At 35.9% G+C, this 72,089-nt stretch overlaps 1 protein-coding gene across 1 annotated transcript; it reads left to right on the forward strand.

Moving 5' to 3' along the window:
- The first annotated feature begins 17,877 nt into the window (after positions 1 to 17,877).
- On the forward strand, positions 17,878 to 49,137 carry LOC131157451 (eukaryotic translation initiation factor-like). Its single transcript, XM_058111625.1, has 9 exons — positions 17,878 to 18,325; positions 19,668 to 19,739; positions 20,513 to 20,608; positions 20,787 to 21,008; positions 46,081 to 46,178; positions 46,775 to 46,862; positions 46,973 to 47,323; positions 47,428 to 47,670; positions 47,761 to 49,137. Exons 1-9 carry the CDS (start codon positions 18,149 to 18,151, stop codon positions 48,799 to 48,801), a joined length of 2,388 nt encoding a protein of 795 aa, XP_057967608.1. The 5' UTR covers positions 17,878 to 18,148; the 3' UTR covers positions 48,802 to 49,137.
- The last annotated feature ends 22,952 nt before the right edge of the window (positions 49,138 to 72,089 follow it).

Raw genomic sequence — 72,089 nt, forward strand, 5'->3', positions numbered from 1 at the left:
TAAATGTATGATAGTTGAAAGTTGTGTTAATAGATTCTAGTGCATTTCCATGTGGACTAGCTAATGACAACCAAAAGGAGCTGTGTTAGTAGATTCCTACTCATTTCTATGTGAACTAACTGATGACAGCTAAAGAGCGGCTGCGGTACGAATGAATTAAATGAAAATGGAATGAAATGACAATTGATTGACAATGGAATGAAATGTGAAATGTGAAAGATGTAAATGGGAAAGAATTACTTAAAGTGAAATGTCATGCAATGTTTAAGCTATAAACATGAACAGATGTGAATGGTTGAATAATGACAGAACTAATAATGTATTATAATATTAGAAGTATCTATGTTCGTAGAACATGTTACGATTGGGCGAGGCGTATTTTTCGCCTAAGGGCTTGTTAAGAAAGGCGAGTGCGCTAGGAACTTTAGATGTAATAATAGCTGCATAACGTACTAGGGCAAAGGGAACCTATTTGTATGAGCGGGTAGATTTCCGTATCCTTGGGGCCTACGCTGCTAAACCTTTGTTTAAACTATGTGAGTACGAGATCAATCTAATACTTAAGGACTTACTAAGTAAGGTGAGTGCCCTCGTGTAAAGACTCGAAAATTAAAATGATTAAAATAATTAGGAAAAAATAATAAATAAACTGATAAAAGGAATAATATGAAAATAATAATAATAATAAAATAAATTAATTATTAATTAATTATTTATTTAATTGAATTAATAAATTAACTAAACGTTATTTAATTGAATTTATTAAATTAAATATATGATATTTATATATATGTATATATATATATATATATATATATAAAGGTTATAATATTATAATGTTATAATATAGTATATTATATTATATATATATAAAGATAACTAAAGAAGAAAGAAGAAGAAGAACAGAAGGGATTCACGCCCCCCCCTCTCTCCAAGTTCCTGTGAGCTCCAGCCACCTCCGTCTCCGTCTCTCTCCTTCTCTCAATTTCTCGACGAATTTGCAGCGGATCGAAAAATGGAAGGTACCTTTGGATTGCTGGTTTCGCTGTCGACATTTTTACTGGAACAGATTTATCGTGGGAACGACTTAGGCCCTACTCATGGGGAAAGGTAACTTTTCCCCATTTTCTCAATTTCTTTGTAAATATGCGGTTAAATCAACGATCGGACACCACCACGGGGTCTTAGTCATCATCGTCGTCGTCATTTTGGCGTAGGTAATTTTTCAATTAGGGTTTTCTAGGCCCTACTCCAAAGCGAGAGTGAGATTTATGAAATTTGACAATTTTGGTATATTTGTAGGTATTATTATTTATTTAGGAATTATGGCCCTAAGAAATATTTAAATAATATTTTATTCAGCAATAATTTATTAGAATTAGGTATTTAATTTCAGGGTCCGAGTGAGTGCCGCAGGTATTTTTCGAGGTCCCTCTTGGCGTAGTTCAAGAAATCAGGTAAGGAAAAAAATATATATTAAATCAGAATTTTTATGAATTTAATGAAAAAATAAATTGTGTTATATGTACATGTATATGTTTCGATATGGGTAAAATGCCAACTATTTAAATTATATTTTTTTCGAGTTTAGGATTGTTTATTAGATATGTATATGCAAAAATGAACTGATGAAAGTGAGAAATATTTTTAGGGTAATTATGTAAGGAATGAAAAATATTTTCGGTATATAAACGTTAAATGTTGGTTGACATATTTTACAGGCAATGTATGAATTTTATTACTAAATTGTGTGGCATGAGATTCTGTGCAAATATATGTTAAATGTATGAGATGCAAGTTAAGTAAGTAATGCATTGTGAATAAAACATGACATGGACTATGTTGCTTGTGTGCGTTAATGTAACCATGTAAACAGCTGAAAGATGTTGGGTAAATGTACGACAGCTGAAAGCCGGGTTAGCAGATTCTAGCGCATTTCTATGTGGACTGACTGATAATGGCTAAAGAGCGGCTGTCTTACAAATGAATGAAATGAAAATGTTATGAAATGAAATGACAATGAATAACAATACAATGAAATGAAATGTGAAATTTGAATGATACAAATGGGAAAGAGTCACTTAAAGTGAAACACAAGGAAATGTTAAGTTATGAACATGAAAGAATGTGAATGATTGAATAATGATGGAAAGAATGATGTATTATGATATTAGAAGTATCTATGTATGTAAAACATGTTACGATTGGGCAAGACATACTCTTTATCCGAGGGCTTATTGAGTAAGGCGAGTGCACTAGTAGCTTCAGATGTGGCAGTAGCTGCATAACGCACTAGGGCAGAGGGAACCTACTTGTATGCGCGGGTAGATTTCCCTATCCTGAGGGCCTTTGCTGGTAAAATATTGTTGAACTGTGTGAGTACGAGATTAATCTTACACTTGAGGGTTTACTGAGTAAGGTGAGTGCTCTGGTATGTTTTAATTGAGACCTTAGAGTTACCTGAGTATCAAAGCAGAGGGGTGCTACTTGTATGGGCTAGTAATCACCCCTATCCTCAGGTAATCTTGTGGGTAAATCTCTGCATGTGATTGTTAGGTTCAGAAAATGACTTTCAGTATTATGTTAATGATTTGAAAATATTATAAAATGATATGTATAATCTCATGATGGCCACATGCTAAGTTTAATATATTGTTTCTTCCCTTACTGAGATGTGTCTTACCCAAATATAAATGTATTATCTTTTTTAGGATTTCCTCGAAATCGAGCTTGGAGAGCTCGAGGTTTTTATAGCATTATTGGGAAATAGAAAAAGAAAATGGTATATTTCTATGTTAATTTTGGGGAATGTAAATATTTATGTTTTAAGGCTATTGAGTAAGGAATGATTGTGAAAATACTAAATTGTTTTGGGAGTTATGTAGATTTATGGAAATGCAGGTGATGGATGATTTATTATAGATTATAGTTAGAATTAGTAAACTCTAAGATTATGTTATATGGAGATTATGTTTATATTTTCTGCTGCGTATATATTGGTTTATGGATTATCAGGGATTTTATCAGGTATATCGCACCGAACCCGGGTATAAGGGTTCCGGGTGTTACACCTGGTATGCTTCAGTAGCGACCCTAGGGTTGCCCAAGTATCAGAATAGAGGGGTGCTACTTGTATGGGCGGGCAATCACCCCTATCTTTGGGTAATCTCGTAGGTTAAATCTTTTGCATGTGATTGATTAGGTTCGGAAAATAATTTCAATATTTATGTTAATGGTTTCCAAATGATATTAATATGTTAATTATAATCTCATGATGGTCATACGCTATTTTAATATATTGTTTCTTTCTTTACTGAGATGTGTCTTACCCGAATATGAATATTTCTTTTTCAGGACATCCTCGAGGTCGGGCTTAGAGAGCTCTAGGGTTTATAGCATTTTTTAGGATTACAAAGAGAAAGGGTATATTTTGATAATACTGTTGGGTTGTATAAAGTTTAAGTTTATGTTTTTATGTTTTAAGTTTGCTAAGAAAAGAATGATTGTGAATACTGGTTTTATGGATTGAGTTTTTGGAGGAACGTAGATTTGTGAATAAAGGTGGATGAATGGTTTGTTAGTATATCTCCCTAAAATACTCTTGTACCCTTGTATGCCTCCTTCTCCTATAAAAGGATGACCTTGTACAGTTGTATACACACAAAAAGATTAATAAAGTCTATATTAATCTTAACATGGTATAAAAGCCAAGTTAAACCTAATTTATTTATTTTTTTCTAAACCTCCTTGCCGTCGCCCATTGCTCCATCTTCTCCACTCGACCGTTGTTTCGGACGACGTTGTCGTCATCATCATTGGTAGCTGTTCTGGACGACATTGTCGTCATCTTCCCTTTGGTCCTATCTCCCTCTGGTCCAATGAGACTCTTGTCTCTGCATCCATCTGGCGTCGTTTCATGCTCAGCCGGCTAGAGCTCTCTCTGTCTTCCAGTTGCCGTGCCAACACAGAGGGAGAGGCGTCCTCCCCCAACCTTTGACACTTATGATTGAACAGAAATGAAAGGAAGCACAAACCCCTGGGGCAGAGAGTCTCTGTCTTCCTCGTCCTTGACAACGACGTCAACCGTGTAGGCCAACATACGCGCGCTCGCCATCGTGAGAGAGTCTCTGTCTTCCCCGTCTATTCTCCCCATGCAGGCCAACACGCGTGAGCTCGCCCAGCGAACCAGTTCCTGGTGGGGTGGTTTGGACTTCGGGTTTCTTCACCATCACACTGCTCCTTGCTCCTCTGGCCGCGCTCGGCATAGGCAATTGAGTCCCCGCAGTATAATCCTACTTGTTGACGGTGAGGGAACCTTCGATTTCTTGGAAAATCCACCATAGAACCGGTTCCTTGGGAAGGTTTATAACATCAACGGTTTGTGCTCTAACTTGCTTATTGGCCGCATTTTTTCTCTAGCAAAGCACCAATTTTCATCTTTTAGATTCCGTTAAATTGCCACTTGCTTTCCATCGATCAGTATTATCCATTATTTTATATATATATGACGTCTTTGACTGATGTTGCCCGCCCTATAGAGATTGTTTTGAATTGCTTTAACTACAATGCTTGGGCCCAACAAATGTCAGTTTTTTTTATTGGTCAGCGATTATGGCGTTTTGTCACTGGAACAAAACAAAAACCCATGAAAACTGACACGCAATCAACAAAAGAGTTTGATGAGGCTCTTGATGAATGGGAAAGTACTCACTATAAGATCCTTTCCTAATTTATTAATATTTCCGTTCCTATTATTCAGAGTCTACTTCCTAAATTTCATAATGCCAAACTTGCTTGGGATTTTTTGGCCAAATGATACAACTGTGGTAGTGATGCTGCTCTTGAGTTTCAGTTGGAAACTAGGCTTTCCTAGATGCGTCAGGAACTTAGAAAATCTATTGTCGAGTTTCATGCTCAGGTTAGTGGCATTTGGGATCAGCTTTCTCAAGCTGACCGTGCTTTTTCTAATGAACAGTCGATTAAACTTTTTGCTGCATATCGGGATCGTCGTCAGTTTATATACTTTATGATGCATATCCGGGATGAATTTGAGAATACTCAAGCTTCTTTGTTACATAGATTGCCTCTTCCTACACTTGAGGTTGCTTTTGCGGAGCTCATTTTTTAGGAGACACGCCAACAAACTCGTCGGGTTCATTCTACCGATATGGTTTTAGCTACTGCTCCGTCTCGTTCCTCTACTCCAGCTACTTCTATTGCAGCTGTTGCATCTTCTAAACCGCGTTGTTTCAATGGCCAGTGCCACTATTGTAAGGAAGACGGTCACTGTATTTCTGATTGTCCTAAGAAGAAGGCCAAGGATGTTCGGGATGCTCTCAAGGTTAAGGCCTTTTACTCTTCCAAGCTTGTTGCTACTGTCTCTACCAACTCTTCAATTTCTGCTCCATCTTCTGCACCTCCTTTGTCGTCTCTTTCTGCAGCTGACCTTGAGGCAATTATCACCTAGGTTCTATCCCGCACTTCTACTACCTTATCAGTCTCCACATGTACCTCTACACCTTGGTTTATTGATTCTGCCTGTTGCAATCATATGACCTCTAATTCCTCTTTAGTGACGCATAAGCAGTCTTTAACTTCTGTTCCCTTAATTTATACTACTGATGGTTCACATATGTTTGTTAGTCATCTTGGTCATCTTTCTACTCCTACTTTTTCTGTACCTGATACATATGTTATGCCTAACTTGTCTCTCAATCTCCTTTTTGTTGGTCAACTTGTTGAAAGTAGTTTGATCTTAACCTTTTCTCACAAAGGTTGTAATGTGCAGGATCTGAAGACGGGCCTAAAGTTGGTCACCTTTTCGAGCTCACTTTTCGAGCTCACATCTCTGCAATTGCCTTATTTGTTCTCCTCCGTCCCTTTCTGCTGTAGTGTCTTCTAGTGTTTGGCATTCTTGTCTCGGTCATGCCTCGTTGTCTCGTGTTCAGTCTTTAACTTCTAGTGGTTGCTTAGGAAATGTTAAATTTGAACATTTTGATTGTATGCCTTGTCAACTTGAGAAACAGAAAGCTTTACCTTTTAATGAAAGTAATTCTTTGTCTTTTGCGCCTTTTAATTTGGTTCATTCTGATATTTGGGGACCTGCGCCTGTCCTTACTAAGGGCGGGTCTCATTACTTTGTCATTTTTATCGATGATTACTCTCGATATACATGGATTTATCTTTTGCATGATCGCACTGGGTTACTTAATGCTTTTCATAACTTTAAGCAGATGATTAAAACTCAGTTTGTTTGCACCATTAAAGTCTTTCGGTCCGATAATGCCCTAGAATATACTTCTACCCCCTTCATTGAAGAATTTCGAGAGGCCGACACCATCTCCCATCGATCCTGTCCATCCACCTCCCAGCACAATGGTGGTGCCGAACGTAAGCACCGTCACATTCTTGACACTGATCGCTCTCAACTCTTTTTTGCATCCCTCCTAGAATCCTTTTGGGGTGAAGCTGCTCTTACCGCTATTTACACTATTAATCGGGTTCCAACCCCTACTTTTTCCAATAAATCCCCATATGAGCCTCTATATGGAAATGTACCTGATTATTCTTTTCTCAAAGTATTTAGTTGTGCATGCTTTGTTTTGCTTCCACCTCATGAACATACAGAACTTGAACCTCGTTCTCGTTTATGTTGCTTTCTTGGTTATGGCATTGAACACAAGGGCTATCGGTGCTATGACCCCATAGCCAAGCGTCTTCGAGTCTCTCGGCATGTTCAGTTTTGGGAACACAAAATGTTCGCTAGTATCTCTCCATTTTCCTCCGATTGTCTCTCATACTCCCCCATTTTCATTGATCTTGCCCTCAATCCCTCTCCCGCTCTTCTAATGCAGGTCCTGCCAACTCATCAGGTGATCCATTTGTGTCTGCTACTCCCGAACTTGGACCATCTGATGATCCTGTCATCGCTTCCACACCACCTGAGTCCATTGATTTGGATGTCCATCGTTTTAGTTGAGTAAAGGCACCTCCTACCTATGCTCTTTTTATTCCCACCCATGCACTTGTTACGCCAGATTTCTGGTACACTTTTTAAAATGATCTAAAATGTAAAATAATGATTGAGGTGAGACGACGCTCAGTAAGTAAATAAGATTATTATTAGTGTGTGGCCAAAATGAGCTTTCAAAATATTTTAATTTCGTAAAATAATATTTAATATTATAACTTTAAAACTACTTTAAAAATAAATGTAAATTTAAAAATTTATGTATAAAACTTTTACTATCAGTAAAATTATATAATCATATACTATAGCGGTTAAACTGAACTTTTTAACTTTTAAAACTATAATTATAATACTAAATCATGTATATATATAAATATACTTTTCCTTACTAAATCATTATCTAGGCACAAAAATGTCTTCGTTTACAAAAACATACACATTTCCTTCAATTCATCAATAGCTGTGTATACGTAATTAAATATGTATATACACGTACTGTAAAAACCACTCTTAGGCCTATTAATCGTAAGTCATGTTTACCCCCATGATTAGGTTGTGCGGTTCGAAGACTGGACTTAACAGGCTGACCGGTCAAACTAAATCAACGTATATCATCATTAAGTGAGATTTTCCCTATTAAACTATAGTCCGACCCAGGTGTGCACTCAAGATAAATCCACAACCATATAAAACCACTTTATAAATAGTGTGGGTGCACTCTAATCCGTTTAAACTTTAAGTTGCGGTATCGAACATCTATAACTTTGAACTTTTTTTGCCATAAGGGGTTTTAAAAATATTTTTGTTATATAATTTGTACAATTAAAATAATATCATGAAAATCTCATTTTTACTCATACTTCGTGAAATACGCAACATAAAAAAAAATCAACTTATATAATCTTTACTCATATTTTTGTGAAATATGTAACATAAATAAACTCATGCCACACAATTTTTGTGTTAAAAATATTTTCTTGAATAGAAATTAATGATGTAAAATACCCGATGGGTTTAGAATATTTTTTAACTCAAAAAAAATAATACAATTATATTAAAGATAAAATCAGTATAATAAAATATGCGTAGAAATAAACTCAAGATAATTTTATGAAACTAACTAACATAATAGAAATTTACTTACAAATAAATTCAGGTATAAATTTTAAATAAAAATCTAACATAGTCAAATTTACTTACAAATAAATTCAAGTATAAATTTTAAATAAAAATCCTAACATAATCAAATTTATTTACCTCTTCTTTTACCTTATGCTACGAACACAATGAATATCTCTAAGAAATGAGATTGGAAAGAGTGAGTAAGTAAGAACTTACTCAAAAATTTTCTCTCCACCACTAATTCTTTCATTCACTAATCCTTCTCTTCCTTTGAAAATTTTTGTGAAAAATGAAGGTTGAGAGCTTCCTATTTATAGGAAAATTTTGGGAAATAAATGGAATTTGTAAAAGTATGGAGAGAGGGGTGAAATTATAGTTTTTTTTTTAAATTAAAGAATTGGCAAGGGATGGGCTAGGTATGGGTTGAGCATGAGATAGGGATGGAAGCCATATGGGAGTGCTTTTCACCAGTCCCCTTTAATTAACTTTTAATTAATTACTTAATTTAATTAATTATTTTTTTAATTTTTAATTATTTTTTTAAATCATTATTATTATTATTATTAATTATATTGTTATTATTTTTAAGCCATGTTTTAGTATATTTTTTAAAAAATTAAATTCAAATTTCAAAAACTCATGTGGACCCCACCTGGTCTTGTGGGCCCCACACAACTTCGAGACCCAAGTGTGTCATACGTAATTCCAATAGTACTCATATAGTTTTGTGAGCCCTACATAGTTTCGGGACTCATGTGGGCCCCACATAAGATACCTACATTATTATTATTATTATTTTACCATGTATTTCTACAAATTATGTCTGTCAAAATATTATTTTATGTATATGTACTTATTTACGTGTACAAACAGTGTCTATCCTATTTATCTTATGAAATTTTATTTTGACTAGGCCGACCTCTAGGGAGCGACTAAGCCGTAATGGTCTCTGAGCACTCGCTCATACAAGGTATTTCTTAGGCATCAAACATGGAATTAAGGATCCTACAGAAAGCACTTCTGTATTGATATTAACTTAATGACCATTTTTATTATTATTATTATTATTATTATGCTTTAATCATATATATATTTTTGGGTCATCACAGGCCCACCCCTACTTGGTCTCGGGACTGCTAGGGGGACTACTCCACTCTACACTGATGCCACATCAACTGCCATCTCCCACACTACTGGTCGTGTGGTAGCACTATCATAATTCTGAACATATAGCTACGGTACCGTGCTCCTGAAACTGTACTAAATCATGTCATCCGGGTTCCGATATCATATAATAAGTTCCATATACTGAACATAGTTGTTTGGTATTTCACAATAATAACTGTCATACACATATTTCATAAATTCTATCTAATCATACTTAATTATGGCATCTACGCCAACATAAACCTCGACATCTGCGCCGACATAACATAACATGAAACATAGCATCTGCGCTGACGTACATAATATGAATCATGACATCTGTGCCGACATAACATAATATACTGAACATAATTTTTCAGTACTATTTAAATATGTAAAATCATGATTCATGTACTGTTTTATAATAGCCATGAAAACTGTCATATCATGCTTGATATGGGAAAAACATTCTATTATAATATACACATTATATTGAAATTAAATTCATGCCACACAAAAATAAGGTAATATCCTAAATGTAAAATCTGTTCCAAATTCATATTTTCTGATTAAATACGTTTAAAACATATTACTGTACATAACAGTATTTCCCAAAGATAATTATATAATATACATACTTTCCTGAAATTTAATGTTGTAAAATAATAAATAATTTCATGGAAGATTCTGACTTAATTTATCCCCTTAGCTGGCTTACTGAGAAGCCCACAAAACCCTCGATTCTTACACCTGTCGTGTTCCCAACACAACACCCTGAAATTAATATTTTCCCCAACAAAACTTTAGTCTTTTCTTTCCTAATATATTCTCCTCATGATAGAAACTCCTAATACCTAATAATACTGAAATTAACTTACCCAAATTTTAGGATGATTCCCAAATTAGCCTAACTAACGATCTACTCCTGCAGAAATGAAGAGAAACTTCCCAGGAGTAGCGTGGCTACTTCGGATCGTCGATCCGGCGAAGAACCGGGCCACAGAGTTAGAGAGAAGGCAGAGGGGACGGAAATATAGAAAGAGAAAGAGTTGCATGCAAGTTTTTTATGCTAAAATCCAAATTTGACATACTCATACACTGGCCTTCATCGACAAGGTCAAGAAGGGGGTTCGTCGACAAACTCATAACCTTCGTCAACGAATTTCAGGCCCTGAAATAGCCCTCTCGGTAATTCCTCGTTGACGAGACACATGTCCCTGTCGACAATCCCAATAAGCGGCTTCGTTAACGAACGCGCTTTAGAATTTCCTTTTTCTCCTTCTTTTATTATTTAAATTCTATAATTTTTCGGGTCTTTACATCTTTGTTGAAATATGACCCACATGAAATGAGAGGGCAATGGACATTTTTGGATTAATGGATTAAGGTGACTTTTGACTTTCAAAATTCTATGAGAATTAATGGGGAAGTGGAATGGTTTTTCCCTATTAATGCCTACTTTTATGGGGAGTGGGATAATTGCCATATATATAGGGTTGGAAATTGTCCTTTTGTTACCAATATCTTTCTCATTAGTTTACCCATATGATCTGGTGAAGAATATTGATAGAAAGAGGGTTAAGCGAGACAAACAATTCCTACAAGTCTTCTTCAAAGACTAGTTTACGTTATGATCGATTCTGGTATGGTTTTCTTGAAACTTTTATTTTTTGTATGAAGCTAATACATGTGATAATCATGATAGTTAAAGATCCTAATTCAGCAAATGAAATAAGAGAAATTTATTACATGTGGTATCAGAGCTATGGTTGAAACTATCACGGTTTTCCTTTTAATATAGAAATTGATTTTGTTAATTGTGTAATGTTTTGCATTTATAATGATTGTTTGTTTGATTTCGAAAAGTTCTCATGTTTTTTGTCGGATTTAATGAAATATTGATGGAAGCATGCAGTGGTTGGATTTATTGGATGGTAATATCATGATTCCGAAATCGTCATCACTTTTGTAGTGATATATTGTGCTAACTCCGTGTCTAATAAAAATTCTGTCTAGGAAAGTGAGACTTAAGCCGTCCATTGTGACCCCCTACTTACTCGAGAATATACCTAGTGTAATTAAGTACAATCATCACTGGGCCCCACTACCATGTCATTAGCGCCACCTCAACAAATGGCGTCATAATGGTCAGGGAATATTCCGCCAGTCAGGGAATATTTCGTTGCTCAGTCAACCAATGCATGTTTTATTGTTTGAATTTAGTATGGGCCACTTACATATGATAATAAATTAGCAATGGTGTGGATTATTATTTATCTGCTTTGAACATGGACAAAATTTTTACTTGGATATTTATCAATCAATGTTTATATTATGATTAGCATGTTGTCACAAAAGTGATCTTGTTGAGAAGAGTTATAAATATTGAATTGAAATATGATTTTGCAAAAATTATTGTGGAATGATTATTTGATTATTACGATTGACCCAAAGGTGCACAAACTTTCAAGTAATTATTAAATTAATTAGGATAATTTATATAATGATAGTGAGACTAGAATAGATGTTCAAAGGTGACAAACCAATCAAACTTTAAAGAGTTATCAATTATGCCTAGGTGAGTGAAAATCACCATCAAATTTGAATGTTAGTATGTTGAATTAGTTAATCCAAAGATTGAACGCAATATTACTAATGAAAGTGATTTTTCTCAAGGCATTAATGTTGGAATAATTTATTGCAGTGTCAGTTCCTATTTCGCTTCATTCGTTAGCTTCTTCTGTTCTAGTCTTTAATGGAACTAATCTCTCTGACTAGAAGGAACAGACTCAGTTTCACCTTGGTGTTCTAGATCTTGACTTAGCACTGCGAATTGACAAATCGACTGCTATTACTGAAACAAGCAGTGCGGAGTAGCAAGCTTTGTATAAGTCATGGGAAATATCGAACATATTAAGTATCGTGTTTATGCGAACGTGTTAAAAAATTAATAATATAAAATAATAAAACTTTAAAATTAAACACAAATATAAATATAAATATAAACATGATACACAAAAAGGCTGAGTCACAGATATCTCACTCTCTTTAAAGAGATTCAAACCCTCTGCCGTTTATTGGTTTAGCCCATGAACCGGTGCAGCATAACTCCTCTAGACTTTTCTCCCCTAGGATACAACAATCCGATTTGAATCGTATGACTCTCTCCAATTCTACACAAACGAAGGAGTTCAAAGTTCCACAAAAAAAACACCTTTCTTTACTTGTCAAACTTTCTTGACTCAAAAAGAAAGATGATATGACGAGAATGAAGATAAGATATTGATATGTTGCGCTAATGTCTCAAGGGTCTATTTATAGGCACAAAATGACCCTTCATTCTCTATGTATTTAATAAATAAGTTATGTATATATTAAGTAGATACAACACTAGATTCAAGGTACATTCATTTAACTAATCTTATGCATTTATGAGATACATGAATAAATGACAATAACTCAACCCAAGGTACATCTTATTTTCCATGAAAAAATAATATTATTATTATAATACACAGACAATATAATAATAATATTAAAATGTGTTTTGCGAACAATATTAAGTCAACGCTTCCTCAAATTAAAAATACAAAGGAATATTTTAAGGCTATGGAAGATCGGTTTAGTTCAATGGACGAGTCCTTAGAGGGAGATTAATAGCTGAACTTACCACCATGAAATTTGATGGTAGCCATGGAATGAATGAACATGTCCTTGAAATGACCAATCTAGTTGCCAGACTCAAATATCTAGGTATAAATGTTGATGAAAGTTTACTTATTTAGTTCATTTTGAATTCCTTGCCTACTCAGTATAGGTCATTTTAGATTCATTATAACATTATTAAGAAAAAATGGAATGTGAATGAATTTGCGAGTATGTTAATTCAAGAAAAGGCAAAGTTTAGGCAACAAAGACAATATTCAGTTAATGTTATGAGTCATGGAGTTTGAAGCAAATGAAAGAAATTGAAAAAGAGTTTCAAGAAAGATCTATTGAAGGTTAGGGGTGTACAAAATTTACCGAAAAACCGAGAATCGGACTGAAACCGAACCGTTTGAAGCTTCGGTTTGGTTTTTCGGTTTCGGTCATCGGTTTCGGTTTTGAATTTATAAAAAACATATTTTCGGTTTCGATTTCGGTTTCACTCAAAAATCGAACCATAAAAACTAAAAACCGATTATAATTTTAAAATAATTATTTTTAATACTGCATATATATGTCCTGTAGAATATTTTTTTTTTTTATTTGAATTGTTGTCTTCAATGTCTTGTACTTTCTTAAGGAGGGAGAAAGGATTTTATATAGGAGGCATGAGATTCATGCCTCCCATTTTGGTCATGTGGGATGACTGGATGAGTGCTATACTACTATGGAAGAAGACTGAAGTGGTGAAGCTTGAAGAGATGCTTAATCCTCCTGGCTCCTGGTCTTGGAATCCTGGTAAGTGGTAACCTGCGACTGCCATGCCCTCCGACGCTCATGCCCACACCAATGCCGAGTCACCCAAACCTTCCGTCCTCAACTCCTTATAGCACCTCGCCACCTCTCGCTTCCTTCCAAGTCCCACCCCATGCCGATGCAGCGACGCTCACGCCCACGCTAGTCGCCAACGCCCACATCTCCACGCCGACGCAGTCACACACAGGCACACAACAACGCAGCTTATCTCTGCAACGCAATCACACGCATCTCATCTCTATCCTTCTTTCTTCACCTTCAGTAAACAAAATTAGCTTTATGAACCTATTTTAGCAACCACTATGCAATCCCTATTTGGGATGTGCAAAAGCATTGTTGTAGTGGAGAGAGAGAGAGAGAGAGAGAGAGAGAGAGAGAGAGAGAGAGAGAGAGAGAGAGAGAGAGAGAGAGAGAGAGAGAGAGAGAGAGAGAGAGAGAGAGAGTGCAAAGATTTGAGGATGCCATCACAGCTCTAGGCAATGCTCAAATTCCCTTTGGAGAAGAGAGAATAATGTATATAAAGTGTTTTCAGAGAGAGCCTGAAGGAAACTGTATGTTGAGAGAATACTATGGTGAAATAGGATTTGTTCCTTAATCTGCCTCGTAAGAATGTTTGGGTGCCAAATAGCTCCTTAGTTCCAGAGTGTATACCAAAAAGTGAAGATGATGTTGAGAACACCAGAAATTGATCAAGCCATCAGTGCCTCAGGCCTCAATGGACAAGGAAAGGGTTAAGCATTCTGTCCCACACCATAAATTGATCAAGCCATCAGCAATGCAGCTCACGCCCACTGGTGCGAAATGTGTTTCTAGGCTTCTAGCCATCCCACATCGGTTGGAAATGGGAAGAAAAAAATTTCTTCACCCTATTTATTGAAGTTGTGTTAGCTTTACTGTGATCCCAATAGGGGGGGTGAATTGGTATTTTTAAAATTTATCTCCTAGGTATTCCTCATAACAGTAGTATGTTCACAAGCCTATGGTCAATCTAGTGCAAATAATGTAAATATACCAGAAATTAAATAAAGCAGTTTAAACAATCACGCAAGCGCCAGAAAGCAGTAAGTAAAGGATGACACGCAGATATGTTATCGAGGTTCGGCTAACTGCCTACGTCCCCGCCTTGGCTAACCAGCACAAGGATTATCACAATAACTTGCTCACTTAAACGGGTGGAGCGGCACCTATACAAACCAGGTCAAATTACCACAGGGCTGACCTCAACCTTTACACCAATCCTTACCGGGTTGGATTGCCGCCCCCTCAGGCCACGCTTGGAATCTCTCAGATATACAATCAAACGGTACAATATATGGGTGCTTTCACGTAAAGCAGATTTGTACCACAAATGCGTACAAACACAAACACCACAGATGATTTAAAATGTAAGCTCAGTGTGGTCTAAATAGTTTCAACTCTCAAATAGATTTGCTATCGTTGTAACGAGTGCGTGAGAGTGTAAACCTAGATGATCTTTGTATCACAGCATATTCAATCTAAGTGCTCAAACACTTCATATATTTCGATCAACAAGTTTTCTCAATATATATGTATATGAAGCTCTAGCAATGTATATGTTTGGTTTGTAAAATATATGAAATCTTTGTATTTCAACAGATGATATAGACTTGTATGGATATTGCAAAAAGATTAATATAACACACACACAAATACCTTTTCACAAATATATCAATATGAATACCACAAGATATTTGAGTATGTTTGAAAGTATTTTTGCAAGCCCCAAACAAATACGAACTTCCTAAGTTATTGCAATGAGAATGCAATACTCGGGAGTTCACCACAAGTCTTCTTAGGATAGGCTTATTGGCAAAGCCTCCTAAGAAAACTTAGGTTATGCTCTCGAAGAAAAATCGATTCAAATATGCAACAAATGAGAGAGCAAACCTCTAAGCAGTAATACTCAATACACTTACAAATGATATGGATAGATGAAGAAGGTAAGCTTGAGTGGATTTTCAAAGAGTATGAGCAGTGAGAGGCAAAGTAAGGTATTTTTGCTTGAGAGAAATTTTCTTAATCTTTTTGCTAATCGGTGCTTAATCCATCAAATGAAAGAGTATATATAGACATATTGAAAATTTTGACCGTTAGGGACTTATTAGGGATTATTGGAAAAGTTTAATGAAATTTCAATTAAATTAACCCTGTTTAAAATTATTAACCGCGGTCAAAAAATAGGAGCAACCCGAGAGGTCCGGTCGACTAGGACTCAAATGGCTCGGTCGACCAGGGGACTTTTGAACTGAAAGGCTCGGTCGATTGGAGAGGGAGATTTCCCAAACTTCTGAGATTCAGTCGACCGGGTCTTTTTGAATTGCATGGTTCGGTCGACCAGACCACTGGGAATTCTCCCGAGACCCTTAGGTTGACGAGGTAGTTGGAGTAAAAAAAGTGGTCGGTCGACCGGGAGGTCAAAATGTTGACTCCCAGGTGGTTCGATTGACCGGGGTCAAATGAACTACAGGGTCTCGATCGACCGAGACCTTGGTCAACGGTTGACCCAGGTATGGTTCGATCGACCAGGCAAAAAATGAACTGATTTGGCCGGTCGACCGAAAGTGCACCAAGTGTGCATTTCGGTCTCATCTTGATACAATCAAGCCTTATTTAAGTGCCTAACAAATATATGTGAAAGTGTGAGTGTCCTAGGGGCACTTGGGGTCCAATTTGAAAACACCGAAAAAGTCCGGTGTACCCTAAGGTCTTTCTAAGGTCATTTTTGATTTGTATCTGGTTTGAGCTTACAAAATAAATCATGCATGTGATGTGTGTGCTTATTACAAACCGAATATCCTAATTACTATTACAGACAAAATTCACTACAAAAATATTACAATTAAGAGCATGAATGTCTTCAAGATTTGAGCTTTTGCGTGCCATTGATGATATGCTAATATGAACCTACACATGAACTAGATGTTTATTAAATACAGGAGTATTTGTCATTATCAAAACCGGGCGTGACCTATAAGGTCAACAAGTTGGATCTGTTCCCCTTCCGTGTTGGGCTTTGCAGTCAAAGCCTTGGCCTAGTTAAAATAACATTGGAGGCTGTGGGCCGTGGCCTGGCTTTAAATAATGCATTTTTTGTTTTATTAGTTTAAAATTTGGTAAAATTGAATTAACCGAATTGAATCGTAAAATAAACGATTTGGTTTGGTTTTAAACCGACGGTATACGGTTCGGTTGCGGTTCAGTAGTTTTAAAAACCTAGAGATTCGGTTCGGTTGACGGTTTTGGCAATAATCGAACCAAACCGAACCGTGTACACTCCTATTGAAGGTTGCGGGACGCTCGCAAGAAAGAACATTATGGACCGAAATGTTATTAAAATATTTTGTATATTATTCAAATACTATATATTTAATCTAAAATATATTAGAAGATAGTTATATAATATTTTATTATGCATTATAATCTATTAATTAATTAACAAAATATAATTAATTTTTAGTATGAATAAAAAACCATCTAAAATTTAAAATTAACATTAAATAAACTAAAATTTTATAAATATTAATGAAACTTAATTAAAAATATTAATATTTTAAATTTAATTATATTTACAAATAATTATATAACACCTTGTAATAAAAGTAAATATCTAAACATCGGTTATTTTAAATACTAACAAATAATATTTATAACTTTAAACATTTTAAGCGACTATTTATAACAATATAGTTTCCTTTAAAGTTATTATTTTGATATATTAAGTTATATTATCAATATTTTAAAATATTATGAAATTCAATTTATAAATAAACTATGATCAATACAAAGATATTTTTTTTATGAAATTAAATCAATATCTAAAATATTGTAATGATTTTAATATAAGTTAATTTAATAAAGAATAATTGATTGAAACAAATTGTAACAGTGTACAGCTGTCATTAAGCTCTTTTTATTCAATAATGAATATGAATATTTTAAGAATTAAAAAGAATTGGAATAAATATTTTTACAGTAATTAATAGTAGATGGAGAGTGTGAATTCAGCAAGAGAGTATCCAACCTATGTTTTACCAAACAAGGACGCTGACGTAATTTAAATGCAGACGGAAGTAAATAGTAAAAATAAGATGATAAAAATGAAAATGATAATTTATTAAAAATCCAATAACAAAAATAAAATTAAACAAAATTGTAATAATAGAGTCATCCCCCAGAAAGGGTTTTCCTCTCTCCCTTGGCCTCACCTTCTCCTCTCTTCTTTGCTCTCCGCAGAAGAGAGAGAAACTCTCAGAACTCTCTCTCTCCCTCTCTCTTCCGTCTGCCTTCGTTCTCTCTCTCTCTCTCTCTCTCTCTCTCAAGCGCGTGCGCGCGCCCTGAGATTTGGCCTCTGCGGGCGGCCGATTCTCGCTACATCTTCGTTGATCGGACGGCGGCGACTCTCTTTCGAAACTGAACGGTTGAGGTATTATGCAGGCTGATCAGACGGTGTTGAGCTTGAGGCCTGGTGGTGGAGCCAACCGAGGAAGCAAACTCCTTGGTTCGCGGTTCGAGTCCTCTGCTCTCGGTTCTTCGTCTTCTGCTTTGTCTTCTGATCTTCCTCTGCTGCGTCCCCATGGTGGTGCATCTGCTGCTTTCTTCCAAAAGGTTCGAAAGCAACTAGTTTTTTTTTTATGGATCTAGGCTTTTTTATATTCTGTTTCATAGCTCTTGTATTAAAAAAAACAAGAAGAGATAACGCTCGTTTTTTTTACTTATATGTACTCTATATTTTTATTTTGTATCCATTGGATGCATATTTCTTTTCTTTTTGGTTACGATAATTTTCGAGAGATTCGGTTAGTTTTAATCTATGCAGCTATTATTTAAATCTTTTCTGCTTTCCTTCTATTGGAAAAGGGTAGTTGATTTGTCTTTTGATTTGAATTATATGAAAAGAGTGAATCTTTCTCGTTTTCATTTGTTTTTTCCTTTTTGGGGGGAGGGGGTTGTTTTTGAGTTGTTTTATTTGGTGCGTTATTTAGTATCTGTTGTGGTTGCAGATCAATTGATACCGATACCTTACATGAGTGTTAGTAGTACGTTTGAATTCCACCACACTTCCCTTTTTATATAATAATTCTCTTCTTATTAATATTATTATTTAACTTTGTTATTGCTTCTCAGTGAAACAATAATTTTTGTTTTGATGCCTTTTTATTTTAAAATCCCCATACTATGGGCTTCAAATTTTTGGATTATTAAGAGGTTGAATTTTGAAAATTAATGCTTTAAATCTTGGTGGGTGTTTAATATGTGTTCAGAAACATGGACCATCATCAATATGTTTGATTTAGGCGGACATGCAGTGTTTCATATTGCTTGGAGAAAGTGATGGGTAACTTTTTCTGGAAAGGGGGAGTTAGGGTGTGTCTTTTCTCTTCTTCGTTGCCTGTTTCTCTTCTTGGCAACACATATTTATTGATTTTTGTTAATTTCAATTTTTTCAAAGTGGTATCTACAGCTATGAACTGTTTTGCGGACATCTTCTTGCTGCAATTTTAATGATTTTGTTGGTTATTTATGACTAGTTAATCATTCAATGCATGTATTGATATCCTTGGCTGAGAATTCATTTATAGTTTTATGTTTGCTAGAATATACATGCAATCACTTTTTTTTGGCTCCAGCTTATACTTACCGATCTAGCAATCACTTTTTTTTTTGGCCCTGGTTTATATGTACCGATCTACTGGGATTCCAGGCAGTGATCCTGAGCAAGTTCGATGCCATAGGCTAGTTGTGCGCTTGCCAGATGTTACATTTGAGATATTAAGTATCCAGTTGTATTGCAATATAATAATGTAATTTGTATGAGCACTGAGGATATTCATGTTTATTGTTCAACGCATCTGCTGTTTTTATCCTATGTTTCTTTATTTGCTTAAATGTTGAATATTAAACTGCATTATGGTTGAAGGCTCGTGACTGTACTGTTTTATTTATTTAGACTGGAGACTTGCGCTTTGAGGGCCATGACCGTGTGCGGTATACCCGAGACCAGCTGTTCCAGCTTAGGGAGGTAATACTTTAATCCCATCCTTACATGCTCACCTATGTTCTTAAATTTGGTTATATTGTTTGATTGAAGGAGAATTTATCAATTTTAGCTCTTCAGTGTCCTCTTGGGATGTGGGTGCAAGTACATTTACTGGAAAGGATGAAAATATTAGTTTGTTCTTCATTCTGTTATGCATATCTTTGTTTTATCTACTGTCATTATTTCATTATTTCCCCCATTTTTTTTTTTTTTGTGTGTTAATGCGCAAGCATATGATGGAAAAAATTAATATTTTTATTCTTTATTTATATTTTAAAATCTTATTATGCAAAAAAAAATTACTATCTTTTCTTATTTCTTTATATTTTTTCTTATCCCCTCTTTCCCTTCTTAAAATGCTTCTCATCTTCCTCTTGTATTGTATGCGTGTGATCCTTTGCTTTTTGCTTACTTGAAATTTCAAGGTTCATAAAACAGTTTGTTTTGCACGGTGCTGCTTTGAAGCCTTCTCCAATTTTTTTAGATTGATTCCTTTAATTTTCCCTTAGATTGTTTACGTCAGCAACACAATGCCTTCACTTTAGCTCTTTTGTCATTTACGCCATTCTTTATTTTGCCATAGATTGTTTGCATGAACAAATACAGATATATTGTTGGCTTCACTTTTTGGCTTTTTAATCACTTATTTCTTTAGGGGTAACACTGCTTCTATTATTTGATTTTCTGTGTCAATACTAGCATTTGTATCGTATATAGTTTCTGATTATGCTGTAATGGCTGTTTTTTTCCCATAGGTTGTTGACGTCCCTGAGGATATCTTGAAGATCAAACAAGAAATTGAAGCTGAATTTTTTAGTGAAGATCAAAATTGGAGTCGAGGAGAAAGCACTGTGAGTGTTTGCGTGACCTATTACACTTGTTTTTTTTTCTTGGGTGAACAAAGTGATTTTACTAGGTGTTATGATTAACATGTGTTTATGTATATATATTTGTATAATATATGTATGCCTTTTGCTCTCTTTTTTGTAGTATTTCATTTCTATTTCTTTTTCTCTTCCCTTTCTCTAGCTGCTAAATCAATCTCAGAGTCGGTACTCTGAGCCAGACAATCGTGATTGGCGTGTCCGTTCTGCACAGTTTCCGACCTCTGGAGAGGAGAGGTCCTGGGAAGCTATTCGAGAGAACAGAGATTTTGCTGGTAGATTTGACTATAGACAGTCGGAATCAAATCAATTCAATCGCCAAGACCAACTCAGCTCCCAATTTGCTAGGACACAAATCTCCCAAGTGGTAATTTTTATTTGTGTACTTCAGTTGATCTTTATTCTTATTTCCCATATTTCTAGCTGCTGATATATATATATATATATATATATATATTTGATCTTTTCTATGAGCATGATCTTTGTTCTTTTATCTGCCACTAAATAATTATGGCTGTCAAGGCACAACAATGAATTCATTGTAATTGAATTTATTATTAATTTAATGTTGCACTATTTTTTTTATTTTTTATGTGGCGTCTTGTGATACTTTTGTTCAATGTTTTGAAAGGCTTAATTGAGGCTTGCCTCATGACAAAACATGCCTAAAATGCCTTGAGGCTTTGTCTAACATACCGAACCCAAGAAGTCTAGTGCAGTATACACTGAGGCTTTATATTTGTACAAAAGGGGTGTCCTTTGTGTCTTGTTAGTTGAGTCTTACTTTTGAATGTGTGAATTTTGAATTAGATTTGGCTAGAAAATTTTAACCATGTGTTTATATGTAAAAGAATGCCATAATTTGAGTTGATCTCTTAGATTGTTGGACCTAAACTTCACAAAATAATTGAGAGTTGCATATCAGATCATGAAAATAATTTCAAAGGGTGATGTCTCAGGTCGACCTTCAGAGAGGATTTGAAGGCAGCTTTTTCTAATTGCTTCTAACTTTTTTCTAATTTGTTTGGTGGGCATCCTGTTCTCCTCTCTTTGTATTTGTTATTTTGTTGATATATTTTCCCTTATCTGGGAAAAAGAAATTGAATTTTGTAATGATATATAACTATCTTTTTGGCATGATTCATTTAATGAATTAAGTTAGTTATTTTAAATGGCCAACAAGTAACTTATAAATTATGAAATTATATTTGATTTATATTTTTCTTAATTTTTTTTCATAATTTTTATAAATGTATAAATTATTTACATATTTTTACCTAAAAAAATTACTTTCTCAAAAGGCTTATACTTGAATGCCTCAAAGCTTACACCTTCCTTTATAAGGGCTAAAACGCATTCGTCCCCTCATTAAAGCCTTTGTTTTTTAAAACATTCCTTTCATTTAATCATCAAAGCTATAAATTACTGCAATCATATGATTGCACAATGCTTACTATGGCAACGTGCACTTGTGGAAAGGCATTATAATATGAGATTCATATGATTTCCCATGTAGCCAAATTCATATAAGATCTTTTGTTTTCATTTTGAAAGTTTGGTCTAATTAGCATTGATTATATTTAAGTATCAAACTTAATGGTCTCATCAGATTATTAGTTTGCTTGTCATAATACTAGTGAGGGTGAACCTTGACTCAATGGTAAGGGTGTTGCATCCAAACCTCAAGGTAGAGTTCAAGTTACAAAAAAAAAATCTCTTCAAGCTTTAAGGTAAAATTGCATACATATGTTGTCCTAGTCTAGTGGTGTGGGAGCCTTGTGCAATGGTGGTTATGTTTTTTTTTTTGCTCGTAACTGCTAATATGAAGTGCATGCCAACCTCTTGGCTTTGACTTCACTTTATGTGTGCTTTGCCTTGGGGGGCATTTGGTTCGCAACATAAAGAATGTTCACATGGAATGACATCTTGGGGAATCTTATGCATGGAGTGGGATGCCCACCTCATGGAATATTTTTGTTTGGTTTGCTTTGTAAGATTCCTAGGAATATGTTTGTTTGGTTTGTGTCATATATTGTTTTGTTTTATATGAGAATCCTAGCAGGCATTTCAAGAAGATGATCATAATCCCTTGACATGTATATTAATATACAAAGAATAATTATATTTTCAGCGCAAAAACATACTAAAATTATATACTTAAATTAAATCCATGTCCAAATATTCAACAATCACAAATTTAAAAGATTCAACACTTATATAATCCAATGAATTGAAATAATGGAGGACAATATGGCCCCTAAATATTAATATTATATTATATTATTATAATACAATAATTTTACTTTTATTTTATTAATAATTTTTAGAAGTATAATAATAGCATGTTATAATACTCTATTATTGGGCCATTGATGTCCAATTGCCCAAAAATTGTGAGGGCAATTTGTTCCAAAAACTAGGGGTTCTCATGGGAATGGAATTCCCACGAACTTACCGGAGAGGGTGGGAGTGGTAGGATCATATTTTGTGGAATATTTCATTCCTAGTAATGTAAATGCCCGCCATGTAGGAGTTTGGTGCCCAAGCAAACGAGGGACTGAGATGCCATGGGCATCACATTCCTCTGATTGTTGAAAGACACCATGAGCCAAACATCCTCTCAACGTAGACAGTGGAACATAGAAAGCAATAAGTACAAGACTTCAAGAAGAATGATGTCTTTGCATTTTGTTTTCTGTTTTGTATTTATGATACTAACATTGGATGATGATCTTCATATGTAACATAGTAACAGTTTTTTGTCTGCTTTGAGGGTTACATATGTGTTGTGTTGACACTTAAAATCATTTCTCCTTTACACTTCACGATGTGTAAAGCTAAACTCATTCCATAATCAGCGCTTATTTGGTTTGCAATTCTTAGGAGGATTAGTACTAATGACTGGCTAGAGGTTAAAGGCTTTGAAGCTTTGCGTCCTGGTGTTGGTGTTCTATGCTTCCAAGGCAGCGGAGTGAAGCACATATTTTTGCATTCCCTTATTATTTACGTGGGGTGTTTGGAGCAAGTTTATCTTTTGTATTTTTGGGTGTGTCTAGGGAGCACTAGGGAGATTTATTCTTCAGAAATTTAAGAGCTTTGGAGGTGTGCTGGTTTTGCGGTTGTGTGGTGTATCTGTTTGGAATATAATTCTAGAATCTTCAATGGTAGGTGGAATGCTCTTGCTTTGATGTGGAGTAGGATTCTTTTCTTGTGCATCACTCTGTTAATTTATTTTCTAGAATGTGCCTAGTTGATGTACTATGAGATTGGGGCCTTTGTTTTTCTAGTGATCTTTTGTTTTTCATGCTTGTGTTTTCTTTTCAAGGGGATCTTTCATCTTCTGCTCCTTGTGATTGCTCCTTTCTCCTATTGATATTTTTTCGTTTGTCGAAAATAAATAGGAATTTATTTAATTTCCTGTTCAACATTATTTCTTGGTCCCTTTCCTATTATAATTTTAATTTCAGTTATTATATAATATAATTTAGTTTGGAGTTGTTTTAAGCTTATGTATAAATATTGAGGTGTGCATGTGTCCCAATCTGAGGTTCTGCATCATTTCATTAGGTGATTTTAGATTGTAACTCCAGCTTGTGGAGTGATTTCCTTCAACTAAATCAAGAAGTTTAGATCCATAAATATTCATTCCTTTGTAATTTTTCTGTGCTAAATTTTTTTACTGTCATCTAGTTGCACTTGCGTGACCTTCTGTGTGTGAAATTGGATTTTCATATCAAAGTTATGCTTCTGAATAGTGAGTGTGCGTCCCTGAAGCTGAGTATTTCAGTATTTCCAAATTTGGAGTTTCAGAGCTATAGCTTGCCACAAAGTGCAATTTGGTTACACTGGGTTTACACTTTACACTTCATTGGTAGTTGATTTAGTGTGTTGTCATCATGTATAAGTATTTCTATTCTCAATATAAGTTTACATGCCGTAGATCTATTTGGTGTTCATTGGTTGGGGGCCATGGGGCCCGAATTATGGGTTTAAATGTTGTGTTTTGGGCCAATCAATTATATTTGTGATATTTATAGACTAGATTGTAATATAGCTCAGAGTTCATCATTTTTTTTTGTTCTTGTCCTCACCTCCTTGTCTCTCTCTCTTGTTGGGTTGGGTGTGGGAATTCCCACTCCTAGCCCAAAAGAACGTTAATTTTTAGTGTTTTGTTTGATAATTGATATTTTCTTTAAACTTTGAATCTAAGGACGAATATCTTAAAATCCTCTTTCAAATTCCATTAGTGGGATCAACCATTGCTGGTGGGAAAGTGGTGGTTGTAGTGGTCTTGGTTTGGATTGTGGAGCTGCATGAATTGGTTCACTGCAGGAGATGGTGTAGCTGGTAATGATTTCAACTACACAGGTGATGCAGTGATGCAGGGCCAACATTCAGCAACTACAATCCTCCATTCCAATCTACATAAAAACTAATACAGAGGGGCCTTTTATTGGCTTACAATGCTTGGAGATGAGGAAACTAATTAAGCCGAAATACTAGTTTCTCAAATGGTAATAATGTAATATCTTAAAGATAGAACCTAGAATCTTGAAAATATAATCCTAATAAGAACAGCATAAACAAAAATGGAAATATAAACAAAATCCTCCATGCTGGCTGCATCGATCTCCCCCAGTTATAAAGTATTTAACCTCAAATTATAAAAATCTATAGGAAGAAGAATCCAAATTGGGGCCTGCCATGCTCTGATTCCTTCTCTAGACTATATTATCAAGCTGTTGGGTCAGTTTTTTACTAAAAAATTCAACCTTTTTCGACTATGCACTAGCGGCATTTCGTTAATTTCTATTCAAGGTTTGTAAAGGCTTCTTTGTGAATTTTTTTGGAGCCGTGGCAGTGTTCATATGTTCAGTTGTGAGGCTGTGGCAATGCTATGTCCGTCCGTGAGTTGTTCACCTTATCTGTGGTTGTGTCAGTGCTTCACAGGGTTTGTGAGTGTCCCGATTAGTTTTGATTATTCTTTATTTTTGGTGTGATTGCAAATTTGTGAGTGTTGGGATGGAATCTATGAATCTCAAAACTTGTTCCTATATTGCTGTCACAAAACTCAAGAGTTTTATGGAAAGAACTATGTTCAATGGTATAAGGTGGTTCATATTTATTTAGCATGATTAGGGAAATCTAACCAGTTGCTCCAATCTAATCCTTCTAATGAGAAAAGAAAAGACGTGTGGTTTCAAGAAGATGCCTCGACTGTTTCCCTTTTATGGAATTTGATGGAGCCACAAATTGCGCGGATGTGTATGCATCTAGATACGTGCAAGGAGATTTTAGATTTTATCAAACTTCTATACTCCAGTAACGTTACACATATGTATGATTTATCCCAGGAGCACTTTCAGTTGCAACAAAGAGAGAGAAGTATTGCAGATTATTTTGGAGAGATGAAGCCTATAATTGCTGATGTTCGTGAGATGCAGAAGCAGAGGGAGCAGATGACAATCCTTCGTGTTCTAGCAGGCTTGAGACTTGAGTTTAAGGCAGTTCTGTTCCACATACTCAGTAGTGCTGAATTGCCATCGTTTATCGATTTTATTCTCATGTCCTTTGTGCTTCCTTTTGCACGCATTCTCCTGCTATTGCATCTGGCTTTGAGAGGACAGCCTTTGCAACACAGGGTGATTCTAGTTCTCTACCAAACAACCACAAAAGTTATCGTGGTGGTTCAAGTGGTCGTAGTGATAGAGACAGACGAGGTAGAGGTCCTTCTTGCAAGTGCACTCATTGTGGACGGAGTAATAATACTATTGAGCAGTGCTGGGATCTTTACGATAGACATTCATATGTTGCCAATGCAGCCACCATTGATTTCACACCTTTGGGTGTAGCCAATGCGGCCACCACCGACTCCTCACCTTTGGGGCCGAGTGGGGGGCAACGTACTTTGTATAGTCTCGATTGTGAGTCTAGTCAGTTGGGAAAGAACCATCGTGTTTTTTTTTGCTTCCCAAGTCAATAAACGGGCTGCAAGCCTTTTTATGTTAGTTCATTCAAATGTTTGGGGTCCTAGTAGGGTTGTGTCCGAGTTGGGTTTCTGGTACTTTGTAACCTTTGTGAATGATTATTCAAGAATGACTTGGTTATATTTAATAAAATATCGTTATGAGTTATTTCATGTATTTTGTGCCCTTTGTTCTAAAATAAAGACTCAGTTTGGTTTGCTAGTTTGAATATTTTGAAGTGATAATGCTATAGAGTTTTTCAGTGCTCAATTAAGTACTTATATGACTCAGTTTGGTATTATTCATCAATCATCTTGTGCCCACGTTCCTCAACAAAATGGGGTTGCAGAGTAGAAAAATAGACATCTTTTTGAAATCACTCGCACCTAACTTTATCAAATGCATGTACCTAAAATGTTTTTGAATGATGCTGTACTTTTTGTTATTTGATCAACAGAATGCCATCCTTTGTTCTTAGTGGTAAAATTCCCTATTTTATTCTCTTTCCTAATTTACCTTTATTTTCTCTTCCTCCTCGTATATTTGGGTGTGCCCTTTGTTCATCAACTAAGTCTTGGGGTGGTTAAGTTGGATCCTTGTGCTATAAAACGTGTCTTTTTGGGCTACTCATATACTCAAAAGGGATATCGTTGTTATAGTCCTGTGCTGCATCGCTTCTTCGTTTTTGCCAATGTTACCTTCTTTGAGTCTACCTCTTACTACACCTAGTCATTGTGCGCTTCTGAACTCATTGAGTCTCTTCGTTTGCCTAATTTTCCAGATTCTACGTTGCTGTCCTTGCTTGACCAACCATACGAGTCTCCATGTAGTTCGAGTCCTTATAATTATCTTGATCATCCTAATTTGGAGGTGTATTCACGACGGCGGCTCCAAGGAAGAGAGTCCTCTCTAGCTTCTACTACCAGGCCTTTGGTTTCCTCGTTTGATGATCATACTTCCCATGATGTTGATCCTCCTATTGCTGTTCGGAAAGGTAAACGCACATGTACTCAACATCCCATTTCCTATTGCTATTCGGAAAGGTAAACACATATGTACTCAACATCCCATTTCCAACTATGTTTCTTGTGACTCCTTATCACCCTTATATTATTGTTTTGTTACTACGCTATCATCTACTACCCTTCCTAAATTTGTTTGGGAAGCCTTAGCCCATTTTGGGTGGAGGGATGCTATGGTTGAATAGATGAATGCTTTACATGATAATGGTACTTGGGACTTGGTATCTCTTCCTCTTGACAAGTTTGTGGTTGGTTGCTGGGTTTATGCAGTGAAAGTGAACCCTGATGGTTCTGTATCTAAAGGCCTGTCTTGTTGCTAAAGGTTACACTTAGGTGCATGGTCTGGATTATTCTTATACTTTTCCTTTGGTTGCCAAACTTACATCAGTACATCTATTCATCTCCTTGATTACTACTTATCATTAACCTCTGCATCAATTAGATGTGAAAATGCCTTCTTGCATGGTGACCATGAAGAGGAGGTTTATGTGGAGCAACCACCTGTGTTTGTTGGTCGGGGGGGGGGGGGTCAGGCTTAGTGTGTTGGCTCAAAAAGTCTTTATATGGTAAAACAGTATTTCAGAGCATGGTTTGGTCGTTTCAGTGCTGTAGTACTTGAGTTTGATCTTCAACGGTGTGTTGTGGTGGATCATTTCGTGTTTTATCATCATACTTTATCAAGTAGGTTCCTTCTTGTTGTTTATGCGGATGATATTTTTATTACAGGTGATGATAGAGGTATTCAGAGTCTCAAACTTTTTCTACAAACTAAGTTTCAAACCAAAGATTTGGGATTGTTGAAATACTTCTAGAGCATGGTTTTAAATAATGGTTGCAACCATTATGTAACGTCGTGTCACGAGCTAAGCTTGTTCAGGGCATTATGCTTGCCTGTGACCACTTATCTCGTGTGCTTGGGATGGGTTTCCATCATGTAAATACTAGTGTAGGGTTATTTTCTGTTAGTAGTGTCTTTGTATGCCAAATAAGGCAGTATGACTCCTTGGTCACTTTGATGTTTCCTAGTGCCAGGATGATAATTACATAAAAACCTCTTTAGGGGAAGGTGAGTGTTCATCAATCATTGTAAAACTCACTAGCAATTGTCAACGTGCTTAGCCTACTTGCCTCTCTCGCTAAGTACACAATGTCAACGGAGGATTTGTTAATGAATTACGTTTGCTTCAATGTTTACTGCTTGCTTACCACGACTTTTATGAATTGATTACTGTTTCCGCTGCTCTTTGGATGAATGTTATTGAAAGTGCTTCGTGGATGAATGTTGGTAAACGATAGGCTAGCTAGTTAAACAAGAGTGCTTTAGCTAGCGCCGCACGGCCCTTCACGACGGTGTGAAAATGGTTGGACCGTGACACTTGGTATCAGGGCCAAGTTGGTGACACTTGGTGAGAGCCCAAGGCTCAGTTGCTACGAGAATTTAGTTACCTTCGTTGTAGGATTTGGGAAGCTTTGGTAAGTGACCATGATACCAAACAATGCTGAAAGAATCAGTTCACTGGAAGCACAGGTTGAAGAGATAACCAACAATATGGCCAACGAGATGGCCCAACTGAGGGGACTTGTTGATGAAGTGATGGGATCATAGCAGCATCAAGCAAGTTTGACAAGTGAAATGTCAGAGGACTTTCACCACACTGTGGAAACTTTGCAAGCCCGGATGACTGATTTGGATGCAAAGGTGAATTTGATGGTTCTTGCTATGGGGAACTCCAACACTCTGGGAGTTAGTCAGACCAAGGTACCTGAACCCAGGACGTATGGGGGTGCTCATGATGCTAAGGAGTTAGAGAACTTCTTGTTTGATATGGAACAGTATTTTCGCGCTATGAGGATGGCCTCAGAACAGGTGAAAGTGGATACTGCAACCATGTACTTTGTTGGTGACGTCGAACTGTGGTGGCGTGCCAAGTACAATGACATTGAAAATGGAAATTGTGTAATTGAGAGTTGGGCAGACTTGAAGAGAGAGCTCAAGGCCCAATTCTTTCCTGAAAATGTTGAGTATAATGCAAGGAAAAAGCTGAGAGACCTCAAGCATACTGGGTCGATCAGGGAATATGTGAAACAATTTTCTGCTTTGATGTTGGATATTCGGGATATGTCGGAGAAGGACAAGTTGTTCTATTTTCTAGAGGGGATGAAACCATGGGCAAGAACTGAACTTCATAGGCAAAGGGTTCAAGACTTGTCAACTGCACAAGCTGATGCAGATCGCTTGACGGACTACGCTGGTGATGAGACTGCTTCGTCCAAACGGTTTGGCGGAGAGGGAGACAGTGGAAAATTTTTCAAGAATGGCAAACCCAAGAGTGGGGGAGCCGACTCTAAATCATCAACCTCAAAGGATGCTTCGTCGTCTCAAGGGTTCAACACACCCAATGGAAAGGGGAAGAGTAAAAGTTCGTGCTACTTGTGTAGTGGACCTCATAGAGTTTTTGAGTGCCCTCACAAAGCATCACTTAATGCTTTACAGACTTCCATTGTAGAGCAGGCAGTGGAAGACGATGATACCCCGAGGATGGGTGCAATGCGATAGGTGAGCGTGTTGGAAAAGTAGGCAAAAACACTGAAAGTTACACGAGCAAAAGGGTTAATGTTTGTGGACTTGAGGATAAATGGGAAGAGTACTTGCGCTATGGTGGATACGGGGGCTGCTCATAATTTTGTTTCGTAGTTGGAAGCAGGGAAACTCAACTTATCCTTAGAGAAGGATATAGGACGCGTGAAAGCAGTTAACTCTGTAGCCTAGCCTAGTAGCCAAGCAAGTTACTGTGAAGCTTGGATAGTGGGAAGGTTATGCGAATTTCACAGCGGTGCCATTGGATGACTTTCCAGTCATTTTAGGAATGGAGTTCCTAAGGGGGACGAGGGCAGTGCTGATGCCTTCGGCTAGTTCCCTGTGTCTGATGGGAGATCACTCGTGCATGGTGCAAGTCGTTGCGATGAAAGGAGACGACGGGAAGTCCCTTTCAGCCATACATCTCAATGAAGGATTGGGTTAGGGTGAGCAGACACGTCTAGCCACGGTGGTTTTAGACAAAGAAGTAGGCCAAGAGCTGGAGCCTACGACCATCCAAACAGTGTTGGATGAGTACAAGGAGGTGTTGCCGGATAAGCTGCCTCACAATTTGCCTTCACGACGGACTGTGGAGCATAAGATCGAGTTGTTATCAGGAGTGAAACCACCTGCTAAACGGCCATGTCGGATTACGTTTCTTGAGATAGTAGAGTTGGGGAAACAGCTTGATGAATTGGAAGCGGGATGTGTTCGTCCTTCCAAAACACCGTTGGGAGCATCGGTGTTGTTTCAGAGGAAACATGAAGAGCATCTACGGAAGGTGTTCGACAGGCTGAGGGGAAACAGTCTAGATGTGAAGAAGGAGAATTTCTCTTTCGCTCGGTGGAGCAACAAATTCCGTGGTCGTGTGGCTGAACAAGGTCGTATCCGGAGGGGTATGGAGAAGGTAAGGATGATTCAAGAACGGGAGATCCCCACGACAGTGAAGGAGTTGCGTTCCTTTCTTGGCCTTACTAAATACTGTAGGAAGTTTGTTGAGGGGTATTCGCGGAGAATAACTCCAATGACAGGACTACTGGAAAGGTATTATTGGCCGCACATGCGGGATGATGTGGTTGATTATACCAAAACTTGTCTCACTTGCCAACAAGACAAGGGGGAGCGGAAGAAGTGCGGTACTTTCATGGCCGCACCAAAGTACTGTTTGGCAGAGGAGACGACACAATTGTTCCTTGCCACTGTTGTGAAACATTGGGGTGTTTCCCAAGTTAATTTTTGTGACCGAGACTTAATGTTCATTGACAACTTCTTGACAGAATTTTTCAGGATATTCAGGTCACATATTGACATCTCTTCGAGTTCTCACGGACAGACAGGCGGAGAGATGAAGAGATTCAGAGAGCTGCTAGATGAGTACTTGTGCCATTTTGTCAACGACAACTAGAAGAATGTCGTGCAACTACTTGGTGTGGCTCCGTTCTGTGGCAACGCCCAAAGGCGCTCAACAACCAACAAGAGCCCTTTTGAGCTTGTTACAGGCCAGCTGCCGCTGTTACCTCACACAGTGGGTGAGCCGTACAGACGAAAGAGTCTCAGGGCGTACATCTTCACCAGTGAAGGGAGACAGAATGCAGAGTTTGCCCAAGTCTATCTGGAGAAAGCTTCTGAGCACATGAAGAAGTGGGCAGATAAGGGGAGAAGACTGCAGTTTCATGTCAGCTGCCTCAAGCCGTTCAACGCCAACACCAATGACCTGAGCAGAAGTTAGTTCAACAGAGCAGAGTTGAAGATAGTGCAACTTGACAAACATGGCGTTGAAGAGATCCTTGCAGACAGAAAGTTCATATCCTCAAGGAAGCGGCAGAAGTTCCTAGTGAAGTGGAAATGCCTTGATGACAAAGAAATCAGCTAGATTTCTGCGGAAGATATTCAACCGTTCGTGGACAAATTTGAAGTGTACCTACCGCCAAAAGTCTATGAGGACGTTGACCGCATAAGTGGGGGAGAATGTCACGAGCTAAGCTTGTTTAGGGCATTATGCTTGCCCATGACCGCTTATCTCGTGTGCTTGGGACGGGTTTCCATCATGTAAATACTAGTGGAGGGTTATTTTCTGCTAGTAGTGTCTTTGTATGCCAAATAAGGCAGTATGACTCCTCGGTCACTTTGATGTTTCCTAGTGTCAGGATGATAATTACATAAAACCCTCTTTAGGGGAGGGTAAGTGTTCATCAATCATTGTAAAATTCACTAGTAATTGTCAACGTGCTTAGCCTATTTGCCTCTCTCGCTAAGTACCCCATGTCAACGGAGGATTTGTTAATGAATTACGTTTGCTTCAATGTTTACTGCTTGCTTACCACGACTTTCATGAATTGATTACTGTTTCCGCTGCTATTTGAATGAATGCTATTGAAAGTGCTTCGTGGATGAATGTTGGTAAACGATAAGCTAGCTAGTTAAACAAGAGTGCTTTAGCTAGCGCCGCACGACATTTCACAACGGTGTGAAAATAGTCGGACCGTGACACGCTGTTACGTAATGACTTTTTGGGTACCAATACCGCTACACACCGCGAAATCGGTGGGAAGAAAAATCACGGCTGTAGTGGCCGTTACGGACCGCGACCATTATGCAAAGGCCCCTATGGCCGTTACGTAACCCCTACAGGACTGTTACACCAAAAAAATTATTTTAGTTTTTACTTGTTTTTCCTACTTTTTCCCTCTTTCATAAATCATTCTCAATATACCATGTGGCGAGAGGGGGAGAAGATTATAATGAGGATGACAATGATACAAAATTTACTATTTCTTTAAATACTTACGAGAGATGCATTAATTAACAATTTGAAATTACTAACTTGTTAGGAAAATATTTTATTTTGATAATATTAGTAATGTGATATTTATGTTCTATATTTTTCAACTTCAACCTTCTTTCTTTTCTAGCTATTTTATATTTGTATTAGTGTTTTAAAAGGCGAAGGTGTAAGGTGAGGCGTAAGCATTTTGGGACTATATTTTTTAAAATAATTCATAAATAAAATCAATTTATATATAATAAAAAAGTGAAAATTTTTAAAATAATAGAGAAAAATATGAAAACATAATTTTTAAATATCATATAGGCCAATTTTAAGTTTGAACTTTTAACTTACAAACACAAACAATATATATTAAAAAAATAAGCATGAGCCATAGGGAAAAGCCAATTAAAAATGTCTCAAGATTCTAATTTCTAAAAGCCAGCTGCAGCCAACACAGTTGCAGAGAGTACGAGAGGGTGAGAGGGTTGTGGAGAGAGGTGAGAGACTGTTGAGGGTTGCTGCAGAGAGGCGACAGCTGCAAAGGGTTTGTTGAAGGGAAAAAATACGTCAGAGGAGGAGTCATTGGAGAGAGAGAGCAGAGGCTATCGTCAAGGAGAAGAATCGCTAGAGGCTTCGTCGAGGGAGCAGAATAGAGGAAGCTTCGTGGGAGAGAGGGAGGATAGGGTTTTCGATGCATTCAGGTTCTGCCTTGTTTAATTTATGTTATAAACCAAGAATCCCAAAAGGCGTACGCCTTGGCATTTGAGGTGTAAAAAGGTGAGACTTTACACTTGAGGTGTATGCTTTGCTTTCTCCCCGGAGGCATACGCCTTTTAGGAATTACACATTTCCACTAACGCCTTAGGGCATTTTAGGTCCAAAATGCAGGCACGCCTCAAGAACGCCTTTTAAAACACTGATTTGTATTATTCGTATGTCTTATGTGTCTAATAGATTAATGGAGTGTATAATGTATTTTGTTTTATTAATTAATTTAGTGCACATAAGAATTTAGCACAGATAAGAACAATGAGAAGTATAAATATGCACGCACGTAATTTTTCTATCAGTGGTGGTTTAAGACAATGTAAACTTGTTGCCCTTACCAAATAACTTAGTTACTCGAACTTAATGATCCAAAATACACTAAAACTCTTTTCAAGAAAGGCTAAAAGCTTAAAACATGCAAGTATGCTAATATGCACAAGGTTGTGCGTGCTTCAAAAAAATTCAAGGCCATTACACCCGCTTCTTGTTATGTAACACTTGTTACTGTTACGTTACACTACCCACTATTGTGATTTAAAACCATGTTCTAGAGTATATAAGTATCTAAATCTTATATCAGACCTATTTTAATGCAGAGGAACCATGTTCTTGATCTGTTGGATGAAATTGGCTTATTGGGATCTAAATTGGTTGATACACCCATATGGATTCTAACAAGAAGTTAATGCTGGATATGGGTGATTTGCTACATAATCCTGTACAATGTTAGAGACTTGTTGGAAAGTTGAATTATCTTATTGTCACTTGGACAAATATATGTTTTGCAACAAGTGTTGTGAGTCAATTTCTAGATTCTCTGAGGACAAGTCATTGGGACGTAGTAATTTGCATCTTGAGATATCTCAAAGGTGCACCTAGGAGAGGTCTTTTATATCGTGATCAGGGTCACACTTACACCCATGGATATAAAGATGCAGATTGGGTTGGATCGCCTTTCGATTAGAGATCTACCACCGGGTACTGTATCTTGGTTTGGTGGTAAATTGGTTTTTTTGGAAGAGTAAAAAACAAATTGTGGTGGCAAGGTCAAATGCTAAATCAAAATATAGAGCTACGACTCACATTGCTTGTGAACTAGTTTGATTGAAGAACATGTTGGAAGAATTGGGTTTTTTTGCATTCTTAGCTGATGAAGTTGATGTGTGACAATCAAGCTGCTCTTTGTATTGCCTCCAACCCGGTTTTTTATGAGTGGACGAAGCACATTGAAGTTGATTGCCACTTTGTTTGGGATAAACTTGTGTAGAAGCTCATTACACATGAGGGGACGAAGCACATTGAAGTTGATTGCCACTTTGTTCGGGATAAACTTGTGTAGAAGCTCATTACAACTGCTTATTGAAGTTGGACATGGATCTTGCTGATTTGTTTACTAAAGTGTTGGGGGTTGCTCGTGTTAAATTCATTTGTAACAAGCTAGGAGCATGACATTTATGCTCTGGCTTGAGGGTGAGTGTTAGAGGTTATTTATGTCTTTTAGTATTAGTATTATTGAGTGTGTTAGTATGTTAATTAATGAGAGTTAGTAAGGGTATTATTGTCATTAGAATGTATTTAATTTGAATTATAAATAGAGGGAGAGACCTATCTTCAAGTTAGGTCATTCATTTTAATCAAATCTTAACAATACCAATTTAATGTGATGGAATCAAAAACAAAGTAGGAATGTGTGATGGAAGAGCAGTTGGAGTTGCAGATGGCAAAGTTACCCGGAATGATGAACTCAAACAGGGTGGGGGTTTTGGTTCTCAAGGCAGTGATTCTTCAATCTCAGTAGTAGCTTCCTCAACTACCTCAACATGCTGGAGCTTGGCCACTCGATGCAGTTGTTCTGCAATTTCAGTAGCATTGACCCAGCTCCTTCTTATTTGAAGAAACCCTCCACTTCAATTGGTATTTTTTCAAGAAAGCAGACATGAGATAACAAATCCATTCTTTCACTAAGATTTCAAATAGCTGTCTCGAATTCAAGTTGATTATGTTTCAAAATTTCAAAGAAACTTATTTTCTTCCAAAAACAAAAAAAAAAAGAAAAAAAAAAAGATTCAGAATTAAGGTAAGGAATGACAAATATGAAAATAGGTGCCTCTGTTCGTAAAATTTGTGAAAAATGTCGACTGATCTGTAGACGGGGACGAATGATAGTAATTTGTTCCAATCCGAAACATTTTCCTCAACTACCTCTTTTTTGTTGGGCAACCTCTTCTTGAATAGGTGAAAAGGAAGGGTTCTCTTCTAATGCACAAAAATTAAGATCAATGATCGAAAAAAGAGAGTGAAGCATAGATTCAAGCTCACTCATCTGTAGAATTAAACATTTCCATACCTGAATTAAATCTCATTTTCTCCCCCTGCCCCTCTTAAAAAAAATCCAATGCCTGGTCGATTCGGCTGCTTGGTTCAAGTGAATCAGATTGGTCTGGCTTTAACAGACCTTTTTTTAGGGAGGGGGGTGGTGTCTGGTTCTTTAAATCCTTTCCTTTGGTTGAGGGTAGGGTTTCAGAGACCTTTATTGGCTTGTTACTTTTGGGCCTCTGCAGATCTGGCAGCAGCAGGTACAACAAATGGCAACAATTTTTTTTGGGACCTTTCTTCATCTCCAAGCCTCTTGTAGATCTGTGAGTGTGGGGCTTTTGAAAGTGATGGCATATCTGAATTATGACAAGCAAGTGCACCCAATAGAGGGAAAAAGTGATGATGAGAATTGCGTGAGGGGAAGAGTGCAAGCTCACAAACCACAAAGAGTGGCGGTTGCATAGGCTTCTTCGAAAGGCAGATGCTGGTGAAGAGGGGAATCTCACATTGAGTCTTCTAGGGGACTGGAACTTCACAATTCAGATTTGAAAATCAAGTAGTCAGATCTGATTACTCTTGGAAAGATGGTGGAGGGGTGCAGTAACGGCATGAGGCGATTTAAGTTGCTCTGTCAAATAACACTCACAACCATGACGATTTGAGTTGAAATTGTGAACCCTGTCAAATAATACAATTGCAAACCATGTCATATAACAGTGACAGCCATGTTGGGTCAGAATCAGCTCTGATCTGCTTGTGCAGGACCAGCATCCAGCAACTTCAGCTCACCATTCCAATCTACACAAAAAACTAATACATAAGGACCTTTTATAGGTTTAGGGGCCATTTCAATAAAATTTAATCTTAAGTTTTGAACACTGAATTCAAGTCTGATTCTATGAACAAGTTTGGAATTTTAACTTGAACCTGTTATTGAATTTGAATGCTAAATTATTTTATCTATTTTGTATCAAATATTTAAGTATGCGTTATTTTCAATTTTATCCCGTGAATTTTATAGAGCAGAACTCTTTGGTAAAATTGAGAGGCAATTGGCAATTGCATAAATCAAAATTATTAATTTAATTTAAATATTAATTATCTTATCATAATTATTTACTAATTAGAAATAAAAAATAATTACATTTTTTGTTAAACAAAAACAAAAATTATTATTTTTATTTTATCGATATTCCAACTCATTGATCATCATTGATGTTATGTAGCCATTACTCTTGCCAAATATATAAAATACATATTATTAGTTGGTTTCTATGACTTTTGAAGTTGAAAGGTGCTCATTAATTTCTTTTGTTTTGTGGTTGAGAAGCAGTGAGGTCATATCCCAAATTAAGTTGGTGTAAGGACTGGAGGTGGCCGAGGTCTTCATATAAGGAAGAATGGGTGGTGCAATATTTTCATAGGGACAAGTGATTAGAATAACTAATTAAAACTTCAACAAGATAAATAGATAAGAAGAAGCAATGTACAATGAAGGAATTGTTGAAGATCGGATAGTAGAAGCTCCTGTGCTTTGTCACCAGAGGAGATGGATGTAGAGGATGCTAGTTGGGCAGTGGTTCTTACCTCTCATTTGTGTTTATGGAATGTCGTTTCTGGGCATTAAGACTTTTTCGTGATTTTTATTTTTGATAAGGGGTAAAAATGGAAAAGTGAACTTTAAATTTTCCCTCTTACCTAATCAGACCTGAGAATTCAGCTAGATCAATTTGAGGAAATTAAGAGTTGCTACCAAATGCTCTAATCAGTTTACTTATTTTGGGAACCTATTAGACAGAAGGTAACTAATTAATAAACCTAAGTAAGCCAATATAATAGTTTTATAAATTATAATAAATGTAAAATTCTGAAATTATAATCCTAGTATATAGGCTTATAATGCTTGGAAGACAAGGAAACTAAATAAGAAACCTAATAAGAAAAAATACTAGTTTCATAAAGACGAATAACTTAGAATCTTAAATATATATATTTATTTTCGTTTTTTTTATATGTATGATATTTTGATTATTATTATATCTTCATTAGTCTAGGTTATCATTTAGGAAACCAGTATTTTGGCTTAATTAGGTTTCTTAGTTTCATTATCTTCAAGGCATTGTGAACCTATGGAAGGCCTGTTGATTCTTAGGGAGTTTGGAATTGAAAATTAAAGTTGACACTGGTCCTGCATAAAGTGGTATAAGAGCAGACTCTGATCCTACATGGCTGTGAGTGCTTTTGAAAGGGTTTGCAATTTCAACTCAATTTACCATGATTGTTGGTGTTTTGGCAGGGTTATGTGCGAGTTTTCACTTAAACTTGCAGGGTTTGCAATTTTAACTTAAATTGCCTTGTGCTGCTGGCACCTATGCCACCTCTGCCATCTCCACTCGATCCATGTTTTCACAACAGCCGGATCAACAAAAAAAATTGTGCAGTCCCAAATAAATCCAGGTCTCTTCTTGATTTTTGGATCTGAATGGTGCTGCCCAGTAGTACTCAGAAAATTCATAAAACCTTTCATCACCAAATCAAACCTTTGCTGTATCCAACAACGCTGAATTGAAGATCCCCCATTGTCTTCCTTGGGTAACAGAGGTTTGTGTCAACCCATGCCCTCTCCAGGGAATCCTTCTCGATGTTTGTGCTTCTCGCACGTCAGTTCATTGTCAAGATGTCAGCACTCACCAGCATACACCACAGCTGTCCATTTTTGTGAACAGCTTCCTTTGCCAGTTGTTCGTTGATATCACTGTGTTGTCTTTCGTCAAAGCAGCCACAGCCGTGTCTCATTGAAACCCTAGCAGCCACTCATCCAGATGCTATTCCAGTTTGGAGAAGAAAACCAGTCATAGAAACACTGCCTCGTGCTTAAAGAAGAAACTATCCCATATGAAGAAAATGGATTTAAAAAAATTTTTTTAGACCAGCTGATTCAATTCTATTAAATCGAACCAAGTGTGAGGCCGAACCCGAACAAGTACAGCCAAACTGTCCTGGAAGAACTGGCCAGACAGCAGGAACTTTTATTTATTTATTTGTTTTGAGAAAAATGGGCTGAAAAGGGAAAAAAACATGGGCTTCAACTTGGCCTTGGAAATATTTTGACTCTAGGATGAGCAAGCTTGATTCTATGCTTCACTCTCTTGCATCAATCATGACCCTAGTTATTGAGTTAAAAGAAAGGCCTTCTCTTTACCCATTCAAGAACTGGTATTGCAGAAAAGAGAGGTAGGTGAGGATTCTACAACTGAGATTGAAGAATTAGTGGATGCCTCAAATTTGGGGCCTGGTTCCTAGCTAGTTGGGCAGTTCACTCGTACAATCCTATTTTGATCTAAAGCCTACATATCACATTGGTTTTCTAATGTGGTCACAATCTGGATTCTTCTTCCTTCAAAATTTTAAAATTCAAGGTCAAATTCTTCCTAAATGATGGAGATTGATGCAACCAGCATGGAGGATTTTATTATTATTATTATTATTTTTATATTTATGGTATTTTTTTGTTAGGATTATATCTTCAAAATTCTAGGTTATTATCATTTAGGAAACTAGTATTTGGCTTAATTAGGTTTCTTAATTAGTTCCTCATCGTCCAAGTATTGCAAGTCTATATAAGGTCCCTAGGTATTAGTTTTTATGGAGATTGGTTCCGAAAATTAAAGAAGTTGGACATTCGTTGGTCATGCATCAACAGGTGTCTAGGTATTACTGGTGCCTTCCTCCTTTTTCTTTCCCTTTTTCCTGGATTGGGGTAAAAAAGTTAATGGGACGAGTAGTTGATAGTGGTGTTATTGGGGGATGTTGCAGTGTTGGTGGAGGTAGATGCGCGTTTAATTTTTCATAATTGACAATGGTTTTTGTTGAGCCTGCGTCCTGCTGCTGTTTTTCCTTGAAAGAAAAGCATGAGTTCCTTCCACACCCCACCTCCCAAATAAACACACACAACACATCCCGCAATATTTACTTGTGTATATATGCATAATTATTTATGGTGAAATTCAAAGACACCCCTTGAGTTTTCTGAATATGACACTTCACCTTGAGTTTTTGACAACTACCAAGTACCAAAGGACCCCTTGACATTATAATTTCTTGACAAAAACAACCTTTCATTAGTTGACCATTAGTTAACTTTAAAAATAGTTTTCATTGTTAACAAAATTGCCTTTTTACCCTTCCATTCAAATAAAAAAGCATATGTTCTATTTTTGTAACAAATTAAGACCCAAGAGCAATAATGAGTGGTTACTAAAATATTTAAAAAATATTATTTATAAAATAACCTGTTCTCTATATATATTTTAAAAAATATTACTAGTAAAATAACTTGTCCTTTAAAAAAAAAAAACCTAATGGCCTATTTGGTATCGTTTTTCTATTTTCTATTTCAGTTTTTGCATAGTAAAGAAAAAAAATTATAAAAATGTGTTTGTTTATGTTGCCAGTTTTTTGTTTATGTTGTTGGTTTTCAGTTGTTTGCAAAAAAACTGGAAATCAGATTTTATGATTTTCATTTGTTTTGGCAACTTGTTGCCAATTTTAATATTTAGAAATAGTTCTTTTGGATTAAATCATTCATTTTATACACTTTTAAATTAAATTAAAATAAAATGATCATATGACTTTAAATATAATTAAAATAAAAATATACATCGATTTCAAAAAATAATAATAAAGCTAATTACAAAATATTTTATATATTTTTAAGTGTCATCTCCAATAAAATTTGTATTGTAAAGTAAATTTTGGAAGTATAACAATTAAGTAAAATAATTATAATTTTTTTAATATAGTATTTTTTTAATGTATAGTATTTTGCAATTTTATTATTTTAATAATATTATTTGATTTAAAGAGGAAAAATGAGCATTTTTAGTTAAGTTTTAATTTGTTTTAGTTTTATAAATATTAACTAAACAAGTTGGTTTCTGATTTTTAGTTAACATTTCTGGTTTTCGTTTTTGTAATTTTTGATAGTGATACCAAACGGCCCCTAAGATTTTTTTTGAATAGGCGAAGCTACATCTGATGTCATATTTCATTACAAATCACATAAAGCCATCTCACTATAGTAGACAAAAATATAACCATATTAAGGTTAAAAAGAAATTTTACAAAAAAATTATCATTCTTCAATAACTAGCATATTCCAATTAGATTTAAAAAAATAAAATAAATACTAAGATTTTTTTTTTTTAAAAGAGAAACAAGATTCAAAATAAGCCACAGCTTGTTAAGATGAAATACTAGGTATAAATAAAAAAAATAAATCAATGAAGTCAAATTAAGACATCATCATAAATGAACATTAAGAAATCACTATAAGAGAAAGGAGTAAGCTGCCCTTGAGAAGACAATAGGCAGTGCTGTCCTTCATGCATGCAAGTAATAATACACACCGAAAGTCCATCCAACAAATTCATAGCATATTCTAATTTTTCTAAATTTATTTGGTTCATATTATTATTTGTAATTAACTATCAAAATGTGTTTTGTTTTATTTTTTTTAGATCATAAGAATAGCAAAATATTGAGGAGTATTGTTTTTATTTATTTTATTTTATTGTATTTTGGTGAGGATTTATCATTGCACTTAAGTTTTAATTTATGATGAGGATTGAATCTGCATATTTTTTGTGAGGATTCTTATATTTTTTTTTTGAATCTTATTTTTTTTTTTTTTGTACTTTTGTCTACCGACAGTAATGGGTCTTACTCCATGGATGCATATTTGATAATGAAAGATGAAAGATGAACATTTTAGATAGCTTCCATCTAAAAAACAAGAAATCGTAAGCTGCAATAAGTTTTTTCGAAATGTTATTTTATGAATAATATTTTTTTACAAAAAATGTTTTAGTGAATAATCATTGTTGCACTTGGGCCATAATTTATTAAAGAAATTGAATATGTATTTTTATAATTGAATAAAATTATAAAAAGGCAATTTTATTAAAGATATAATTCATTTTTAAGATTGATTAATTGTTGTCCAACGGTTAACTAGTGGAGAATTGCATTTATTAAAAAATTATTAAGTTAGGGTGTTTTTTTTGGTAATTGTTAGAAACTTTGAAGGTGGGAGTGTCATATTTTGAGCCTCGGGGAATGTCTTTGGATTTTACCCTTATACAATAACAACAAAAAAAAAGTAAGCCTTAAATTCCACTAGGTGGGGTTGATTACATGAGTCCTTCTCCACCAATTTACACGATCATGAGAAATTTCTTTCGACAAATTCAAAGCTATTAAATCCTTACTATCTCATTGCAAGTTATTTTAGCTCTACCCGTATCTATTGGCGCTCACAAAAACTAGCTCACTCTTCATTGGTTTATTATTTGGCCTACATTGCGCAAGTCCAAACCATCTGAGCCGCTCTCCCTTATCTTATATAGGAGCTAGACCTAACTTATTTCGAATATGTTCATTTCTTATCTTGTCTTTTAATGTTATGCCACTCATCCACCTTATCATTCTCACATTGACAACTTTTATTTTTTTGGATACATTGTTTCTTGGTTGCCCATTATTTTGATCCATATAGCATAACTGACCTTACAACTGCCTTATATAACTTTTAATTTTAAGGGTATCTATGATCACACCACACTTGAAGCACTTCCCCATTTTATCCTACTTGCTTTAACTCTGTGTATTACATCTTCTTTAATTTCTCCTTAATATATCCAAGATATCATAATCTATTGGTGCTATTGATTTTTAGACCATCAAATTTAATTTTTTTTCCAATATTCCTCCCACTATTATTGAAATTATAGTTCATATGTTTTGTTTTATTTTTACTCACTCTAAATCCTCTAGATTCTAAAGCTTCTCTCTATAATTCTATCTTAGATTATACTCTACTCCTAGTTTTATCAATCAAGACAATATCATTTGCAATCAACACACACTTTGGAACGTCATTTTGGCCTAATAAATTCATCCATCACTAGGCAAAAAGGTATGGTTCAAAGTGGATCCTTAATTTACATCCATTGTGATTGGAAATTTTCTAGCCTTTGTAGCCCTATGACTAGCCGTTACTCTATCATACATGTCTTTAATGACATCAGTATACCTACTACATTCGCCTTTTTTTTCATCCTAAAGCTCACCATAGAACTTCCCTAGGTAACCTATCATAAGCTTTCTCAAGGCTCCATGTGCAAGTACCTATTCTTTTTCTTGAACTTTTCTATTAATCCTCTTAAAAGTTATATAACTTCTGTAGTAGATCTCTCAGACTTAAAATCAAATTGATTTTCCGAGACCCTCGTTTCTCATTTTAATTTTTGTTCAACTATCTTTTTCCACAGTTCCATTGTATGCCCCAAGTTTAATTCCAAGATAGTTATTACAATTTTAATTATCTCCTTCATTTTTTTACATACAGTGTTTTTCCTCCATTCATCTGACATTGTCTAAGTTTTTGTAATTGTGTTAAATAAATTAATTAATCATATAATTCTGTTATCACGTAGGTATTTCTAAATTTAAATTGAGATCTTATCTGGTCCTTGAACTTTTTCATTTTTCATCTTTGTTAATGCTAGCTTAATTTTCGTTAACTCTAATTTTACGAATATAATTTCGTATTTTTAGCCTTTTCCTCATTTTCCATTTCTAAGTGTAGGTCTGCTACTTGATTTTCATAGGTAGCTTATTAAAGTAACTCCGTCGTCTTTCTATTATATCTTCTTTTTCAACCAAGACAATATTATCCTCATTTTTTATACATTTACATTACCCAAGTCCTTGCTCTTTTTTCTCAAGCTTGAGCAAGTTTAAACATGTCTCTTTTCCCCTTTGTATCTAATCTAGCATATAAATTATTTTATGATCTATGTTTAGTTTTTCTAATGAACTTTTTTGCATTTTTTCTCGCTTCTTTGTATTGTTTTTTTAAGTTTTCCATGTTTGTACATCTTTGCCATGTTTTATACCAAATTCTTTTTGTCTTTACTGATTTTTGAACATCTTGATCTTACAACCAGCTTTCTTTACTATCCTAGAAGCTTTCTCTTGATTCGCCTAAAATTTATTTGCTATTTTTTAAATAGAGCTAGCTATCTCACTTGGAAGAGTGTTTGTGTTTACATCAATGCTTATGTCTAATCACCATCTTTGATCATTTAATTTTTAAATTTTGTTATAGTTTTCCCCTTTAGGTTTCACCACCTAGTTCTCTTGCATTGATTTATTTTACCCTTTCTGTTCCATTTTCTAATACATATATTTAACACTAAAACTTTACATTTGTATTCACTGGGAATAACTTTACAATCCTTACATAATAAATTATCTACGCTTCCTAGTTAAGAAAAAATATATCAGACTTTTATTTTGTCTACTTTTAAAGCTTAGTTAGAGTTCTCTCTTTTTAAAGCAAGTATTCATTGCAATAAGATCATATGATATGGAGAAGTCTATGATCATTTCCAGACTCATTTTTATCTGCATATCCATGTCCTCCAAATGTTTTTTCATAACCTTTATTATCCTTTCCAATGTGCATATTCAAATTAGCTCCTGCCTCCTATAAATATTTTCTATATCCCTGATATTTCTTGTTAGTACTATCCATGTCTTCCCAAAATTCTCTCCTTAGGTTTTCTGCGAAGCCTATTTGAAGAGCATAAGCACTAATGACATTTATTCTCTCTTGGCCTAAACCATCTTGATTATTATGATTCTATCCCCTACTCGTCTGTCTATAATGATTTCTACCCCATTCTTATGTTTTCCTTTTCTAGTGTACCAAAATTTGAATCTTGATTTTTCAATTTCTCTAGCTTTCTCCCTGACCCACTTAGTTTCTTGAAGGAGATTACATTAATTATCTTCTAATCATTGTATCCTCTTATCTCCTACTTTTATCAGGAAGTGTCCTTATATTCCAAGTTGCTAACCTAATCCTAGTCTTCTCAACTAACTTCTCTACGCACCCAAAGTGATGCCGGAACCCTAGCATATTTGACATCATACTTGGCGCTGACACGGCATGTTGCCCACTCTCAGCCATTTTTCGTTATGCTCGGGTGTTATAAGTGTAACACGCTGTTCGTAGGGAATGCCCCAGTGAATAATCGGTAAGAATTCATTTCATAGAGATCTGACAAGTTTTACACTGTCAGCTACCTAACGCAACCCTCCTTTATTTGGGACTGGCTATGTGTGGGAAGATTAGGACACTGAGTGCATCATGGGCAGAGTTTGGATTAACTCTTATATATATTGTATATAGTAATATATTATACACAGACACAGACACAGACACATATATTTGCAAAGTTGTTTACGTACTTAATATTTGCCAGCATCAGCCTTGAGTGACATAAGCCATGAATAAATTAGTGCGCCTCCATAACTACTAGAAATGAAGGAAAAATAGTATTTTATCAGACCCTCTTAAATGTTTAATTCCTTTTTATAATATTAAAACTTCTCCATATCCTTATCTAGTTATCTTGTTTCTTGTCACAAGAATGAGGCTTCCTTTTTTTGCCCCTCTGTTATTATATATGTGATGTTGCCCAGTAATTTTGGACTCTTATATTTTGGTAAAATCTATTTCTAGAAAGTTGCTGTGAATTCAGTTGTGTTTAAGAATTGCAGCCTAAAACCCTGCGCTGCTTCTCTAATTTCTTTTATGTTTGCACTGAATTCCCTTAGAAAATTGTTAAGTGTCATCCCTTCAAAGTTGTAAAGTGGTTTTTTTCATTTATCCATTTTCTGTTTTCTGTTTTGGAGTGCTTGATCTTTTATTTTCATGACCATTATGCATCAGTCATTATGGGCCATTTTGAAGTTGTCGCAGGATAATTGTCTAAGCTTACACTGCTTGTGTGATTCAAACTTTTTGTTTCATGCATTCATGGTTTAATATTATTCATTTTTTGTTATGTTTTATTGTGGTGCATTCATCAGAAAATCTGCATATATTTGCAATACTATGCATAGATGATGCCTGCAGTAATTCTAACCAGTGTTATTTATTGAACCAGGGAGGACCTGCTCCAGCTCTAATTAAGGCTGAAGTGCCCTGGTCTGCTCGAAGAGGGAGTCTCACTGAGAATGAGCGGGTCTTGAAGACTGTAAAAGGGTAATTAATCTTTAATAAACCACTCTATTCACCCTCCCCCCCCAAAAAAAAAATGATGAACTAATGAAACTGTGGATTATCAAATTTATGCCTTGGTAACTTTTTGGTAATTTTTATGTTCCTGACATTGTAGGTTGCGATCTGTAAAGCCTGAGATTTCATAGTATGCTTTTTGATTTTGGTTATTTGAATGTTTTATATAATGAATCGTAAGTCTTTCAATGCTTCATAATGTCATCATTAAAAAGGGATGAAAGTTCTGTTCTGAAGTTTCTGGACAAATTGAAACTCTCATACATATGTGGCTTGATTAATATGGAATTTAGTTATGAGACAAATTACAAGTGTCAATGTAAAATTTGTCTTGGTGCAATGAACATGTCTCTATAATAGCTCTGGAAAGCAGTAGCATAACTTGAAATTGTAATTTGTTGATTTCTATACATAATTAAATGATGGTTGCATTATACTGTTGCAAAATATTAGCCCCTAATTGTTTCTGTTTTTTTAAGTATGGGGCTTTGGTTTAGACAGCTTGTGAAGCTTACAAAAGTGAACTAGCTGGATGCTGATGGCTTCTCCATTGTTATGTGCAGGATTCTGAACAAGCTGACGCCAGAGAAGTTTGATGTTCTAAAGGGTCAACTGATCGACTCCGGGATCACTTCTGCTGACATCTTAAAGGTGCCTTTTGTCTTGCATGCTCTTGTGCTTGCTTTTTGGTGGGGGGGGGGGGGGTTCTTCTTGGATTTATGTTATGTGGCTTTGAAACTCATGCTTGGCTTGTAATGCAGGATGTTATCTCACTTATATTTGAGAAGGCTGTGCTGGAACCTACATTTTGCCCTATGTATGCTCTTCTGTGCTCCGATCTCAATGAAAAGCTCCCCCCATTCCCATCTGATGAACCTGGGGGTCAAGAAGTCAAGTTTAAGCGTTTACTCTTGAATAATTGCCAGGAGGCATTTGAAGGCGCTGACAAGCTGAGGGCAGAAATAAGGCAGATGACTGCCCCTGAGCAAGAGATGGAACGCAGAGATAAAGAAAGAATGGTCAAACTTCGCACTCTTGGAAACATCCGTCTTATTGGGGAGCTTCTGAAGCAGAAGATGGTTCCTGAAAGGATTGTCCATCACATTGTTCAGGTTGTTATAGGATGTCCCTCGTTTAGCATCTCCCTTTTCTAAAGACACCCTAGATATCTTAATACTCTCTGCAATTATCCAACTGCTTTCTGTCATGTATGCAGGAACTTTTAGGGCATGATACTAAAACATGTCCTGATGAGGAAAATGTGGAGGCTATATGTCAGTTTTTCAACACTATTGGTAAGCAACTTGATGAAAGCCCAAAGTCACGGCGGATTAATGATGTGTACTTTGCCCGATTGAAGGAACTGACAGCAAATCCTCAGTTGGCTCCACGAATGAGATTTATGATTCGTGATGTTCTTGATCTGCGTGCAAATAACTGGGTTCCCAGGCGCGAAGAAGTAAATTTGCAGATCTTATCAGTTGGTATCATTTGAATTTGGTGTTGGTTTTTAATTTTTAACCATATTGTTTTTACCTTGATTTTATAGGTGAAAGCAAAAACTATAACTGAAATACACTCGGAAGCGGAAAAAAATCTTGGCCTGCGTCCAGGTGCCACTGCAAGTATTAGAAATAATCGCGGTATTGTTTCTGGTGCTCAAGGGAGTATTGGCTTTCCTATCAATCGACCAGGCTCTGGGGGAATGATGCCTGGAATGCCTGGTGCTAGGAAAATGCCTGGGATGCCTGGAATTGATAATGACAATTGGGAGGTTCCAAGGGCTCGGTCAGTGGCGAAGGGAGATGGATCGAGTGTTCAGCCTGCTGGACGTGTCCAACCACCATTAATTGGTAGGCCAGCTTCATTGAACTCCAGACTGTTACCCCAGGGTAGTGGCGGTCTTATTAGTGGCAAGACTAGTGCCCTGCTGCAAGGCAGCGGTGCTCCTCCTGTTCGCCCTTCCAACATTGGTTTGGGTGTGGACCATGTGTCTCAGACCCCTGTCCCGGCTAAGCCTGTTCCAGCAGCATCTATGCCTCCAGCTGCTGATAGACCCCAGGCTACTGTGTCAAGGTTGAATCCGGATGAACTTCGTAGAAAAACAGTCTCCCTTCTGGAGGAATATTTCGGTGTCCTGATTTTGGATGAGGCATTACAGTGTGTGGAGGAACTGAATTCCCCAGCTTACCATCCTGAGGTTGTCAAGGAAGCCATTTCTCTTGCGCTGGAGAAAAGCCCACCATGTGTTGAACCTGTCGCAAAACTTCTAGACTACTTGTTTTCTAAGAAAGTTCTTACTGCTAGAGATATAGGTACTGGATGCTTACTTTATGGCTCAATGATGGATGATATTGGAATTGACCTACCAAAAGCACCAAATTATTTTGGAGAAATAATGGGAAAACTAGTTTTGGCTAGAGGATTGGACTTCAAAGTGGTTAAAGAAGTCTTGAAGAAGATGGATGATGAGAGGTTTCGGAAAGCTATATTCGATGCTGCAAAGAGAATTGTTGATTCCAGTCCTTCTGGGCAATCACTGTTGGATTCACAGATATCTGATATTGAGGCTTGCCGAGACCTGCTTTAGTCAGCCTACTCTTTTTGGCACGAGTAGTTCATTTCTGTAACTGCATAATCATCTGTCGTCACGACATTTGCTTCTTCATAGTGCCTCTCCATTTACTTTCGAGGCAATCAACTTGTATTACAGTATGTGATAAGGTGGAGCGCGAAGAACAGGTAATTTTAATTGAGTTGTATATTTTTTCAATGTTATAGTTGTGTGTTCTATTGAAAAAAGAAATCAAAACATAATGTTGTGGATTTTGTTCTCGAGCATGGCCAATCGTGCTGATTTCTTCAAGATGAATGGCCCTTCATGGGACCCAGTTGTTTTGTATTGATTAGTTTTAAAAATTTTTTTTTTGACATTTGTTTTGACTTTTAAGTAATTCAGTTTTTTTTTTTTTTGGGTACTGATTAGTTGGTAAATGCTACTATGCTAGTACCTTTTTTCTGGGGTAAAATGTATAAATGCTAATCTTTAATTCTGAGCTGCATCAAAGGAGCTGAGTGTCTTCTTCTAGAGATGATGAATCCCTCGAGGACCCCTACTTTATTTTCATCAAAATGCCACAATCAACTAGTGTCTGTGAGGATGGCATCATTTTCCTTTCAGAACCTGCATGCTTTGATTTGGAAGACTCCGGATTTTAAAGAGGCTTGTCTGTTTACTTGTAGAAAATAGTTTTTATTTTAATTTTGAGGGTTTTAAATAACTACAAAAATGTTACTTTATTTTTCAGTTTTGTAAGTTTTATATAAAAAATTTGGAAAATAATTTTTTATTTTTGTAGTTTTTTTCCATTCAAAACTTTAGAAGGTGAAAACAAAGTCATATTATTGTAATTATTTGAAACATTATAAATGAAAATAACATTATTTTTGGCGACTAAAGTGAGCCTAAGGGCCCATTATTTGGATTTGTTTTTTTTTTTTTCCATATTTTTAAATAGTTGAGGAAATTTTGTTTTGTTTTGTTTTTGTTTTTTTTTTCAATTTTGTTATATTCCTATGTTAGAAATGAAAACTAATAATAAAATATTATACTATTTACTTCTGAAAAAAGATTTTATTATTTACTTGTCAAATATTTATCAAAATGTGATGAATGTTTTTCAATTTTGAGAATTTGTATGGGAAAGAAATTATCTCTTATTTTGTTTTCTTATATTTTTAATTTTTATTTAAATTCGAAAAATTGAAAACAATGTATTTTTTTGTATATATTTTGGAATTTAGAAATGAAATAAAATTTTTTTCACAATTGAACAAATTATTTATTTATTTGTCTTTTTAATACACAAAATTTGATTTTATATATATATTTTTTATAAAATTAAAAATGAAGAGCAAAAATCATTTTTGACTGGAACATTGTAGTCGCTAGGGTTTTACAGAAACCATAGCTCTTAGGAAGATGGTGAATAGTGTCAGAAGGTTGGGCGGTGGGGGGAAGTGCATTTAAGAAGGGGGTTGAACTGGTTGGCTAGTTCATTTAGACTAGTTAATAGGTTTGTATGCTTATTTAGTATTATTATTATTATTATTATTATTATTTGTTGTTTTATTTTTTTAATAAAATAAAAATCATTAAAAAAGGTAAAAGTAAAAATTATATATGCTTTTTTTCTCTTGCTTTTTTGGAATTTATTTAATTTTTTATATGTTATTATTTGATATATTATGGTTATTATTCGTGTATTTATTATTATTATTATTATTATTATTATTATTTGTTATCAACCACAATTTTTCATTTGAGATGATAAGAGTACACTTTTTTCTTTTTATTCTATTTATTCATCACAATAAATTGTTAAAAAAAATTAAAAAATGTGAATAAATATTTAAAAATTCCTAAAAAAAATAAAAATATCTGGAATATATATATATATATATATATATTAATATTAAAGCCAACAAAAAGCCAAAAGTAATAGAATTTTCTTTGAAGAATTCATTTTAGTTTGTACTTAGTCTAGATTTTATGCATGTTGATTTCGTGCATGTGTGTAATTGCCTTGTCTGCCTTTTGACTTTTGTGGGATACTGTATTCACTTGGCTTGTAAATTAGAGGTTGAAGAGTTTTTGTGGTTTTATCTTGGAAATTAGGGAATCATTATGTTGCCTTTTGTGATTTCACTTCAACTTATGATGGCAAGGGCAAGAGAATTTACCATATGGTATTTCTCTCTCTTCCCTCCTTAGGCATGGTGAATTACTCTTCTTATATTAACGAGATTGAAGCATGAAGGCTAAACATGGAAGTCACTTCTTATTTTCAAAACCCTAACTTTTCAAAAGGTCCTCGTAATAATTTCAAATTTATTCCGTTCTTGATGGATGATGAAATCCTGGTTGCTTTTTGTTTTTTAAAAAAAATTCCATCGTTTAAAGATTTTCATTTAAAAACTTTTCCTTTTGGATTTCAAATGAACTTTTCCTTTCTAAATCAAATATCCTCATTCAAATCATTACATTTTTTAATTTGATTTCAAATCAAATATTTCCATTACTTCATTCTTTCCAAAACATGTCAATTATTAAATTTGGTCCTCTTTAAATCCTTTGATTTTAGTCAGATCAAATCTCATTTTCCTACCTTTTTCAATTTCAAATTTAGGGTTTCTTAAGGCTACCCCTTTTCCAAACAAGGGCATATTGACTTTTTCTTCCTCCTTTTCCTTTTTTTAATGAACACACACACACACACACACACACATAGTGGTAACCGTTCATAGAAGAATATTGATAGGGGTGTAATGGGTGTTGGTTGACTGATCTCTCTTAGAATGATTAACCATCTTTTCTACACACAAGTATACTCCTAAACCCATTTATCTGATTCGTATATCTTTTAGGGTTTTTCTACTTTTTTTGCTTTAAAAAAAAATAAAGATGGTGAATATGCTTTCCAATCATTCATGTCTTTGTAGTTAGTCTTATTTTCTTTAGTTTTTATTCCTTGGGATCACCATGCAACTCCTATTTATCAGGGCATCAGAAACTTACACATTATCTAGTGAAAATTTAAACATTTAAAAATTATAAAGAGATTTAAACAATAGTATGATAGATTGGACAAATAATTTTACTTAATTAAAATACAAAGACTTGCATTGACGATTAGTGATGATCAAAAAGATGTTAGACAACCATGAATGCGTCATACATTAGGGACTGGATGGCCAAGAAGAAATCAAAGAGTCACGATAGATGAGATAAATACCAACATAGATTCTTCTACCATTTCATTTTTGATCCTATCTAATGGCATCTTAGAGATTCATGCATGCTCCTTTAGCACATAAACCCTTTATAATATTTTTTTGTAATTTAAAACAATTAGAAATGAACAAATTACTAAATGCAACCAATTTATATGATGGGTTAACTTACAACACTTTTGTTCACCCACCCACTTATTCATATATGCAAAGTGCACTTGCTTGTATCCACACCGAGGCTCAACATGTTAACCACCATCTTCATTCAATTAAAATCCCCAAACATCATAAAACCCCAATATTCACAACTAAGAATTTTCAAAGTGAGAGATTAGTGGGCATGTATATAAACATAAAGAAAAATGCAGAGAGGGTTACATTAAGCTCACTTGAGCTATACGATTGACGTCTATTACAACAACAGTAAGGCACCACATCAATATTAGTATTTGCTATTGTTGGCATTCCAATTTTGTTCAAGGTTAATTTGATCAAAATCTAAAAATTTCTCAGTTAAATGCACATATAATAGATCATCAATTACTAGAAAACAATTAACTGAGGATTCTTTATCTCCATTTAGACCTTCATTAGCAAATTTTGAGTTTGGGCCAACATTTGGGGCTTAATTTCGTATTTCAACGTTAAAACTGCTTTCCTTGTAATAAGAGGTAATCCCTAGCTTAGTTAGGGATTTCGCATTAGGAATAGGGGGGGCTTGTGTTGAAGCACCCGTATAGGACAACGAAAAGTTATTCCTTGAACTATAAAGGTGTTTTTGGAAACAGGTCTATCAGGGCAACACTCTAGCTTCAAAATCTTTATAAAATGGAAGCTAAGGCTTCGAAAAGGAAGGGCGATTCAAATTCAATCTCGGAGCATACATTGGAGAGAGCTACTTTCAACTAGAGGGAAAGAGAAAGATATATGCACACTCAAGTTTAGGGAAAATTATATTCATCACCTTGGAGATTCTCGGTATTCTTGTTTGAGTTGTATACTGAAGATAGTGTTGCAAGGATTAGAAAATTAGAGAAAAGAGAGATTTGGGAGACTTACGTTCAACTAGAGAGAGAAAGAGGAGGCTACATGCAAACTAAGGGAAGCATATTGGTCTTCTTGGAGGTTATTGGTTTTCTTATCTTAGTATTCTTGTTCAATCTCGTAGAAGTAACATGACAAAAGGTATGGTCTTTTCTCATAAATCTCATTTTTATTTCTACATGAGGGATAAATCTTAGTCTCCATGGTACGTCTTAATTGTGTTACTAGAATAATGCCTCCTTATATGTTTGATTCCCTGAATTGGTTTAATTTTGATGAATACTTTGATGCCCAAGTTACTATTTTTTCTGTGAATTTCCAACATCCTCTATTGTAATATAGCCTTCAGAGGAAGAGTACAGTTTTAAGAAGAGAGAGATTAGCTTGAGTCTTAACCTTGTCACCAAGGTAGATGGCGGTTGACACCATATTGTAGGGGTGAGCGTAATTCGAATTTTACTAAATTAATCGACCGAATTTGGTTAATATAGAGGTTTGGTTTGGTTCGATTGCAGATTTGGATAATTTTGGGTATTCGATTTTTGGTTTGGGTATGGGGAATTTTAACTCAGTTAACTAAATTACTTGAATTGCTAATTAATTAAAAATTAAATATAAATTAGTAATATTAAATATAATTGATATATTATATATTATATAATTGTTTGATTTTATTAATTAATTTATTAAATCATTGTCATTCTCCTAATTCAGCTCTTACAATTAAAATAAAGGGTAAACATTAATTTTTTAATTAATTTTAAAATTTGCAATCATATTTTGTTTTTATAATTAATTTTAAATTATTTCGGTCAAATTCGTTTTATTGAATTACCCAAAAAGTTGGTTCGGTCACAACACCTAATTTGGTCGGTTCGGTTATAGATTATTGTTAAAAAAAATTTCGATTAATTTGGTTAATTATTATAATTTGGCCGAACAGACCGTTTGCACACCCCTACCATATTGAGGGGCGACTTATAGAAGCAGCAATGGTGGTCAGTAGTAAGGACTGTTAATGCGTATGGCTAGGCTTGCAATAGGAAATGGATATATGGCCAACAGTGGCATTCAGCCATCTCGGACAATGAAACAATGTTAACAGTTATCATTGACACCAAAGAATCGAACATAGATAGTAGTGTGATGAAGGGTGGTTGGGAAGGTTGGTAGAAGGGCGAGGAACATATTGTAGCACCTAGGGCTTCGTCAATAAAACAATAAGTATGAGGAGCAGTGTGGTGTTCACATGAAACAATAAGTAGAGCCAAACTAGTCGACCGATTCCACTAAGTTGGTTGACTAATCTATAGCTATTTACCTTTTTTTATTGTTATTTTTTTGCAATTAGTTTAAAAATACATTTAAATTCATAAAAATTATAAAAAAAATAAAAAAGCATAAAAATATAGTTTTATTTTGAATACTTATTAAGGGTAATTTTTATATTTATTATCATTATTGTTGTCATTATTATTACCATACTTTTCTAAAATAATCCAAAAAAATAGAAAACAAAAAGCAAAAAATAATAGTTTGTTTCTTTGTTATTTTATAGTTTTTTGCCTACTTATTAGTAGTAGTAGAATATTTTTTGTTATTTTAATTTTACTATTGAAAGATCATTAAAAATAAATAAATAAAAATGAATGAACATTCTAAAAATTATTCAGGTTATTGCTAGGAGTTTCTAAGGTCTATAAGAGAGTCTTTTGGTGTGTTTTCATTAAGGATAAGAATTTTAAATGTATTAAAACCCAAAAAATAAAGAGAGAAAAGGTCTCTCATGTTCATAAAAGACTATTTTGCTTATTTAACACGCTATTATGAATTAAGAATTGACTGCTATTGCGGGATAAAATGGTGATGACCTGCGACGTTGCTCCCCGACTTCTGATGACCTGAAAAGGATGAAAATAAAGCAAGTTTGGAGGACTCGAGGTGTACTCCGGGGGGTCACTCCGATGCCTAAGTAAGGGAATGCTTCCAAGAGGTCGAATGCAATAGTAAGATTGGGTTAATAGTGAGTTACCTTGGCTTGTTTGCATCACCCTTATTTATAATGGCGAGGTTTGACCCTTGTGGTGATCCTTCATTATGACGCGGGGGCGTGGATCGTTCCGGAGGTTAAAGCGCCAGCGTGGATCACTCTAGGCATTTAAGGCGCTAGCGTGGATCTCTCTCTTCATTATTGGATTAGAGCTAATTGCTCATGCCAGAGGATTTGACTTGGGTAGTGATTGCTAGGTTTTGACTTTCTTTTATAAGCTGATATATTTAGGGCATATCAGTTGTCCCCCCTTAGTTTCGAAGTTTTGAACCATGTTCCCAAAGTTCCAAAGTTGTTCTTGTTGGGCTTTTGTGGAGCCTAGTTGTGTTTGATCTAGGTGATGACCTGATCAAAAGTAATGATGCGTGGCTTCTTAACGAGAGATTTCTTATCGGCCCAAGCCTTCGCTCCATGGACTAAGCTGTAATGCTTAGGGATGAGTCTCTTAGGGGTCTGAGGGCAATGCCCCCGGGAAAAAGTTTTTAACACCCTCTTCAGCTACTTCTTTATCTATGGCTTGCCGAGCTAGATTTGGGGTGTGCTCGGCTTACCGATTCGATGCTTCTGTGTGCGAGTCGTGTCGAGCCGGGTTTGTCGGCTCACCCAAGCTGATGATGCCGAGCAAGTTTTCGTCAAGCATTTTGTGTTGAGCATGTCTCCATAAGGCATTTGTGCCGAGTAGGTCTCCATAAGGCATTTGTGTCGAGCAGCTCTTCGTGGGGTATTCGTGTCGAGCCACCGAGCTGCTTTTGCTGAGCTACTCTTTGTGGGCGTTCTTGTCGAGCTGGTCCTCATGGAAATTCTGTCGGGCAGCTGAGCTGTTCTTCATGGGCCCATTCTTGCCAAGCTGCCGAGCTGCTCTTCTTGGGCATTCTTGCTGAGCTGCTCCTCATAGGAATTCCACCATGCTGCAAGTTGCTCCTTATAGGCATTCTTGCCGAGTTGCCGAGTTGCTCTTCATCGGCATTCTTGCCGAGCTGTCGAGTTGCTATTTGTGGGCGTTCTTGCCGAGTTGCTCCTCATAGGAATTCTGTCGAGTTGCCGAACTGCTCCTCATGGGCCCATTCTTTCCGAGTTGCCGAGCTGCTCTTCTTGGGCATTCTTGCTAAGCTCCTAAGCTGCTCTTCATGGGAATTTTGCCAAGTTGCCGAGCTGCTCTTCATGAGCATTCTTGTCGAGCTGTTTTTGCTGAGCTGCTTTTCGCGGTCTTTCTGCTGAGTTGCTCTTCGTGGCGTTGTTGCCAAGCCGTTTTGGCCGAGCTGCTCTTGAAAGCATTTTTGCTGAGCTGTTTGTGCCGAGTTGCTCTTCATGGTATTTTTGGCTGAGTTGCTCTTCGTGGCCTTTTTGCCGAGCCATTTTGGTCGAGCTGGTCTTGAAGGCATTTTTGCCGAACTGTTTTGTGCCGAGTTGCTCTTCGTGGTCTTTTTTTTGACCTGCTCTTCGTGGCATTATTGCTGAGCCATTTTGGCCGAGTTGCTCTTGAAGGCATTTTGTCGAGCTGTTTGTGCCGAGTAGCTCTTCGTGGGATTTTTCTACCGACCCGTTTTTGCCAAGCGGTTCTCTGTGGGCATTTTCTGCCGAGCTGATCTTTTTGGCAGTTTTTGCCGAGCTGTTTTTACCGAATAGCTCTTTGTGGGCTTTTTCTGCCAAGCAGCTCTTCGTGGGTGTTTTTTGTCGAGCTGCTCTTTAGGGCAATTTTTGCCGAACTGTTTTTGCTGAGTAGCTCTTCATAGGCTTTTGTTGGGCATCTTTCTAGCCTTACTGGTTGTGCTCGTCAGTTTGGCTGATTTCGCCTAATGAGTTGTGCTCACTTGTTGGGCAGTATTTTGGCTTCACAAGCTTTGCTCGTCAGTTGAGCCAATTTCGCCTAATGAGTTATGCTCATTTGTTGGACAGTCTTTTGGCCTCACGAGGTTTGCTTGTCAGTTGGCCAATTTCGCCTAATGAGTTATGCTCATTTGTTGGGCAGTCTTTTGGTCTTATGAGGTTTACTCGTCAGTTAGGCCGATTTTTCCTAATGAGCCGTGCTTACTTGTTTGGGCAGCCTTCTGGCCTCACGAGCCTTGCTCATCAGTTGGGTTGATTCTTCTTTGCTTAGTGAGCTGTGCTCACTTGTTGGGCAGTCTTCTGGCCTCACGAGCTTTGCTCGTCAGTTGGGCTGATTTCACCTAATAAGCTATGCTCATTTTTTGGGCAGTCTTCTGGCCTTATGAGGTTTCCTTGTCAATTGAGCCCATTTTGCCTAATGAGCTGTACTCACTTGTTGGAAAGTCTTCTAGCCTCACGAGCATTGCTTGTCAATTGGGCCGATTCTTCTTTGCCTAATGAGTTGTGCTCATTTTTTTAGCGTGAGAGATAATGCAGTTATAGGTATGTATGCAAAATTTGATAATTTAATAAAGGCACACAAAATGTTTTATATGACTGACAGAGATGCAATTTTGTGGAACAATTTCCTCGGGCATGCTAGATTAGGTCAGAACCCCCTAGGGCATTAGTATGCGAGACATTTAGGGGAGTATAGGATCGGAACTTACTTGTATGTCCTAATCCCCTAGGGCCGCTCTGCAATTTGCTACTTTCTTGTCCCTTCCCTATTTTAGAGGCCTCCCCCGTATCCCTTGAACTCTTTATCTTCAGATAAGTTCGCTCTCTTCTTGTGTCCATTACCTCTTCCAGATTAATATACTTATGCGCTCTTGCCATCAATTCCCCCATGTCAGTTGGAGGTCTCTTTCCTAGAGAAGACAGGAAGTTTCTTGGCTTAAGGGTCGTGGTTAGGGCCGCCAACGCCACTCCAATGTCCAGGTTGCGGATCTCCACGGTTGCAGTGATGAAGTAGTGCATGAACTTTTTCAGCGTCTCCCGTTCTCCTTGAACTAAGTTCATCAGATGAACCAAAGTTTTGACGATTCTTCGACTGCTAATGAAATGGCTGGTAAATTGCTGTTCCATCTTAGAGAAGGAGCCGATCGATCCAGGTTGTAGGATTCGGTACCAATCCCTGGCACTACCTTTAAGGGTGGCTACGTATGCCCCATACATAATGGCATCAGGTGCGCCCTGCAATTGCATCAACACCTTGAAGGTGTCCAGATGATCAACCGGGTTAGTCAAACCCTCGTACCTTTCAAAATTTGGCATTTTGAATTTGCTAGGCAACGGGACCTCCATCACTTCTTTGGTGAACGGCGGCTCCGAGGATCTTAGAGAGGTTTCCCCGTAGAAGGGGTTGGTTCAACCCTCTTTCATCATTTTCTGAATATGGTCTATCTTCTTAATCCTTTCCTCTAACTCGGTCGATCTTTTCTCGTTGACTCTTATGCTATTTGCATTTTCCACCTTCTTAGTGAGGTTAGTTTTTTCCTCACTCTGATTTAGTTCCTCTACTTTCTTAGGTGGGTTAGGGCTAACCTATTGTTGGTGGGGGATATGCTCTTCCTAAATATTTTGCTGCAAGTGTAGGATGAACATATTCTCCATCTTCTTTTGGAAGGCAAGAAATTCCTCCCTGGTGACTCCTGAATGTTCTGTGGGTATGGAGTGGATGGACTGAGGTGATTCTTTTCTAACAGTAGGGCTGGAGCTAGAGCCGTGAGTGGTTGGAATTATTTGAACGTCGGAGGTCAAGAGCAAGATGAGCACCTCTCAGAGGCAAGTTCCCACAGACGGCGCCAACTGTTGCAGGATAAAATGGTGATAACCTGCGACGTTACTCCCCGACTTTCGATAACCTGAAAAGGATGAAAATAAAGCACGTTTGGAGGACTCGTGGTGTACTCTGGGGGGTCACTTCGATGCCTAAGTAAGGGAATGCTTCCAAGAGGTTGAATGCAACAGTAAGATTGGGTTAATAGTGGGTTACCATGGCTTGTTTGCATCACCCTTCTTTATAGTGGCGAGGTTTGACCCTTGGGGTGATCTATCATTATGACGCGGGGGCGTGGATCGTTTTGGAGGTTAAAGCGCCAGCATGGATCACTCTAGGCGTTTAAGGCGCTAGCGTGGATCTCTCCTTTCATTATTGGATTAGAGCTAATTGCTCATGCCAGAGGATTTGACTTGGGAAGTGATTGCTGGGTTTTGACTTCCTTTTATAAGCTGATATATTTAGGGCATATCAACTGCGAAAGCTTGTTCATGAGAATGCCCTGTTATAGGGGATTTGATTCACTTGGCCTTCATTTGATTGTGTCGATGCATTTTTTTGACAAGTTACTTATTTTACCTTGATGCATGATACACCTTGTGGTTCTTTGAGTTTGTATTTTTATGGATGAGCCTTTTAAACTCTTAAAAGAAAACCATAGCTTAATTAATCCAACATGCAAACTTGAAAGTGGTGTGATAATGTTCTTTCAGGATTCTTAGGTGAGGGAAGCCTTATGAACTTGATAGAAACACCAAATGGTCATAAAATAGAATGATTTTTAATGTTGGTAGTTTAAACTTAAAATGAAGAATTAATGGTTATGCATGATTCATGATTGAAATTATGAAGTTATTATGATATTGTTTGTGGAGCAAGTGTGTAGGGGGGCGTAAATACCTTCCATTGACATAACCGTACTCTTAAAGTCACGTGTGTAGGGGGCATAAGTACCTTCCGCTCACTTAACCATACTCTCAAACTTGGCTCTAGTATGCAAACCTTTAATTATTGGTTCTTTGGATCCTAGGAGTAGCTAATTAAAGAATAAATTGGTAGTAATTATATAGATGTTCCAACCTCACTTAGAATTAAATAGGTTAGTGGAGACTCCATTGCTATGTTTTTCTACCCATATCTCAACCCCATTCGAATTTCTCATCTTGAGTTTGCATCCATTTTAAGGCAATTCAGAGATACACTCTAACGAGTGGTGGCCCTCTAACCTATTGCAATAGCTTGACGACTCCATTGGGGACATTAGAGAGTCGAGCCTAAGGATAAATTTGGAACATGTCAAACATCAAACTAAGAGGGGTCTTTGATTTTTCGTTATTTATCTTTTCATGATTGGGTGCATGTGTTAGGGTTTATGGGGTTATATTGCTTGCATACACTCATAAGTCCTATGCCTAGGCTCAACCTTTTAGGATTAGATAGGGATAAAATAGTGTTTGCTTTTATGAGGTAAGAGTCTTCAAATGGGCCTATGAAACGTCCCACTTAAATTATATCTTTTTCACTCAAATCCTATGATGGGTGAGGATTAGAGACTCTACTAACCTAAGTGATGATAGTAAAAGCAAATTGGGGACTTTTGACTTTACAACATTGAGTTGAGCTCACACGTAAAAACCTTAAACTCCATCCCTTAAGATAGATGCTCATAGATGGTTCCAACCAGGAGACCTATCAAACAAGGGACAGAAGCCTTTATCTTCTTTGTGTGATTGTTAGTTTGTGTATTTGTTTGATTGTTTTTTAGATTTTGCTTTATTGTAAAATCGTTTTGACTATGTATGAATAAGTGGGAAAAAAATAACGTCCCATTTCATCTTAAGCCCTAAGTGTGCAATCAGTGGGCCTCTATATTGCCATGCTTAATCTATAAGCATCTACTATCCATTCTTTATCTAGGGGGCACCCCTCCCATCTATGCTTAATTTGTAAGCAACCTTCCGTTTGTGCTCAATTTGTTAGCATCCATTTATTTATTCTCAATCAGAGGGCACCGTTCCTTTAGTTCTAAATCAATGAGTATCAAATCACCCTTCATCTTCATGTTCATTCTAAATGAAGCACCTAGTATTCACCTATACTCAAAATGTGAGGACCCACCTATGATCAACCTTGAGTATCCCTTCTTATGAAAATTCATCAAGCATCCATCCAGCAAGAACACAAGCTCAACTTGAGGATATTCCCTAATCATGCTCATTCTATGAGAATTTATCCATGCATGATCAAACTGAGAGTCATTTGTCCATGATAAACTATGAACATTAGACCCTTCATGTTGTGAGCACACATACCTTCATCTTGAGTATTCTTATGTCTATGTGAGCATCAACTATACATCCTTAGTGTAGGGGTACCTTCCCGTTCATGCTCAATTTGTGAGCAACTCTCTAACCATTCTTAATTGTGAGCCTCTCTCTCTCTCTCTCTCTCTCTCTCTCTCTCTCTCTCTCTCTCTCTCTCTCTCTCTCTCTCTCTCTCTCTTCATGCTCAATCTGTTAGCATCCACCACCTATGCTTAATCTATGATCATCTTTCTATTCCTACTCAGTTTGTGAGTTTCTTCCTAACCAAGCTCAACTATGAGTCTCTTTTGTTGGTCCCATAGGAAACCATTAGAGGGGGGAGGGGGGGGGGTAGAGGTGAATTGGTTCTTTTTCATAATTTTTATGACACTTGCTCCGTTATGATCAAACTTTTGGTGAGTAATAGTCTAGTATGTGAAATTAGGAATAGCTTTCCAAGAAGGGGGGGGGGGGGGGTGGGGGTGAATTGGCTTTTTAAAACTTTCTCTTTAGTTCTTTTAAAGTCCTTAACTTCTTTTGTGATTTAACCAATTCCTTGACTTGTTTATTTATTTTGTCAATCAAACAAGAACTTGGTTTCTTTTGAACAATCAATCAACAACACAATTAAACATTCAATCTTCAACCACACTTTGAAAGTAAAAACAATCAAACAATTAATCACAATTTCCAAACCAACACAACCACATCTTACTTACCAAATATAAGTTCACTACAACATTATTAGATTGATGAAATCATTCAAGATTTAAGACTCTTGGAATATAAAACAAATCTTTATATCATCCAATCACAATCAATATAATATACGTACTTTCAACTTTTGATGTTTTCATCCCTGTGGTGAATGTGAGTTTTGAACAAAGCCCTGTATATATGAAATTTCTTCTTCAATATGATGTTCAATATAAAATCCAATTACTTTTTCCAAACTTCAGAATTCAAACAAACTCTTAAGTTAATTTATCTTTGGGGTGTTTAGCTAAGTAACGTACTCCCGTATGGTTTCCGCAAAGAATGGTTCAATCAACGTACTCCCTTTCGGTTTCCGCAACCCAAATCAAAATCAAACTTTAAGGTTTACTTGATTTCCAAATTTACGTAGTTTATATGATTTTAAATTTAAACCATTCACGCAATTTAAATATGTACTGAAAATAAAGAATAGGGAAAGAGAGAGTGAGACAAAGATTTTTATGTGGTTCGGCTTATACCCAGCCTACGTCCTCGCCTTTGGAAAACCACCAAAGGATTCACTAAACGTGTTCCGTTGACGGGTGGAACAAAACCTTTACAAGCGATACCCCACGCTAAAACACTCCTTCACTAGGTTAGAGCCTGCCTCTCCAAACGATGTCCCCGCGTTCGGTCACTCCTTAAATAGAGTAGAGCCCGTCTCTCTAAGCAATATGCCCTTACTTAGCCAACGATCCAAAAATTCCTTGGAATCGTCAATCTATAAGATAAAAATCAAATAGATGTGTACAAAAATTTGCTCACACAAAAAGCTAATTAGTACAACAATTTAGAAACTAATATACTGCAAAGTAAATAACAATATGGAAATTAACTTGAAGCTCAATGAAGTATATCACCGATTAATTCTTTCAATATTTGAAAGATTTAGAATTTGTAGCACAATTCCGGTGGAAGTAGATTAGCAAAATCTCAGTTGAATTCGTGCAAGTTGAGAGCAAGAGAGAGCTTTGAGAATTTGAGAGCAATCGAGAGAGATTTTGAATTTTTGCTGAATTTGAATTCTTGGTACATTGATTCAATGATCTTTGAGGCTTATTTATAAACTTTAAAAGGTATGTAACTTGGTCCCCAAGTGACTTAGTGTATCCCCAAATTTTCACAAAGTTTGAGCCCCATGCAAACCATTTAAAAAATGTTTCCTTTGAGTTTTTTAAGTTTTTGTTTGTGGCAGTCGCCTGCCCCAATCCACTAGTTGCTTGCAATGTTATTTTTAAAGGAGCACCAGGGGCAGTAGGGTGGCAGTCACCTACCAGGACACAACCAATCGCCTAGCTTGACCATTGACTGGTGCAAACTGCAAGTGCACAGTATCGTAGTTTTATAATATAATGATGTGTAGAGTATCATCCTCAGGGATTGATGTCTTAATTTTACCAAATACCGAAATTTTAATAACCTTGATTTTATTTAGAAAAATTAATAATTTTAGATTGCAAAATTTAAACAAAGCTACTTTAAATAAACTATTCAGGAGAATTTAAAACTGGATACCGCGTGTCAAATTGATGATGGTGAAAACTTCTAGGAAACTGATTTCACCTAGTTTCTCACTATGCTTTACTCATTTAGCTAATTCAACTTCGTTTTCTCTGTTTGTCAGCAAATCACCAATTTTTCCAAAAGCCTCTTTCGATAGTCAATCAGAACCTATTCTTGTTTATTATTTAACATAAGAGTATGCAAATTAATAACGCAAGAACGCAGTAAGACCCTCGATTTTTAATGCTACGTAGGTTCATACAAGTCTTTCAATCTCTATATTTACCTATGCTGAATTATCCAAGATCTATCCTATAATCCCCCTTTTCGGTAGCAAATCACAAAACTAAAATCATTTAATTAATGGCCAGTTAATTAAAAGCATTAGGCACAGAATAACTCAAACAAACATTAATGAAAACTACTTCAGATTAGCATCAAAGAGCAAGCATAGTTTGAAACTGGCTACATTGTTTTCCTCGAATTCAAAAATTTAGTTCATTCCGAAAATTAAATCCAACATAACAGATTTCACCATATTTTCTTCAATTTGGAGTGTACGGAAAAGATCAACACTCGCCGAACCGCCATCGCGCGTCACGAACACCCCGAACACCGCCGTTGTACGCTGCCTTCCGATTCTGAAAAGATATTATTTTTTCGTGCTTCCAACCCTCCTTTGCTGGTTGTGTGTGTATCTTTGCAGCACCCCCAAAAGAAAACCACAAGAAAGCTCCCAAAAAATAATTTTTCCAAGAAACTTTCTGTGGTTTCGCCTCCCTGTGTGTCTCACCAAGAAAAATCAATTCTTTTTTTTCTCCTATGGTGCAGCCTTCCTCTCTCCCCTAGCACACGCTGCCCCCCCTCCTCTCTTCTTGCACACCGCTCTCTCCACAAGGAAACCCTCCTCTTTGACTTTTCCATTCCTTTCCTTTTGTCCTTTCTTTCTTTGCTTTTCTTCCCTTTTTTTTTTTTTTTTTTTCTTTCCATTCTTTTGTCTTTCCTTTCTATGTACCCAGCGCCTCACCCTTCTGAGATGACCCGGCTGCATGGCTTGGTCACATCCCATTTTTTTATTTTATTTTTTTCTTTTTTTTCAAAGGTACACGAACTGCCTCCTCTTTCAAGCCCACTTTCGACCCTCTTATAGCTTGTAACTCTCAAATCTTAAAACGCAAAAGATGTAGAACTCTTTTTCAGCTTTTCCCAAAATTTTGAATCGTCTCGATCGGAGTTCGGATGAGAAAGTTACGCCAAGATTACGAAGAATTGTCGAAATAATCCATAAAACGGCGTATGCTAACTTCACGTCTGATTTCGATCTTGATGCATCCATTATTTCACAAAATGCAAAACATGAAAATTGTAGAACATTTTCTTATCTTTCTATGGCATCCTGAATAATCTGAATCGGAGGTTGGATGAGAGAGTTACGCACAGATTAAAAAGTGTCATCGGTTTTTGGCTTCCGATAGTTGCCCTACAAGAAAAAATACCAAAATTTCATAAATTACTTAATAAAACTCAAATATTATAAATAGAACATAATGTTAAAATATTGAGAGTAATTAGGCATTTAAATACAAAATAGGATTCCCAATGCATGATTTAAAGCACCTAATTACGCAATTTAAGCGCGTAATCAACCACCCAGGCACCTGTCCTGGTTCAGGCATTCTACTGGTTGTTGTCAACTTCGAGTAGCCTTTTGTTTTTTGGTCATAACTTTTTATGTGTAACTCCAAATTTGATGATCTTGATGTCAAATGAAAGTTAAGAGAAAATCCTACAAATTTAATGTTGAACACTGTTTAAAATAAATAGTTTTTTATAGATAAAAATACACCTCAATACAGATGTATAAAAATTAACAGCGTTTGGAAAAACCTCTTTTTGGTGCTTTTCATTCCAAAAATGATTCTAACCTTTTTGAAATAATTTTTGACCTTATAAAAATATTTTCCAAGCATTTTAAAAGGTATTTAGGTTCAATAAATTAACCTAAGAGTTTCATGTATCCATATTGAAATTATTTGAAGTACTTACATGAAATTTCTTATAGACTCTTTCAAATTTTCAATTCTTGAATTCCTTGAGGTCTTTATGCTTGCTTCATCTTTCTTTAAGCTTTCATCAAGTTCTCTTTAATACTAATGCTCTCATGATCTTCAAGCTTTATTTTAACTCTATTTTTGAATCCATGCTTCAAGCTTGATATAAATCATCATTCTTTGAAATATAAGCTTACATGAATTCTTTAACCTTGCATTCATCATTGAATCCTGAAATAACATTACTTAACCAAATATATTAAGTTCTACTTGTTTGTTAGCAACAAAATAAGATTTTAAGCCTTGTAAGGTCAACAATATCTTCTTTTTTGATGATAACAAACAAGAAGCAAAAATTGAAGTGAGTATCAAAATAACATGTAAGGCCAACAATCTCCTCCTTTTTGATGTTTTCAAAAAGGGGGAGATTATTGGCCTTACAAAGCTTAAAATCTTATTGTCCTTGTAAGATGAATGCCAACAATCTCCCTCTTAGTATAGCTTTCATTTGATACCAGGATCATCAAATTTGGAGTTACAAAGAAAAAGTTATGACCGAAAAACAGAAGAGTACTCGAAGCTGACAGCAACCAGTAGACTGCCTGAACCAGGATAGACGCTTGGGTGGTCAAGCCAGGAGACTGACTGTGTCCTGGCAGGCGGTTGCCACCCTACTGCCCCTGCTGCTCCTTTAAAAATAACATGGCAGACGATTGCCACGAACAAAAGCTTAAAAAAACTCAATGAAACATTTTTTAGATGGTTTACTTGGGGCTCATACTTTGTGAAAACTTGGAAGATACTCCAAGTCACTTGCGGATCAAGTTACATACCTTTTAAAGTCTATAAATAAGCCTCAAAGATCATTGAATCAATGTACCAAGAATTCAAATTCAGCAAAAATTCAAAATCTCTCTCAATTGCTCTCAAATTCTCAAGGCTCTCTCTTGCTCTCAACTTGCCTGAATTCAACTGAGATTTTGCTGATCTACTTCCATCGGAATTGTGCTACAAATTCTAAATCTTTCAAACATTGAAAGAATTAATCGGTGATATACTTCATTGAGCTTCAAGTTAATTTCAATATTGTTATTTACTTTGAATTATATTAGTTTCTAAATTGTTGTACTAATAAGCTTTTTGTGTGAGCAAGTTTTTGTACACATCTATTTGATTTTTATCTTGTAAATTGACGATTCCAAGGATTGTTTGGATCGTTGGCTAAACAAGGGGATATTGCTTAGAGAGGCGGACTCTAGCCTATTTAAGGAGTGACCGAATGAGGGGACATCGTTTGGAGAGGAGGGCTCTATCCTAGTGAAGGAGTGTTTGAGCGTGGGGTATCACTTGTAAAGGTTTTGTTCCACCCCTCAACGGAACCGATTTAGTGAATCCTTTAGTGGTTTTACAAAGGCGAGGACGTAGGCTAGGTATAAGCCGAACCTCATAAAAATCTTCGTCTCACTCTCTCTTTCCCTATTCTTTATTTTCTGTACATATTTAAATTGCATGGATGGTTTAAATTTAAAATCATATAAACTACGTAAATTTGGAAATCAAGTAAACCTTAAAGTTTGATTTTGATTTGGGTTGCGGAAATCGAAAGGGAGTACATTGGTTGAACCATTCTTTGCGGAAACCATACGGGAGTACGTTACTTAGCTAAACACCCCAAAGATAAATTAACTTAAGAGTTTATTTGAATTCTGAAGTTTGGAAAGAGTAATTGGATTTTATATTGAACATCATATTGAAGAAGAAATTTCATATATACAGGGCTTTGTTCAAAACTCACATTCACCACAGGGATGAAAACATCAAAAGTTGAAAGTACGTATATTATATTGATTGTGATTGGATGGTATAAAGATTTGTTTTATATTCCAAGAGTCTTAAATCTTGAATAATTTCATCAATCTAATAGTGTTGTAGTGAACTTATATTTGGTAAGTAAGATGTGGTCGTGTTGGTTTGGAAATTGTGATTAATTGTTTGATTGTTTTTACTTTCAAAGTGTGGTTGAAGATTGAATGTTTAATTGTGTTGTTGATTGATTGTTCAAAAGAAACCAAGTTCTTGTTTGATTGACAAAATAAATAAACAAGTCAAAGAATTGGTTAAATCACAAAATAAGTTAAGGACTTTAAAAGAACTAAAGAGAAAGTTTTAAAAAGCCAATTTACCCCCCCTCTTGGAAAGCTATTCCTAATTTCGATTGGTATCGAAGCGGGGTTATAGCAAATATTAATTAGTAGCTATAAAAAGATCTAAATGACTCAATTAGGCGTAGCTTCCTTTGGAGAGGGACAATCTTCAACTAGGCCTCCTATTTTTTGTGGACACAACTATACTTTCTGGAAAAAAGAGAATGCAAATATTTCTCCAAACCATGGATTGGAAAGTTTGGGAGGTTGTCACGGATTGTGATATAATTCCTACCAAATTAGTAGATGGAAAACAGATTCCTAAGGAAAAGAAGGATATGAAAGACTTAGACCATTAGATGCTACAAGTTAATGCTAGTGCTATGAATGCGTTATATTATGCTTTAAATGCTAATGAATTTAATTGAGTAATGACTTGCAAATCAACTAAGGAGATATGGGATAAGCTAGCAGTAACATATGAAGGAACAACGAATGTTAGGGATAATAGGGTTGATATGCTCACAAGCGAACATGAAGCGTTTAAAATGAACCCAAATGAATCCATATTCAACATGTATACTAGGTTCACTCATATATTAAATTCCCTAAATGCCTTAGGAAAAACTTACACTACTTATGAGATGATAAGAAAAATTGTAAGAGACCTTCCCTCCATGTGGGAACGTAAGGCTACTGCTATCACGGAAGGTAGAAAAATGAAAATATATCACTTAAACAAAGCATGTTAAGTTCTACTTGTTTATTAGCATCAAAATAAGATTTTAAACCTTGTAAGACCAACAATATGTATATACCAGTTAATGCATTGCAAAAGCTTAGATAACAATAAGTTTATGTTCACTCACAACTCACTTTATATGCTTCAATAACCTATGATAATGTATGAAATATGCATAAACACAATTGAGCAAGTAATTCAATCAAATAATAAGTAATGTAAAGAGAGTAGGGAGAGAAATGCTCAAACTCTTTTACAGTAGTTCAGACTACTTCATGAGCACCTATGTCCACTCTTTTGACTGAATCCAAGCTGAGGCTCCACTAAAAAAATTATTTCCTTTCAACCAGGGCAAGAGCACAATTACAAGACCTAACCTTGCACCGAGACTAGAATACAAAACGAGCTATTTTGCAGGGCTCAAACAACATTTACAATGATAAGAAATTACAAATGGTATGTGGCTTAGTATCTCTAAGCAGATTGATGTCACAACTAAAGCTTACAACTCAAACTCTCTCAAAGGAATGAGACTTGGAACTTGAAGAGAGCTAAAACTAATGAAAAGAACTTTTGCAAGAAAGTGCTCCCTTAAGTAAGAACAAAATACTCTATCACTTGGAAATATGGAGAAGAATGGGAGACCACTTTGATAGCCATTTCTCTTGTCCGTATTCCTTGAAATTGGACTCCTTTTATTGTCAAAATGTTCCACTAGATGTTGGAGAGGTTTTGGCTCCATGTGATTAAAGTTGGAGCTAAACAATCAATGATATGACAAGAAATTTGATTTTGAGGTGAGATTATATATTTTATAAAATCACAAACGGTCATGTAAATACCAAATAAAATTCTATAAAAATTCATATTGATTTATCAACAAGTTTAGTTTCCAATAAAAAAAAATCAAACCAATTGAATTAGCCGTTGAAGAGATAAAATTCAAACACTACAAATATATTGAGTTGGTTTTATGACAGAGGTCAGAATCTGTTGGTTGATTTGTACAATTCATAAGAAATAGAATATTCATTCAAGTTAAGTGTGTCATATTGTTCTAGAAGCCCTATAACGTCGACTTTCATATAAAAAGAATAAAATATTTTCAAAGTTTCTACAATAAGATATGTATACTTTAATGAAACATACTTATTTCTAATTATGACTTTATAGTAGTGTAGAATGAGCATATTGTATTAATTATTAATCCTACATTATAGCTCCAAAACTTTTATATAAATTTTTTCTTCAGAGAATGATGAGTCAACTTTTATATGAAATAATATTATAATTTTTGGACCCACATAGAATAAAATATAGAATTATATTAAAAGATAGTGCAAAATTATAGTCTTATTTTTTTTTCTTAAGACATATTGTGCACTTTTGCAAAAACACTCATTTTAGCTTTGGATATATAAGTGTCAAATTGAATGTTCTTGAAAATATTTATGAGTTAATTTTTAAATAAAGGGCCTTGTCACATTTGAAGTTTTAGTAAAAATATATGGTCATTTTACTATATGATACTCAAGTTGGTACATTTTTTTTTTCTAGCAAAGTATTAACATACATACCCCTAAATACCAAAATTGATTTCCATACATAAACATAAAAGAAAATAACTATCATATAAAAATTCATGGAGCACAAATTCTTAACACATGCATTAATTCTTAATTGTTTTGTCATTATCAAAATAAACATGAAACCTAATGGGCTCTCTCTCTCTCTCCCTTCATGCTTACTTAGTGTTTAACTAAACATAGGTCCAAGGGATTGATAGTCATGGTCGATAGTACCAAAGTTAAGTTTGGGAGTATAACTATGTGAGGGTAAGGTACTAGTGCCCTTTACGTATCTATTCATTCGAACATTATCATGATAATTTTGGAACATTCAAACATTAATCAAACATGGATTTTCTTTATTTTTTATTTTTTACATTTTATGGAATTTTAATGAGTTCTCAATATCAAATTTAAAAAATAAATAAATAACACTAAAAAAATTTAAAAATAGGCAAAGTTGTGAAAAATAAAAAAACAAATGAACCAACTTTTTTATTTTATTTTTTATTTTTTATTTTTTATTTTTGTTTTCTCAATTTTTTTGTTACTATTTTAGAAAAGTATGATGATGATGATGACGACATGTGCCGATGCCTATTTTGACCCAAGGGTTTGTTACTTTAGTTAGTGGGCTTAGGAGAGATCTAAACCCCTTTAAGGGGCTTTAATTATAATTCAGGGGACCTCAAGGACCTCCCAAAGTTTTATTTGTATTTTGAGGATCTTAGATGACCTCTTAGTGTTTTTTAGGGCTTCTGGAGGGTACCTCAAGGGCCCAACAACATTCCTTTTGAAGCCCTAGGGGCAAAGTTGTAATTAACCTTGCCCTTGGGGATACTCTTGTCATTTTCTTTAAAGAAAACCCTAGATTCTCCTTTTTGCCTATAAATGGGAGGGAGAGAGAGTTAGATTGAGGGTAGCTCACTTGTGTAGAGAGAAGAGTGAGTTAGAGAGAAAAAGAGAATTTAAAGAGAAAAGAGAGGGAGAGTTAGGGAAAAAGGGAGAGGCCATAACTGAAAAAAAGGTCAATTTATAAAAAAAGAGAGAGAGTAAGGTAGAGAGAGAGAGAGAGAGAGAGAGAGAGAGAGAGAGAGAGAGAGAGAGAGAGAGAGAGAGAGAAGCTATGACCAAGGAAAAGGAGGAAGAGAGTATAACTAAAGAAGGGTGCAAGGAGCAGCACAACTTACAACCCCTCAAGAGAAAAGCTATGAGAAGGAGGGAGCAAGAAGAGCTTTTAGCTTTGGTCCATGCCAAAAATCTTCAAATAGAACTTGAAAATCATCGTTGAATAGGCCAGTTTTATTTTTATTTTTATAATGTGGTGGTTTTCCTGTTCTCCATTGATGGATTGATTTATTTTTCATTTAATTGATTGAAGTCATAATTGAAAGGCTAAGGTAGCTTGCATGGTGGAAGTCATGAGGCCAGATAAGGGCTTTGGGGTTTTTTTTAGCAGGGATAATAAGGTTTTGTGGGTTGTTATGAGGGAAGGAGTTGCCAAACATGGTGGTTGTGGCTCTAGTTAATTAAAGGGCAGTGGGTTGTTTAGAGTTTGTGGGGTCTATTTTTGTGAATCCTAACTATATGACATAGAAATGAAGGGCATGGTTTGGAGTCATGGTAGAAAAGGCGGCAGTTGGCAGTAAACAAAGCCGCAATAGCAGTTACCTACTACAAGGGTTTAAGGTAGGTAGCAGGTGGCGAAGGATGGTGGTAGCTTTTTATGTAGGGCAGTATTTTAGGTAGTTGTTGGATAGGGTTTACATACGCACAATAGTAGCTGTAGTGGGCTATGAAGGTAGGCTATATTACTTACATAAGGGAGCAGTATCGGTTAGGTAGGAAGGGTTTCTATCCAATAATAGGAGCTAGGGCTAGGAGGGGTTGAATCCCTAGCATTATATCGATAGTCAGGTGGGATTCCAAATAGTTCAGAAGCTAAGAAAAAACTACAAACTCCTGGACCTGAGGCTACCTCGTAGGCATGGATTAGGAGAGGAAATACTTGGAGCTTCGACTAGGGTTCCCAACGTAACCCTAGCCATGCATAAAGTTGAAAATTGTAGGGCTATCCACTTAACATACGATAAGCTAAATTTTTTGGTTTCCTTTTTCATTCTTCTTGGCTTTTGATTGTGTTTAACTCCCCCAAACCATTTTTGATTTCATACTGTTGAGATTTTTACCGATTGAGTAATTAATAGAGAAAAATAAACAAAGCACACACACACAAATATTGACACCAGAGTTACGTGGTTCGGCCAAATTCCGG

This window comes from Malania oleifera, chromosome 6, assembly GCF_029873635.1.
Source record: "Malania oleifera isolate guangnan ecotype guangnan chromosome 6, ASM2987363v1, whole genome shotgun sequence".
In the NCBI taxonomy this organism is placed as follows: Eukaryota; Viridiplantae; Streptophyta; class Magnoliopsida; order Santalales; family Ximeniaceae; genus Malania; species Malania oleifera.

Bases quoted from the DNA above. Each gene is read 5' to 3' on its own strand.
- LOC131157451 (XM_058111625.1), top strand. From the start codon at position 18,149: ATGCAGGCTGATCAGACGGTGTTGAGCTTGAGGCCTGGTGGTGGAGCC. The intron at 20,609-20,786 runs GTGAGTGTTTGC...CCCTTTCTCTAG, and splicing joins GGAGTCGAGGAGAAAGCACT to CTGCTAAATCAATCTCAGAG. The intron at 46,863-46,972 runs GTGCCTTTTGTC...CTTGTAATGCAG, and splicing joins CTTCTGCTGACATCTTAAAG to GATGTTATCTCACTTATATT.